Source organism: Nannobrachium achirus, assembly GCF_963921795.1.
Source record: "Nannobrachium achirus genome assembly, chromosome: 19".
In the NCBI taxonomy this organism is placed as follows: domain Eukaryota; kingdom Metazoa; phylum Chordata; class Actinopteri; order Myctophiformes; family Myctophidae; genus Nannobrachium; species Nannobrachium achirus.
In genome coordinates, this window is record NC_137826.1 from 48,311,613 (window position 1) to 48,383,701 (window position 72,089).

Below are 72,089 nucleotides of genomic sequence, written 5' to 3' on the forward strand. Positions count from 1 at the left end.
TACTACTACTACTAATAATAATAATAATAATAATAAACAAAAACATAATTTTCTTTTCTTTCTTTCAGGTATGTTCACTACAGTAATACTGTACTGTGTACAGTACTTTTCCTTCAGGTAGGGTGACCACTGACCAGACGCCGTTTAGCAGGGATTGTCCCGTTTTCAGGCTGCCCCGGATCCTGACAAATATCTCTAAAAACACTAAAACACTATTAATGTCACGGTTTTCAACAATCACTAAAACTTGTCCCAATTTTGGCAGAAATACAATAATAGGCCTATTGTTGTTTTCAGTGGTTGCCACCAACCGAGGGGCTGAATATTGATTGATTGATTTTAGAGTTTATTAGAAGTTTGCAATAGAATAAAAGGACAGTTTCATGACAGTACAAATCACTGGTACACGGTCAACTAAAAGTAGATCCTAGTAAGCTTTATGGCTTATTTACACAGAAACCACTCAATATGTTCAACCTACGTTCAGCTCAACACTCAGGTTACATTCTTATCTTATCGTATATAAGCAAAACAAAAACATACCTTCCATGAATGTATTCTGGTAGAAAACACACTTTAACAGCTCTAAAGTGGATCAGGACCGTTCGCGGACCGTTCTCGTCTTGAAGCTATTTTAGCATTAGCATTAGCAACCAAAACGAACCGTCTTTGAACTCCCGTGTGTAAATTCCTCCCGTTTCCACAACGTGCCAGTCTGTAGCTGTTTACACAGGCTGTGGCTGTTCACTGTGTAAACTTATATTTTAACAGACTTTCTCTGAACGACGTTCTCTATCTGCTCTGTTTGTTTTTGGATGACGTGTTTCAACTCGGATGAGAGAGAGGGACGGACACTATGCTGGTCCGTCCCTCTCTCTCGTCCGGGTTGACACACACACACACACACACACACACACACACACACACACACACACACACACACACACACACACACACACACACACACACACACACACTATCCTGCAGAGTTCCACTTCCAGCTGAAGACCCATAAATGATCGTTTAGATCAGTGGTTCTCAACCTGTGGGTCGGGAACCCCAGGGGGGTCCCGAAATATATATTTTTTGTAATATTAACTTAATGTGCAACATTGTTTTCTCACTCAACAGTAAACAAACCAAAAAAGTTTAAGTGTATAAAGGTATCTGCACATTTCTAAATTGACAATTTAATGACAAATTAAACATTGTCCAAATTGTCAAATATTATTGAGGCAGAAATTGTGAAAATAGCAGATCTACATTCTCACAACGCCTCGCATGTGAGGATGTATCTGCTATTTTCACAATAGGGCCGTGTTCTAAAGAATGTAATGCCTAGAGCTCTAGTGCTCGTCAGGGTGGGTGGGGGGGGGCTATTATTCCTACCGTAGGAGACGCCGTTTGAAGGAGCGCTCGTTTTATTGTCCACGACATTGCAAGCGGCGCGAAGGCCAGCGGACCTTGGTCCTGCTCTTCGCCCCCGAGCGCCGCAGGCGCGAGTGGCCGCGAAGAGTTACGAAGCCGTGGTGAATGCAATCTTTATATTTATAAATGCCCACGATAAACGCCCTGTCCACGATAAACGCATTCACACCCGCCCGCGCAGTCCAAGTGACCACAGCCGAGCGCTCCAGAACTCCGCTCCAGCCAATCACAGGCCGCGCTTTCTAATTTATGCACACGCGTCTCCTATGGTAGGAACACTCGGGGGGGGGGGGTCCCAGTTAAAAATCGGATTATTTTGGGTCGTGGCCTGAAAAGGTTGAGAACCATTGATTGATTGATTGATTGATTTCATTGATTGAAGACTTTATTGGAAGTTTGCAAAGGAAAAGGTACAAAAAAAGGACACGATTTTACTCACATGGATATTAAGCATCGACTAAAATGTAGGCCTACACATTTACCCAAAGACAATTAAAGGGATATTCCACTTTCAACAGGGAGCAGTGGAAGGGCCTCTCTCTACACACCCATTGTAACTTCAAACTCCATTTTAACCATGATGGATTCATTAAAAACACACATTATCTTTTCTGGTGACTCATACTACCCTCCTAAAACGTGAGCAGGCCGTGTTTTTTCGATAACCTTTTTCATTTATTTTTAATAATTATGTTTTTGTATTTTTTTCCATTTTCCCAAATAATTATTAAAAATAAATGAAAAAAGGTTATGGATAAAACACGGCCTGCTCACGTATTAGGAGGGTAGTATGAGTCACCAGAAAGAATAATTGGTGTTTTTAATGAATCTATCATGGTTAAAATGAAGTTAGAAGTTACAATGGGTGTGTATGTGGAGAGAGGCCCTTCCACTGCTCCCTGTTGAAAGTGGAATATCCCTTTAAGTACTGCACTTAAGTACAATTTTGAGGTATTTATACTTTACTTGAGTATTTACAATTTCAAATACTTTTACCTCTACTCCACTACATCTGATATACTTTTACTCCACTACTATACCGGTATATACATTTATTTGAAGTTACTTGTGACTTTATAAATTGATTATTATTACAAAACATACCTTAACCACTTCAACCCTATTCTCGCCCCCCTAGTGGCGAGAAAAAGAACTTATGGGAACTCAGATTGCTTCAACCCTAAATGCATTTCAGCCTTTTGAGAATAGCCAATCTACAAGCTCTCAAAGCATTGCGATGTGATGCATTGTGAGCTTGTAGATCTGCTATTTTCAATAAGAGTTTCTTTCTTTGAAATAAAGCTCCTTGCTCTGATGACAAGCAGCATTTAGAGGTGTGAGGTTTCCCCCTGGTGGCTGTTAAAGGAAGTGGATGGTGGTTCCTCTTTAAGAATGAATGCTTAATTTATGACATAATAATAAACACTTCAACATTCTTCACAAAGAAACAGAACTAAATAAACCAACTTGTTATTTTAGTGTGCTTATTTTCATCCAATACAAATTAGTGTGTGTCATTCAATGATGTGTAGCAATATTCCAAGTAAAGTCTACAGGTTATTATTCAATGGGAATTAGACAGACACATGTACACTCTCAGAGTTACAGACGTGTAAGGGTTCATTTAGTTCCATTGTGTACACTCTCATAGTTACAGACCTGCAAGGGGCCATTTGGTTCCATGTGTACACTCTCAGAGTTACAGACCTGTAAAGCCTCTATCAGAGTCCAGGGTGAAGAGCTATTCACTTCACCGCGGTGTAGTTTTCTAGCTATCACCTAAAAATACATAACAAAGCCTAGGTGATAGCTAGGAAACTACAACGAGGTGAAGTGAATAGCTCTTCACCCTGGACTCTGTTAGAGCCTTAAGGGTCCATTTGGTACCATTTGTTCACTCTCAGAGACCATTTGTTCACTCTCAGAGACCTGTAAAGGTATAGGGTTTGATATAGGCTTTATTAACCTGCTAACCCTTTAGATTGACCGAAGTTGATGTTATGTAAGATGTTCTAGATATGAGGTGCAACACTTAAAAGAATCTCTGCTGATCCCTCCTAGTCTCAAGCTGTCACCTGTTATAAATCTGAGGGCAGGATGATAAACTGAGTCCAAAGTGCGGTAGCTGATGCATTTTCTATATTAACATAATGATAAAATAACAAGGTGACATTGGTAATAGCCATTTGTTATTGTTATTGCACATAAGCGATATTATCGTTTATCGTGATAAAAAAATACTCATGATAATTGTATCGCGGAGATTTAATACATTGTGATATCGTCCTTCGTCATGCTCTGGGATCAATGCACCTTTTATTTGCCGAGCTGCATATCCGGTACCACTTAAACCCTCTAGCATTGGTAAAAGGTATAATTAAAAAAGGTATGATTCAGGTATAATATACAACGTACTTGATACAGTCTTTTTTTCACTCTCTTTCATATGGCTTTGCCAAAAAAAATAGCCGATCTACAAGCTCACAACGTGTTGCGTTCAGTGGGTCTGGCCTCTCCCCCTTACTGAGCCAGCCTTCTTATAAAACTATAAAAAAGAATTCAAGGCGGGCGCCTGCTGGCCTACTGGTCCAGGCACATACCACTTAGGCATCACATAGGCATGGATGCCTGCATGGCGGCGTCGCCAGTTAGATTCCCGATCTGGACGACCTTTGGCGCGTGTCGCTCCCCATCTCTCCCCCGATTTCCTGTCAGTCTACTGTCCTATCCAATAATTATAAAGGCATAAAAGCCCAAAAACAAATCTTAAAAAAATAAAATAAAAAAATAATTCAAGGCAGAAAAAGATTAAAAACATATCTTGAAAAAACTAAAAGAAACCTCAGTTATAATAGGCAATAGTTTAAGATTTAGGCACTGGGTTAGAACTGATAAACAGTAAAACGTTAACTCCAACCACAAACACCAAAAATAACCAAGTAAAGGTAACACAAGACACACTGTTAAGATTAGCCCCATATAGAACCTCACCCGTCGCTGCATACTGTTGTGCTCCGAGATGAGGTCCTATAAAGGTATCCCAGGGCTGGTTCGGAACTCCTCCACGTTGAGTTAGAAAACACTTTTCCCGAAATTGTATCCAAAAAGAAAAGGTAGTTCCACGCTCCCAGACTATGGTTTTCCATCCCACGGTACATAAAATCATGCACCACGGCGTTGGGAAAACGGTTTAAATAGTTTATTTAGACTCAAGCCCCCGGCGTAGTCTCGCGTGGCCAGACTGTTGCCTAACGTGATTTGCAATTGCTCCCTGGCTACGCGAGACTACAGTACTGGCAACAGTTCCGGTTGAATGGGAAAACATTACAAAACTAACGATTTAAGCGGTTGTTTCATGCCGTGGTTCATGTTTTATGTACCCTGGGATAGGGAACCGAGATGGCCCCAGAAAACGATAGACGATTTAGTAATGAAAAGTGATGAGTCATCACTTTTCACCGTTTTGTGGGCGTTTTCTTGGGCCATTTATAGCCCAAGGAATGTTTTTTTGTCCAAAACAAATGCTTGCAATGGATTCAGCATCATGACAAACCCCTAGTTAGAACCCTCACATCCTACTAAAAGCAGATTTTTTTTCTGGGTATTTTCCTCCTGTATAGAAAGTCGATGGAAGCCCAAATTGATTTGGCCGCTGTGGCGACCCCGAAGGTCGCCGACTCGGGGGCCCTAGCTAAATCATTAGAGCATGCCCTGGGCTACATCTGTGCAAAATTTGCCGCTTTTAGACTAATATAGCGCAAAATATCCCTAACGCCCCGACTAAAGGGAACGAAACAGCACTTTAGATCAGTGGTTCTCAACATATGGGTTGGGACCCCCTGGGGGTCCGCAAATTATTTTGAGGGGTCCCCAGATGATTATTAATGTGTGACATTGTTTTCTCACTCAACAGTAAACAAACCAACATGAAGTTTATAGAGGGTATCTGCACATTTCTAATCTAAAGTGTCATTCTAAGGATTAAATTACAAATTAAACATTGTCCAAATATATCAGAGGCAGAAATTGTGAAAATAGCAGATCTACATGCTCACAACACCTCACAACGCTAGGCGCTGTGAGCATGTAGATCTGCTATTATCCCGATAGAACCGTGTTATACAAAGCCCCCGGCCGTTCAAATATGATTATTTTGGGGGTTGTGGCCTGAAAAGGTTAAGAAAGAAACACTGCTAGATGAGTGTTTTATTCATGACACTTTACATCACATTTAAAAATCTTTACTGTCCTTATTTACAGTAATTGCTTTAAAGTATGTGATTGTTGATTATTATTATAATAGGCTATATATACATTAATCTATTCATTTTAATTTCTGTTTATGGGTTATAATGTTATTCATTTTACATTTTATTTCCATATTCTGCATTTATCTTGCACATGTCATATCATGTGCAATGTTTAACAAAATATATATCTTCCATCCTGTCTCCCTTTGAGAACAGTGAGAAAGCACTACTGCTTGTTGGCATTCTAACCGCGATTCATGACTCATCTCCATATTTAAAGGATTGACATTTGGAGGATTCAGCTGATTCCCCTATGAACTGTGGGTAATTCCTTTGCCAAAGGCTGCAAATGTACCGACTTTCGGAAAGTCAACAAAAAGGGGCGTTCCTCCACCCTCACTGACTTACCGATTTACATTGGAACAACCCTCAAGCCGTTAAGCCCCAACGTGAATGCGCACGTTGACTTTGAGTCAGCAAGTCAACGGATTGGAATTGGGCCAATATAGCCTCCCAAAAAGTACCACCCCCTTCTCGAGGGGCCCAATATGAAATGAGCCCAAAGGTGACCAAGACTGAGGGCAGAATTTCAAAAGAGTACCCTTCAGACACACCCATTCAGAAAATCACTGAAATGAAAGGCAAGGCTTAGAGTTCATTCATTATTTGTCGGGGAACCAAAAAACAAGAAAAAAATGGAAAATGTGAAATTCATGGAGTAGTCCCTTTAAGCATTTACATTTTCGAATGCATCATCCCATTGGGCTCTGACCAGGCAAAGACAGATTTGCTGTTATTGTATTGTTTGCTGTTATTATATAGCATTAGAAGCTCGGCCGCCCTTGTCGGCGACCTGGCCAACTCGGGAACGATGTAAATAGGGAATGAATGCCTCGCCCTTTATACCTGTCGTCTATATGCGTCCATTTTATGCCCATATATGGATATCTCTGTATCTGTCTGTCTGTGTCCCTTTTATGCCCGTATATGGAGATCTTTGTGGTTCTGCGTCCATTTTATGCCCATATATGCCCATATATGGAGATATCTTTTTACCTGCGTCCATTTTATGCCCATATATGAGATCTCTGTCGCTTTTTGTTTGTCTCTTCTTTAAGCAGAAAATGCAGCCTGCTTAAATCTGCATCATTCAAGGCATCTTCCCAGTCCCACGCTTTGTTGCTTGTCTTATGTTTGTCTTTGTCTCTTTTATTTTCTTTTCCTTTTTTGGAGCGGGAGAGTTCAGCTTGAATTTTTTTTGGAGAACTTGCTTTTTGTCGGTCTTGTGCTGTTGATTTAGCTTGTCTTATGTTTGTCTCCTCCGTCTGCACCTCAGCCAACCCAGATCTTGACTACTGATCCTTGTTCTCTGCAGAAAAAGCTGTACAGTCATTTAAATCTGCATCACCGATATCCTCCCAGTCACACTCTTTGTTGCTTGTCTTATGTTTGTCTCCTCCTCCATCTGCTGATGACATTCAATACGTAACCATGGCATTTTTTGTTGACTCATGTGGCGTACGTGATGTCAGAGCCTTTCATGAAGTGACGTCATAATGAGTCAGCGATTGCGCCGATTTCCTCCGGAACAGCCTGATGTCAACAATCAGTTCCGCATACAGAGATTCCGAACATTTCGCGCCGGTTAGGGAAAACCACACATCGGGTCGGGTCGAGGCACGGCACTGCACTCCGCACCGCGGCAGGGAACGCGCGTGCCGAATCTGAAGCCGGTGGGACAAACGGTTCTCGAGATACACGGATTACATACATACACACACACACACACACACACACACACACACACACACGCACGCAGAGACTTCTCGTATTTTTTGTAAGTTATACCACTGCGTTGTCTGAAGGAAGCCGAACAAAAATACGTTTTAGTCTTATGTACCTGTACAAAAGACGTAAAAGTACAACCTTGAACCTTGAGATGTTCTAGGAGCACTGCTCAAAAATAAATAAACTGAGTCTAATAATGGCGTGGCATCTACATGGATCTCTTCCATCATGGAGGTGATGTCATATTGATGATGTCACTCTTGCCCAAATATGGAGGGGCGGCAGGCATGCACGGCAACCGGTTGTGGTGTAAGTGAGGTTAGACCAGAGCTCTGCTCAGCATGTATAAGATTTGAGAATATTAATATTCGACTGTTTACCAAGACCTTAACTCAACCAGGAGAGGTGAAGACACATCAGCTGACTTATACAGGGAAGAAACCTCACATCGGTAAAGAGTGTGACACGAGTTTCAGTGACTTAGGTAATCTGAACATACACCAGCGTATCCACACAGAAAACAGTGAAAACTACCATCTGCCATCTGCAGTGTTAGCACCGCTCAAAGAAATAAGAGTACTAAACTCAAAGCAGTCAAAGCAGCGCATGGCTGGAGTGTGTGTGACAGAAGGCCTCTGGAAAATTCCCTCTCTGCTCTGCTTCCTTCACACCTCTGATCCCCTCACCCCTTCATCCCTCCCTTTATCCATCCGTTCTGCTGTGGCGTCCACATCAAGAGCACTCACCTTCCTGAGACCAGACGCAGATTTCTGAACATCAGGCACACATCTTGGCCGGCTAGGATATCCCACTGACCTCCCCGAGGGACACTGTGTTATCACTGGCTGTCCCTCAACAAGGTCCGTGGACCAATCACCATGCGGATCCACTGCAGGACCTCCCATTTGCTCCTCCCCTTCCTAGAATATCTGCCCCGCCATTGGCCACACGGCTGTTCATCATCATCCCTCTTTGCCAATGGCAGAACAGTGCCGTGCAAGCACGTCCTCCTCTCGTGCCGTCGCCTGAAGAGCACAGACTCTGGCCCTCACTCTCGACCTGTGATTGGCCAGGAGACTGTGACAGTGTCAGGCCACACCTACCCTCGTGATGACTTCACCAATGTGACGGACAAGATCTTGGCCAAGGTTGGACGAAACCTCCACAACCAATCACATCATCCCCTCTGGCTGATCAAAGAGCGAATCAAAGCACACTTCTACAGTTCCTACATCAGTCAACGTGGAAACCCTCTGTTCTCTGTGCATGACAACCTGAGTCCTGTGGTCACCGTGGAGCAGAACTTTGACAATTTGCTGATCCCGTCCGATCAACCCAGCCGGAACCGAGGAGACAATTATTATATCAACAGATCCACGATGCTGCGCGCTCACACGTCGGCCCACCAGAGGGAGCTGATGAAGTCGGGGCTGGATGCGTTCCTATTGGCTGGAGACGTTTATAGGCGGGACGAGATCGATGGCAGTCACTACCCCGCGTTCCACCAGATGGAAGGAGTCCGACTGTTCTCCAACCACGAGTTGTTCTCTGAGGTGGAGAATGGGGAGGACCTGTCGCTGTTTGAGTGTGGGGGACGCTGGACCCCTCACAAACAGGAAGCTCACACTCTGGAGCAGGCCCGGTTCCACAGGGGTGCTCAGTCCTGCTAAGCACCCTCAGTTTTCCAGTGGAGCACCCCCAGATGAGATTTAGAAAAAGTTCTCTTTTTTATTTTATTTATTTTTTCGTTTTGTCTTCTAAGTTAGCTAACAATGGCATGTTAGCTTTGAGAGAACCTGCAGCTTGCGCCTCCCCTCCCCACTCATTAGTGAAGCCAAAAGGTGTTAATAGTCGGCCAACAGTAAACAAAGCTTATGTTTGGCTCCTACATTTGCATGCACATGACATGCATGCATGCACGCACGTGTGGGGGGCTGACTATAGGTTAACTTAGCCCCCCCCAGGTTAGACCTATGTTTAATATTTTTCTCAACATTTTCTTGTCAATTATACCAATTCAATTTAAAGGAGCCTTTGGCATGAGAAACATAAGTTTACATTGCCTAAGCAAGTATCAAAATAGTAATACAATAAAAAAAAGTAGAAAAGGGGGAACATACCTGTATATACAGTTGGAGGGGGGCAGAGGGTACAGTATTGTGTAAACAGGACTATGTCACATGTTGTCCTAATGTACATGTTAATAGTCTATATACAGGCTATAAAGTAGCAGTATGAAATATGAAATACCATTCCTTTTTCAAATTGTCTTTGGAATGCTTTCTGCATAGTAGCCAATAGCCTATACTGTGTTTTATTTGTCATTCAATTTAAACTAGTTTAAAAAGGACCCCAATTTAAACAAGCCCAAAGACCATTTTTATATGTGTTTGTTTTGCTATTTTATTCACTGAATAATAACATGAAATAATACAATGTCTAGTCTACCTGTCTACCTGAGCAACCCCAGTTAAGATTTAGAAAATGTCCTCTTTTTTATTTTTTCATTTTGTCTCAAAGTTAGCTAACAATGGCATGTTGGCTAGAGAGAAACTGCAGCTTTGCCTCCCCTCACCGCTCATTAGTGAAGCCAAAAGGTGCTAATAGTCGGTCAACTGTAAACAAAGCCTTTGTGTTTGGATCATATTTACATGCACATGACATACATGCATGCAAGTGTGTGACATGTGAGGGCTGACTGTAGTTTGGGGCAAGACATGCATCTTTTAAAACTTCCTTACATTCCTAAAAACCCACCTAGACCAATGTTTAATATTTTTCTCAACATTTTCTTGTCAATTACACCAATTCAATGTAAAGGAGCCTTTGGCATGAGAAACATAAGTTTACATTGCCTAAGCAAGTATCAAAATAGTAATACAATAAAAAAAAGTAGAAAGGGGGAACATACCTGTATATTGGAGGGGGGCAGAGGGTACAGCATTGTGTAAACAGGACTATGTCACATGTTGTCCTAATGTACATGTTAATAGTCTATATACAGGCTATAAAGTAGCAGTATGAAATATGAAATACCATTCCTTTTGCAAATTGTCTTTGGAATGCTTTCTGCATAGTAGCCAATAGCCTACTGTGTTTTATTTGTCATTCAATTTAAACTAGTTTAAAAAGGACCCCAATTTAAACAAGCCCAAAGACCATTTTTATATGTGTTTGTTTTATTCACTGAATCATAACATGAAATAATACAATGTTTGGTCTACCTGTTTTTCTTATATACAGTATTTTCTGGACTATAAGGCGCACCTGACTATAAGGCGCACTGTCAATGAATGGTCTATTTTCAAACTGTTTTCATATATAAGGCGCACCTGACTATAAGGCGCACATAATAGACGCTACCGTTGCGTTATGCATCCAACAGATGGAGCTGTGCTAAAGGGAATGTCAATGTCAATGAATGATCCATATATAAGGTGCACTGGACTATAAGGCGCACTGTAGTTTTTTGAGAAAATTAAAGGCTTTTAAGTGCGCCTTATAGTCCGGAAAATACGGTATTTTAATTTTACTATTGAGAAGCAGACTGTTTTATAGATATAAATCCGATAATGCTGCTATACATTCCCCGTTTTCTTTAACTGCTTTTATTATATTTTGACTCTTGCTTGGCAATGTAAAAAGATGTTTTCTCATGTCAATAAGCCAATAAATCACCTTTGAATTGTATTTGAATTGTGTGCCATTACTTTTTGCATAGCTTTTCGGCGTCAAGCCTTTCTCAGCATGGGAGGAACTTATCAAGATAATATCAAATATAATAATAAAACAAAGCTTCCGATTGTTTTGCTAATAGTGATGGTTGGTTTAATTGTCTGGCTGTCATTGCCTGCAGCAGTGGGCACAGTCAGATATAGACAGGCTACAGGGGGCGCCGCTGCAGCTGCCGCGCTTTATTGGACATAAAACATTTTTAAATATATGGGCAACCTCACTTAAAAGGGGGGCACCCTCAGCCATTATGGGCACCAGCCGGCCCTGCTCTGGAGGCTGTCAAACTGGTGGAATATGACCTGAAGAAGACTCTCACGCGCCTCGTCACACACCTGTTTGGAGGAGAGGTGGAGGTCAGGTGGGTGGAGACAGTCTCCACCCACACAGTAGGCTAGTGAAAGGAAAGTAGCACTCCACCGTGGAGTGCTACTTTCCTTTCACTCATCCCTCCTTTGAGATGGAGGTGCGTTTCCAAGGCGACTGGTTGGAGGTGTTGGGATGTGGCGTGATGGAGCAGGAGGTGGTCCGCTCAGCGGGTGCAGCCAATAAGCTGGGCTGGGCGTTCGGGCTGGGTCTGGAGCGCTTGGCCATGGTTCTGTTCAGCATCCCGGACATCAGGCTGTTCTGGAGTCAGGACGAACGCTTCCTCACGCAGTTTGTTCTGCCCGACATCCACCAGCCTGTCCGCTTCCAGCCTCTCAGCAAGTACCCTCCGCTACAAAACGACATTTCCTTCTGGCTGCCGGCGGAGGAGGAGGAGAGCGAGGTCGGGCAAGCCAGCTTCAGTCAGAATGACTTCTATGAGCTGGTCAGGACAGTGGCGGGGGACCTGGTGGAGAGAGTCACGCTGCTGGACGACTTCACACACCCCCGGTCAGGTAGGAGGAGCCTATGTTTTCGTGTGGTGTACCGCCACGTGGAGCGAACTTTGACCCAGGAAGAGGTTCGTCTGGTTCACCAGGAAATAGAGACACAGGCCGAGACACAACTGGGAGTGCAGGGGAGATACTGACCCTACCCCTAAACCTAGCCCTAAACCTAACCAATGTAGGACTAATGAGCTTTTGGACTTATGGGCAGTCCCCGTGAGCTTGTAGACCAGCTATTAGAACTATTTATTTTATTTTATTTGTATTTATTATTATTATTATTTTTTTTACGACATAAGGGGTAAGACATGGATGAAAATAGAGCCCATCATGTTTTGGGTTGCACAGCTCTCGGTTTTGCTGTAGACAGACCACCATGCGAACAAACCCTATGTGAACAAAACGTTTTCAAAGAAGTAGCAGCTTAACTCCATAAGGTGTGGGCTGCAGACGTATAAAGAAAAAATCCCAAGCCACTCCGTACTTTTGATGATAAAATATAAGGATTTATTTGAGCAAGGCAACACATATGACCAAAAAGTCTTCATCAGGGTCTGTAACATTTTGGCTAATCAGTCACAATTAAACACAGCCATGGGTGATATTCTAACCATGTCTGTAAATTAGTAATTTGAATAAACGTTCAAGTGAGCACAAATGCCCTTCCCCCCAAAATAAATCAACAAAGAAAACAAGCAACACCCAGAGTGACCAACACCAAATAAACAAATAAAAATAACATAGAGGGAGAACATGAGAACATATTTTCACAGTGTAATATCAGTGGACCCAAAACATGATCAGAGCTGACCAAAAAACTAACTTCAGAAAAACTGCAAGTAATCAACCTCATCATTTAGACCTGGAAACTTTCAAAGTAACGATACAAAAGGTTTCCCCTTGAAGCTCTATCGCCTCCTATCGCCTGGTGTACAAGATACACTACACCACTATGATACCCAAGTACCTGTCAAAATACTTTATAAACATTAAGGATGTCCATAATTACAACACCAGAGGCAGCACCACAGATCACTTTCAACCCAGAGTCAAAACCAACAAAGGGTCAAACTCTTTTTTCTGCTATACCACCAAAATGTGGAAAGCCTTACCGAAGGTCATAAAGGAGTGTGGATCACTAGCATCCTTTAAAATTGCCCTGAAAAACCACTTACAGGCAGCAGCCGTTCGCAACTGGTAATAAAACTAACCTAGCCCAACCCTACCCTCCCCTGCCCCTTCTTTGTATATACTTACTTACTTACTGTTTAGACTCTTTTTTTGTTCTCTCATTTTTCTTTTCTTTACATATCTACTGCATAGTAGGCTACTGTGTTCTATTCGTCTGTCATTCAATGTTATATGAGATACTTAAATGGTTTCCTGTGGAAATAAGCTTAGTCTTTTCATGGATCTCCTTTTAGTAGACCTTGTACCAGTGAACTGTACCGTCATGAAACTGTACCTTTTCCTATGCAAACTTCTAATAAAGTCTTCAATCAATCAATCCTCTTGCTGTCAATTCAATTCCATTTAAAAGAGCTTTATTGGCATAAGAATACATGCGTTTACATTGCCAAAGCAGCTGTCAAAATGTAATAAAAACAGTTCAAAACGGCTTTTAGTCAACACCTGCAACACCTTTAGTCAACACCTGCGTTGCTATGTTGTTACCACAGCAACCATGGACGGTATACCCATCCTGGCTCAAACAAGAGAGAGAGAGAGAGAGAGAGAGAGAGAGAGAGAGAGAGAGCTCCTCCCCCCTGCAGGAGACTATTGGCATCCATATCCACAAGCAGTGCACTGAGGATACAGCAGCTGCGTGTCTTTTGTTCTCATCCATGTGGATATATTTCAATATCTTCCTGCTGCTGACATGGAACTTCTACTATACACAAGTGACAGGTAATTGTAAAGTAACTAAGTACGTTTAATTAAGTACTGTAGGCTACTTAAGTACAATGTTGAGGTATTTGTAGCTTGAGTATTTCCAATGTCTCAATACTTTTACTTCTACTCCACTACATTTCAAATCAAAATATTGTACCTTTACTGCACTGGCACGCACGCACGCACACACGCACGCACGCACGCACGCACGCACACACACACACACACACACACACACACACACACACACACACACACACACACACACACACACACACACACACACACACACACACTCAGGCACATCAAACCTTATAGCACAACATAGCATCTGTCTAAACATGTTAAGTAAAGAGAGAAAGAGAGAGAGAGAGAGAGAGAGAGAGAGAGAGAGAGAGAGAGAGAGAGAGCTCCTCCCCCCCTGCAGGAGACTTTTTGCATCCATATCCACAAGCAGTGCCCCTAGGATATGTGTCTTTTGTTCTCATCCATGTGGATTTATTGCAATATCTTCCTGCTGCTGACATGGAACTTCTACTATACACAAGTGACAGGTAAGTGACAAGTAACTAGGGCAGGGCCAGTGGTGTAAAGTAACTAAGTACTTTTAATTAAGTACTGTAGGCTACTTAAGTACAATGTTGAGGTATTTGTAGCTTGAGTATTTCCAATGTCTCAATACTTTTACTTCTACTCCACTACATTTCAAATCAAAATAGCCTATTGTACTTTTACTGCTCTGCATTTAATTGGAGACTTTAGTTACTAGTTACTTTGCAGATATAAATTACAATAGGCTATTACAAAACATACATTAACCACTTCAGCCCTATGTTATACCTAGGCTAATTGAAAAATAGCCGATCTGCAAGCTCACAAGGTGTCGCATCACGACGCGTTGTGAGCTTGTAGATCTGCTATTTTCAAAGATTTTGTACTTTTACTTTTGATGCCAACACTTTCATACTTTTACTCAGGTAGCCTACATTTTGAATTCCAGACTTTTACTTGTAACTGAGTAATTCTACATTGCAGTATTGATACTTTTACTTAAGTAAAATATGTGAATACTTTTTACAACACTGGGCAGGGCTGCTGATGGTTCATTTCAGTTTGACATTTGAGTATACAGTTTGGTTTATCATTATTGTTCATTCGCATGAGTAGGCCTACATTTGGCTCCATCCAAAGTAGCCAGGTAGGCGTTATAGTTTATGGGAAATGCATTCTGTCTGGAAAGCCTATACTGTAGGTTCGGTCTGGTCTTTTGTATGGTTGTATAATTTTTAATTACATTGAATTTGTAATGTGACGCTGAAAAGGTGGTGTTCTATTAATAGCATAATCAACACCTGCCGACCTGCGTGGCTAGGTTACCACAGCAACCAATGACGTTAGTAGAAGAATAGTTTGGTTTCCGGTAGGCGACCGACCCTATTAAATACGTGCGACCCAGATGTTTTTATTGGCATTTGGAGTAAAAAAAAAAAAAAAAAAAAAAACTAAGTCAAAATCCGACCGAGTCGATCAAAAACGTCTTACAAAAAATATATTTGCTGCGACCACACTCGCGAAGTCAGGACCTTTCCCCGGTTCCCGTCTACCGAGGCTAAACTAATGTGAGTTTACGTGACAACGTGTATTCCTCCAAACAGACACACACGCGCACACACAATCGGGGGACAGACTGAGTGGCGCTCAGTCAACAAGTTGCCTATCTGGCCAATGTGATCAAAATGTTTCTTCCTCAATCAGCATAACAGAGAACCGCATTGCTGCTGTTGTGGACAACGTGTGGATTTGTTTGGGAATATACCACAAGTAGACACATTGAATGTGTTATAACAACTATAATAACGGCGAGATTAAATAAACGACACATCAGCTTTATTTGAGGAGATTTGGCTAACCTCCGCCTCAGCCTGGTTTATATTCACTGCTCAGTTGAGATCCGCTCTAGAGCCCGCCTACTGCATCCGGTAATTTCCGCTCACAAATACATAAAAGCACTCAAACAGTTTCCGTATCCGCTCTAGAACGGATCTGTAACCGGCGAAGCCAATAGTCCCCAGTCTAGGCATGCTGCAGGCGGAGCCTGCTGCCTGAAAACCAGTTAAGTAACTAAGTACATTTACTTAATTACTGTACTTAAGTACAATTTTGAGGTATTTGTACTTTACTTGAGTATTTCCAATGTCCAATACTTTTACTTCTACTCCACTAGGCTACATCTCAGGTCAAAATATTTTACTTTTAGGCCTACTCCACTACAATTATATGAAAACTTTAGTAGGTAGGCTACTTACGTTGCAAATATAAATTATATTATAAAACATAGATCCTACATAAAACACTTTTAGCCCTATTCTATATTTGGCTATTTGAAATTAGCCGATTACAACCTCACGCGACGCGTTGTGAGCTTTTAGATCGTCTATTTTCAAACATGTTTTGTAGCCTACTTTTACTTTTAGGCTACTTTAAGTGAATTTTGAATTCTGTACATCTAACAAGAGTAGGCTCATTTCTATATTGCAGAATTGCAAATTTTATTTAAGTAATACAATATGTGAGTACTTTTTCCACCACTGCTGAAAAACTAATTTTTTAGTGCGGGTCCTGTCATTGGCTTGGTTGGGTGTGGTTTTTCAGCCAACAGAGTACCGTTAGCAGGAAATCAAGCGGGCAGCCCCCCTCTGCTTTCCACTGAATCCACACAACACCAACACAAAGAATACAGCTACAGCTTGTGCTACTAGCGGACAAAACGTTTCACAGGCTGACCCGGAGAATAACAGCTTTACAGAGCACAGTTTTAGCAGCGCAAAGTTTTGTTTGCGACGCGGAGGAGGACGTTACATTCCATGCCATTGTTCTGATGGGCAAAAGTTTCTTCGTGTCCCGTTAGTTTGCTTTCTCGATCTGCGATTTAACTTTTTTTGATTTGTTTTTCAATAATAAAATCAGAGCCGGGACGAAGCAGACATGCCTAAGACGGTAAGATCTGGTTCTAATATCTTAATTTTTCATTCTATGTCTGGATTGTCTGCGCACTCTGTTAGATTCAAATTATCCTCTCTCCCCCTCTCCCTCTCTCAGCGTGTGCGCGCGCGCGTGCGTTCATCATCATCATTACTTATTTTCATCAGATTTATAGGCTATATAGACTAATCACACATTTAGGCTATATATATAGATTATGATACTTTAATGTGACTAACAGGGCGGGTCTTTTTTCTCCAACAACTGAGAAAGTTTCAAATCACATTTACTCATCATGCTAAATATAGCTGAAGAATAAATGGACGGAAGTGAGTTTGTGGCCTGACAGACAAACTAGGCCTCTGGTTTACAATGAGCTGGACTCTGGCAAGGAGGGATTTGATTTATCATTTGGTGGTTCCGCCCCGAGTCTGTCAAAGCCCAGTGGTTCTCAAACTTTTCATGTCAAGGACTCCCAAATGGACATATATTATCCCACGGACCCCCATTTCAAAAGATAAGCCAGGGACCCCATAAGAGAAGATATCTATGGCTCTAGCAGTGATTTTCAACCATGGACCCCCAGTTTAGGCAGCAGACCCCCATTTAATGGCATTTCAATCGCTGAGACCCCATCACCCCAATCTAAAACCAATGTTAATTTAACTCAATAGAGTGTACAAATGGAACCAAATGGACCTGTTAGGACTTAGGGTCCATTTGGTTCCATTTGTACACTACTCTCTGCATTTGGTTCTATCATTTACTATAATTTATCTGGGGACACCCTGTAACTTCCTCAAGGACCCCTGGGGGTCCCTGGACCCCATTTTGAGAACCAATGTTATAGCCCACAAAGTAGCCTACAGACTACAACTAAATTGTTGAGAACTATATTGAGAAAACTTTGTAGGTTCGCCTCTGATGTAGACCTAGGCCTATATACTGCTTTATGGAAATATAACACACACAGATGGAAAAAGTGACTATGATAGTGCCTAGGAGAGTGCTGTTGCCTGTTCTGGTTTGAAACTAAAAGCAAGGACAACCACATTATTCCTTACATAGTAAAGTTTAGGTAGCGATCATATTAATCCACAAAACAGCATAGGTAGCATTCTTCTATTTGTGGTGCAGTTTTAAAATGTGCAATGCGTGACATTTCACCAATAGGTCAATTATAGAACTGAGTGGCAGTTCATGCATTGTCATTATTATGGGAACTGACTAACTGAACTATTACCAAATATCTGTTAACTTGGTTGATCTGTTTCTGGGCCAGCAGTTTATTGGCCTATGAAGGCCTTATAGCCATGTAATTGTTGTCCTCATTGATTTTCAAGTCAAATGTCTCAGTAAGTTAATGTGTTCATGCATAATAAATCCTAATTTCATCTATTCTACTCCAATGAATAATAACAGCCATACTTTACTATAAACAACACAGTGACTTGTTACAGCCAATAGGAACAAAAATAAATAAATCTAATCATTGCTTTTTTTTTAGCATATTATTGACCTTACATGCTGCTCATACACATCCAAATAAAAAACAAAACTATTCAAGTTACTAAAGATCATAATTATGTCAACTCATTTCCTTGTGTACTTTTGTTTGCTAAAACTGCCCTGGATAGCACTTTTTTTTATCACACACATATCTGGAAATTGTATAACATCCTGTAATTTAAATGATGCTGATGTTGAGCAATAAGAGAAAACACCTATAAGCAAGAGTGGTGCTGCTCATCAAAACTACACTACAAACCTTTTAGCCCGAGACCCAAAAGAGAGATTAGACGTTTGCACAGGGACCCAAACTAGTGAAAACAGCAGATCTACAAGCTCACAGCACGTTGCGACTACTCCATATCTAAAAATAATAGCTTTTTTTTTTTTTTTTTTCTTTCAGGAAAATCGTAGCTTTTTGGGGATTTTTTTGTCCCCAAAAATGTAGGAAACAAAAAAATGAAGGGACCCATAAAAATGTGTCTGTGACCCTCAAATGGGTCCTGATCCAGTGTTTGAAAACCAAAACCCTCTCTCACCCAGGCCATGTTGTGAGCATTCAAGATTTAAGTCTTAACGTTTTCCCTTTTTAATGAAAAACTAATAGTCGACTGTTTAAAATTATTATATGACTTGCTAAAAATAGCACATTGGCAGATGCGATGTCATAAAAAAATACAAATAATTGTTTATCGGTCAGGCTCTAGTCCATACATGGGCAACTGGCGGCCCGGGGGCCACATGTGGCCCTCACCTTCACTTAATGCGGCCCGCTGGTTAATACCGGAATACTGATATATTATTCATTTCAGCTGTTACAATTCTAAACATGACCTGCTTTAATTCCGTCAGTGTATAGTAGTACCAGTAAGACTCTTACTAATCGGGAGATAAGCGACCGTTGGTCGCTTATCTCCACAAATAGGCCAAAAGTTTGTTTTACCAATTATCAAGACATACGGGCAGTTGACAGTTTGCCATGGTTACTCATTGAAGTTGAATCTCCATATATGGAGATAACCTACGCATCACACTAAGTCTGACCTCACCAGCCCATATTTGGGCATGAGCAACTTATGTCTCCATATATGGAGATATGATGACATCACACAGTCCTCAGCCGATGATGTGGCGTGATGTCATACAATACACAAACGAGCCCTACAGTATAAAGGGGCAATTCTTGCCAGGAAAGAAGCATTTCTTCGACTCAGACCTTATCGCCAGGGTTGGCTTATAGCAGCTGTCGGTAGGAACATATATGGATTCTGTTAGTGTGGATCTCCTAACAGGGCATCATCTGGGATACAATCCCTTTTATGCCCATATATGGAGATCCCTAACAGAATCCCTTTCATGCCCATATATGGAGATCCCTAACAAAATCCCTTTTATGCCCATATATGGAGATCCCTAACAGCATCCCTTTTATGCCCATATATGGAGATCACTAACAGCTAACAGAATCCCTTTTATGCCCATATATGGAGATCCCTAACAGAATCCCTTTTATGCCCATATATGGAGATCCCTAACAGAATCCCTTTTATGCCCATATATGGAGATCCCTAACATAATCCCTTTTATGCCCATATATGGAGATCCCTAACAGAATCCCTTTTATGCCCATATATGGAGATCCCTAACAGAATCCCTTGTATGCCCATATATGGAGATCCCTAACAGAATCCATTTTATGCCCATATATGGAGATCCCTAACAGAATCCCTTTTATGCCCATATATTATGGAGAAATCCCTGCTCTGAGTATCTGACATCAGTGTGATGTCACCTGTTTATGCCCATATATGGAGATCCCTGCTCTGCGTATCTGGTTGCTATGGTAAACAGTTGGTTGCTAGGGTAAAAAAACATGGTTGCTATGGTAAACAGTTGGTTGCTAGGGTAAACAGTTGGTTGCTAGGGTAAAACCATGGTTGCTAACGTACACTAACAGACCAGCAACAACAGACTGTTGCCACAGCAACGTACACAAAGGTTTGTGTACACATGTGGTGTGATGTCATACTGATGCGGAGATATGAGCAGGGCAAAGGTGTGACGTGTGACGTGTGACCGACGGACGGACGGACGGACGGACGGACGGACGGCCGGTGGAGGTTTTCATAGTAAACTGCTCCCTGACGGTCGCAATTATTTTTTTTTTCATGTCCAATGTAGGTATTTGTATTTAGGTTCATAGAGTCAACATGAATTTGTGACTAAATGTGTTTGAAATTAAATCAAAATGTTACATTTCAGGATTCCAATTAAAAAATAACAAAAAAATAATTCAGGATTCCAATTCAAAAGAAGCAAAAATAGCCGATCTACAAGCTCAAAACGCATCGCAGCGCGATGCGTTTTGAGCTTGAGAAACGGCTATTTTTGCTTCTTTTGTATGAGGTACTAGAATGACAAAGTAGGAAGTAGCAATATGCAATGTGGCCCTCTGGAGTGAAGGTGGAAATATAGTTGCCCTCGCCATCATCAAAGTTGCCCACCCCTGCTCTAGTCTGTAGTCAGTGCTTTGTGTATTGTGTACACACTACACTCACTCTCATCTTTCTGTTACATTTTCTGTAAATAAATATAGAACTTTCAGCTGGTACACACATATACTGTTGGAGAAGGACATGAGAATGAGGCAGGTTATCAGTATGAGTACATCAGGACAACCTGGCCTCATGCTGTGAGTTATCAGTTAAATCTACCCAAAATGTTGTTTGGATGAAAGGAGGCTCCATGGAAGTCATGTTTCTACAAAATTCAGGTGACATCACAATGGCATAACATGCTTTAGCACCTTCACCAATAAACTGCACTTGAAGCACATCTCAAATTCAATAGTATCTTAATGTAGATGCATAATTGTTCTATAATGTTCTGCTGTTTACTGTATTATTACACATATTTAATATTGCTTTTCATTCTTTTAACAATCATAAGAGTTGAGTTGACAATACGAATACAACAGTAAAGGTTTTAGTTATACTTTTTCGTACCAGTCCAGTACAATTAATTATAAATAAGGCTGAAGAAGTGTTGCAGCTACACTCTATAACTGGACAGACATGGACCCAGAAAATGCCTACATGCCTCTAGACATAGGGCATCTTTTATGGAAAATGCATTGTCACAGAGGCCTTGACTCTTGGCACAAACAAGTCTGCTCGGAACAAAAGCAATGCCCTTAGATAAGAGGAAATGCTTTAGGTAGTGTAGCAAGTAGAACATTGCCTGGCGGAAACTACACGATGTGTTAAAGCATGTTCTCAAACTATTTGAGTTTGAAAGGAAGATGTTATGTATATAAAGGAGTTATAAAAGTTATAACAAGATTTGCAAGATGACAATTTCACAGCATTACAACACATTACAATATGCATTCATTCTTCAATGAAGATACAAACGAATCCTCATTCAGGTCTAGAGGAGGAACAAACTATAACTCAGGAAGTTAGAGCACTGGCTCCCAAACACTGGGTCGGGGACACATTTTTAGGGTATTTTTTGTTTCCTACATTTTGTTTTGAATTATTCATTTCAAAATAGTTTCCAAAAATATTCCCAATAAAGCAACATTTTTCATAAGTATGTTCATGAATAAATAAAATAAAAATCTAATAAATTCCATAAATAGAGGGTATGCTCGTGACATCATCACCATACCAGGAAGTTATGCAGGAACGCCTATTGAGTGGCAAAAAAATACTTTTTGGCCTTGAAAGCCCATACATCCAAAAAGTAAAGTCCTATCTGATTGCTTTAAACAATGTTAAACAACGTTAAACTCACTTTGCCACTCACTTTGCCACTCGATTTGCCACTCGATTTGCCATTCACTTTATGCATGCGCATACCCTCTATTAGAAAACATGTTTTAGAAGTAGTGAAAATAACCGCAAGCTTGTAGAGCTATTTCCACTAGTTTGGGCAAATGTTTAATTTCTCTTTTGGGTCTCGAGCTAAAACGTTTGGGAACCACTGAGTAGAGAATGCAAGAAGACTATAAAGATGAAAAAAAAATCCCCAATCACACCAGAGATTATCAGCACCAGTTGAAGACTGGGCGTGATATTATGACCCAACGCAACCAGGGATTTACTTAAAGAGCTCACGGTGCCAAGCTGCAGTAAATGAGGCATAAGATGTGAAAGGAGGAAGCTTTGAAATGTAACCGTCATTGAGGTGGTAAAGCCGATGTACGCCCTTAGGAAGGACTCGAAGGAGGAGGGATCAGTGTTCAGTAGCCAAGATTTGTGGTTAAAGCTGTATAAATAATCTGAAGTTTTGTGCTTTTCTCTTTGCAGCTGGTAGTTTAACAGGTCCAGGCACAATGATTCTGAAATGTGCATTTTGTTGGCAGAATGTTTTTTGCATAGTCTCTTGAATTACAGTATGTAGCTATTACTAATAACTAAAGTAATTCATTATTAGTTTGGTTTTCACACACCCCATTTTAGTTGTATTCTCAATTGCCGTTTAAAGTTTGACAAGTAGCCTAGTTGCCTGCTGCAAGCGTTATTTTGTTCCGGCATTTCACAAAAACAGTGCTTATTCAGAAACTATTCCTTTGCTGGACTACTTTTGGCAACACGTCAATTTCCCAAGGAAGTCATGTTGTGACTCAAGGTCTCTGCAATTGCATCAGTTCCTTTCTAGTAGTTTCCTAGCTTGCTGCCTTATATGGGGTTTCACAGCTACCTCCTCTCCTCCCTGAAACACCCAGCACGGTGCTTCTCCTTCTGCCTCCAACACAAATTACAACACATGAGCAATATACAGGCCAATGTTTATTTTGTTTTCATATATCTTTGCTCAAATGAGCAAGTTCACTTAACAATTGATGAATGTAACATTTTCCAGACGTTTATCTGGCTTATCATTGGATAGGAGGACCCCAAAACAGAACATTGACTCACTCGCGTGCGCACACACACACACACACACACACACACACACACACACACACACACACACACACACACACACACACACACACACACACACACACACACACACACACACACATTCCATTCTTAATAACACATGCCTTAATAACACTGAACTCACTGTAAATTACGGTATGTTCCCTCTGAACGTCATTCAAAAGCTTACATTGAAAACTTCAAGACAAGACACAGCACAGTATTTTCAACATGCCTTTATGATGATAGCAATTAAAACTATTAATATCATCGTGTTTATTTTACTGATTATTTCAGCATCATTCAATCTTGTGTCTCGAATACGCTAAATCAGGGGTCTTCTAGGGGGTCCGGGACCCCTATGGGGTCCTCAAAGTTACTACAGGGGGTCCTCCAAATCTTTGTGTGATAGCTTTTTTTTTTCTCCTTTTTTATATTAACCACTTGACCCTAGCGTCCATATTCTGAGAACTTTAGCCAAAAATAGCAGATATACAAGCAGATACACAGATACACAACGCCTGGCGCTGCGAGGCGTTGTGAGCTTGTAGATCAGCTATTTTCGGCAAAGAGCTTTGGTGTAGAGGGGGGAAAAGAGCAGACTAAGTACAGAGTGAAAGGTCAAGTTTATTAAGTATTCACGGTTCAAGTGATTAAATATCTGAAAACACAAATTGACATGAATCCAAAACACACTGATGATTAGTGCTGTCAAACAATGAAACTATATGAAATCGAAAAGGATGTGGGGGTCCCTGCTTCATCTCTCTCAACTAAGGGGTCCTTGGCCTGAAAATGTTGAAGACCCCTGCTCTAAATGATAGTTAATCGCTTATTTGATCAATTTCAAACAACAAAATGAACTCTTCTTACAAAATGTAAGCATAACTTACCACGGTACCCCTTCATGTAGAAAGCATTGTAGATAAAATGTTCTTGTTAGGAACACCAGCAATTTAGCAAAGTATGGCAAACTAGAAATGGTGAACTGGAAAACACAGAGGTATGCGGGCAAGGGATTAAAAGAATCTGCAGTGCACATAGCACAGCAGATTAACAGTTTGTACGCTTGCCGTGGTAGAGACAAACAGCTAACTTGATATGGACTGTTTTGTACTTGGAACATCTGAAAAATAGCTTCCGAAAATCAAACCACTAAGAGTAAGTGCCCATCTATGAGATTATGTATTTGTCTATGGAAGATTTTGGTGGGGAAGATTAAGTAGACTTGTGGAATAAAGCTTTTACTAGAGTAGTTTATGGAGGTCCTCCAAATCTGCTGCTGGAAATGAGTAAATCTACTGTATTTTATATTGATTATTAATTCATTGGATGTGTTATCATTGCAACCTTCCAACCTTGATCAAGTATCCTCCTATCATATCCTGGCATAGATTGATTAATCTGGCTGCATTGACTAATGAACTAATTGAACCAGATGAGAAATCCTAAACCGAAAATGATTTCAGCGTAATCTTCGCATCCCTGCTATATCTAAATGTTATTCTCAAATGTTTTGTGTCATTCGCATTCATTCAAGCTGTAATTCTTCACAAACATACTGTGTTACAAAAATAGAGGCCACACTCCCAAATGCTTGATTTTCAGGTTTTAATATTTGTTTATTTTATAGCAGGGGATAAAGAAGTAGCACACAGACATTTCAGTGAGAGTCCGTCCTCAGTTTGTTCTTTCATACACTGTAGATCAGGGGTGTCCAAACTTTTTTTAAAGGGGGCCACATTATAAAATATTAAAACACCCAAGGGCCGACTTTCCCGGCAAAATGTACTTTCGGTTGGACCATAACAAAGTCACATACATGTGCATCGCAATTAAAATATTGTATTTAACTATCACCATCAATATTTTATATCAGTGGTCTTTTGTCGGGTGTGTGCTCTGAACAACACACAAATAACTCACATTACCAAATGTATAACCAGTCGTGCAAGGTAAAAAATACAATACATGGCCTTTCTTTGACCCCTTCAGAATGAGACAACTGGAAACAATCCTGACAGATTATACTCTGGGAAAATATTCTTGTTAGACAGTGCTGGCGGGCCGTTTATAGCACAATTTAGGAATGAAGCCGGGGGCCGCATAAAATTTGTCCTCGGGCCGCATTTGGCCCCCGGGCCGCACTTTGGACACCCCTGCTGTAGATGGATATAAAGTACAGTGGATAAATACACGTTCAAATGCAATGCAATAGTTTAAAGTGACTTTAGAAAATTATATATATATATATATATATATATATATATATATATACATCCTTATCCGTGGTCCTCTTGATTCTGAGTGGGGTGTTGTGCATGTGCTAATAATAGTGTCTTAAGTGTTTCTGGCAATGTGAGGCACACCCTTATCAGGCTGAATAGTTTTTAGTTCAGTTCCCCTTTCTTAATTTAAGATTATCTCTTTTAATTCAGGAAAACGGCTGTCGGCATGATGGCCACGAGTTCAGTCAGTGCAGGGTAATATCCATGTTATACACACAGTAAAAGCCTCTGTGTCAATGTATCCATTTGTAGCTCAGAGAGTGTACAAATGTACATTTGTACACCAAAGAGTTCACTTAGCACTGAGGACTTCACTGTGTATGTCATCCTAATAAGAGATGCCACGATGCCCTTTTGGCATCTAAGTGGTGCTTGAGGGCAAGCACAGAATGTAGGCGTCACTCCAACCATAACTGCTCTCCCTCCATGCAGTCCTCTGTGTGCTGCTAGTGACGACAGGATGTGGCAGCGTAACAAGTGTCCTGAGCAGTAAAATGGGGTCCTGCTGACACAAATGGGAAAGAACGCAGCTCTAATCAGCCGCACAACTGGAAAATAATGCATACCATTGTGGGTCAGACCAGGCGTGGGCCTCAGTCGCCGTAGTTCCTTTTTTTTTTTTTTTTTGCCATACAGGCATACTGATGTTTTTGTCATCTCCGAGAGGATAGAAATGCCTACATAGTTACATCAGTTTACACAGTATGGTATGAAATACTTTGAGAGAATACAAAGATCGCACCATGATAGTGATCATACAATGCGAAGTGAGCGGTGCTCACTTAGTATGGTATCACACACGAGAGAAGTGCATATCTCCTTGTATGGGCCGCTCTGTCCGTGACATTAGTTATCTCCATACATGGAGTTCCGTGCTCATACGGACAAACAGTAGGGACCTACACACAAAGCCAGACATAGGAGTGGTTAGCACCACTCAAAAAATAAATACAAGTCTTGCATGTACTCTTCTAGCTAAGGGTGGAAATTGATTGCATTCTCATCCTTTGAACGCTTGTTTCATATGGCTACATATACTGTATATGTAAAGACGTGTCTGTAATATCAGACCTCGCAATCATCTGTTCCTATACTAACCATGAAATTCTGCTGCCGCACATGAGAAGAAATTCACACTGACAAGTAGTGTGCTACATAACAGGATGTAAAGCTGCTCTCAAGGGAGCACAGCATGCAGTGGCACTGCCTCATAGGCTCAGCCACCAGAGGATGTGGTTACTTCCTGTAGATAAGTTCACTTCTATAGAGAGACAGTCAGTCAGATTGCCATGTTTGTAGGACAGACTATGGTATCTCTCAAGAGACATTATCTTTCTCTTTATCTCCTATATGTCAAAGTGACATGTTGTGATACCATAATGATATGATTATATATCTGAAGGTTGCTAAGAATGTCAGTTTAAAGGTAGAGTAAGTCTTATTCCTTTGTTAAAAGTACGCGTTAAATAGATATTCTGATATCATTGCTATAGACCAGGGGTTCCCAAACCTTTTTGGCTCAGGGCACCCCTATAGATATTATTTCCCTACATTATATTCATAATTATCACTCCCAACACCTTAAATTTATGCCATATTTTAGCGATTATGTTACGAGGAAAACGTTGAGATAATAGTCATTTTGTTAGAACTGACTAAATAAATTCCAAATATTATCAAATTATCTTGCGGCACCCCTGGACTGCCGTCACTCATGGCACCCCAGGGTGCCCCGTCACCCACTTTGAAAACCCCTGCTATAGACATGGAGTGTTTGTTCAGTAACAGGGATCTCCCTGTCTATCCAGCTCTTAAGTAAACAGAAAATGCATCTTCGGGTCGGGATACCAATTGTATCCAATCTGAAGACACAACTCATACAGGAAATGATGACACAAAGAAATGAGAAGACACAATTGGAGCTGGAACAATATAAAATATAAGCTGATAAATGGGCACTCTCTCCTGATCCTTTATTACAGGGGTCTTCAACATTTTCAGGCCAAAGACCCCTTAGTTGAGAGAGAGATGAAGCAGGGACCCCCCACGACCTTATCATACATAGATTCCATATAGTTTCATCGTTTGACAGCACAATCATCAGTGTTTTTTGGATTCATGTCAATTTGTGTTCTCAAGATATTTAACCATGTGAACCGTCAAAACTTAATACACTTGACTATTCACTCTGTACTTAGTCTGCTCTTTTCCCCCTCTACACAAAACCTCTTTGCCGGAAATAGCCGATCTACAAGCTCACAACGCCTCGCAGCGCGAGGCGTTGTGAGCTTGTAGATCTGCTATTTTTGGCTAAAGTTCTCTGAATATGAACGCTAAGGTTCAAGTGGTTAATATGAAAAATAAAATCTATGACACAAAGATTTGGAGGACCCCCTGAGGTAACTCTGAGGACCCCCTAGGGGTCCCGGACCCCCTGTTGAAGACCCCTGCTTTATTAGAATTGACTAATGTGAGGGCGGGCGGACCACGGCCACGTCACGCTGACATAACCGTGAACAAAACATGGCCTCCGTTGAAAATGCTCCGTGTTTACATCTGCAGTAGTACCACTGCAGCAGTAAAGCTTGTAGGACTGCAACTATTGATTGTAATTGCGACAGTCAGGTCGCAGTTACTATGAAAACCTCCACCGGCTCCTATATAAACTCATTGTAACTTCAAAGTTCATTTTAACATGCACCATTGAAAACACACAACCTTGGTTCTGGTGATTGGACAATATCAGTAACCAGAACTAGGGAAGTTTAGTGAACATTGGATCAAGGATCACAATAATGTCATGGTCAATGTAACAGCAAGAACGTTATTTTAAATATTTTTTGAATGGGCAATTATTTTTAACTATAACACTATCAATGGTTGGTTCAGACATGTGAACATAACTTGGTCTCTTCAAAATGATACGTTTATAACCTCAAGATAAAATATAATGTAATGTAATGAATATATTTTAATTTTGTCCAATCGGTATGATAGAGTATGTTAATACAATATAACTGGGGTGGTTGTATTTTGTCTCCATGCTCTTCTATTGAGACATCTGGATTGTGTCAAAGGTCATGTGTCACCTAGACACAGGATCTGATAGGTGAGACAGGATCTGATGGTCAAGATTCAATTAATCCCCCAAGCAAGCAGGGGGATTAATGGTAAAATAGCACAATGGTAAAAATGTCAGCACTTAAACAGGAAACTGAAATAGTGCTGCTTTAAATATAATTGCTTAAACGGAAGAGAATGAGAGAACTAACTTTCCAATGGAGTTCAAATTACAGAGGGCATTAAATGGAGCTGTCTACACTTTATATAAAATGTCTGTATATGTCAGAACTTGATTTTAACCAATAAACTGCTTAATATTTTCCTTTTAATGTCAACGAAACCACTTAATTGTTGTTGAAAGTATTGTGTACATTTATTGATTGATTTTGTGACTGTTTGATTGATTTTGTGACTGTCTACAGATTAGTGTGAGAGTGACCACAATGGATGCAGAACTGGAGTTTGCCATTCAGCCCAATACAACGGGAAAGCAGCTCTTTGACCAGGTAGGAGGAATTATCTTTACGCTAAGGCACTTGTACACGTTTTCTTTTTCAAGCACCCCCATAACTCTTACTCAGTACACATTCCGAGTTACAGACCAGTAATGGTAATTTAGGGCTAGCTCTTTGTGTGTAACATTATTGTCCGCTCATTGTCCATGGCACTAATGTAACAATATCGATATATGATATGAATATGATATAGACCCCTGTCTGAGGAACATATTTGGCTTGAACCTAAGGTATTAGTAGTTCAAGCTACTACTACATATATTGTCCAAAACTCACACAAATCGGTACACTGGAGTTACTGTATGTGGGGCAGCCATGGGTGAATAGGTAGAGAACCTACTATACCTGGGAAACATAAGGTCCCATGTTTGATTCCTGCAGGCCCTGGCAATGTGTGGAGGAATCCCTGGGAAAGACACTGAACCACATAACTGTGGTTCACTGCTGATGGAACTCATGTGAAGTTGAACTTCTTATGACAATGTGAAATGTAAAGATGTATTTACAAATATATCTTTTGTATATTTTTAAGGTTGTAAAGACAATTGGGTTGCGTGAGGTATGGTACTTTGGCCTCCAATACCAGGATACAAAAGGTTTCTCTACATGGCTGAAGCTCAATAAGAAGGTGAGTGTTTGTTTCCCTTTTTGAAAACATTGAATTTTTGTCAAGCAACAAAATAAATATTTCACTTTAAAACATGTTTGGGGTAATTTACTCTGGCTTTTGTGAGCACCCCAGCTTGATTCAGTATTTTATTATCTATAATAGATACATGTCTGCTGTGTGACCCATTAAAAAATACTAATCCGACAAAAGTCCAAAATAAAGGGTTATTATTACATGAGCAATAGTAGTGACGATAAATAAAACAGGCAATAGGCCTACATGAAACATCTATTTCTTAAATGTATCACTGATTATAATTTGTATTGTTGGTTAATTAAAATCCCTAGCCATACAACGTTCCTGCTCCTTTTGAATGAAAAGGCACACTACATAAAGCCTTGTCGTTTGTGTGGACCATTAGTAACGTTAGCATTGCTACAGTCACGACCAATGATCTGTGTCACACCTCACACTAGGTAACAGCCCAGGACATAAGGAAAGAGAGCCCACTGCTGTTTAAGTTTCGGGGCAAGTTTTACCCTGAAGACGTTTCTGAGGAGCTGATCCAGGACGCCACGCAGCGGCTATTCTTCCTGCAGGTGAAAGAGGGAATCCTGAACGATGACATCTACTGCCCTCCAGAAACAGCTGTCCTGTTGGCTTCGTACGCAGTGCAGGCCAAGTATGCCGACTACAACAAGGATGTCCACACAACGGGATACCTGTCTGGTGACAAGCTTCTCCCTCAAAGGTTAGTCCGCCGTTTCATTATTTGGCCAAACGTTTTTCTCAACCTTGCACCCAGTCTTGAACCTAGTTTTACCAGAATGCAATCCACCAACCCCACTGTTGACACCAAAGACTGTAAAAGAAAATATGGAGAAAGGGAGCCCCGTTGGTTTCTACAGAACCGTTTTGATGTCACTTTTTTGTCAAATTCTAATCGGCTTTCTAAAATGGAGGTACATGTCCCCCTAGTGGTACCCAGGGGTAATACAAGGGGTACAAAGGAGTCAAAGTGGAAGTGGAAAGGGTAACATTTTAATTTACTGTCATGTTTAATAGTAGAACACAACTGCTATTGCATAGGAAGGACTTAAAGGAGCACTTCACCCATTTTCACCATTATCTTCATATAGGCCTATTGGTCCGACTCCTCACTAATGCTCCCAAATTTCAATCTGCGCACTCATGAGTCTCATTGGTGGGCTATGGACAGTTCAAAAACCTGCCTACTAATGACATAGATGAGTAAGATATACCTGCATAATAAACTAGTATCAAGTAAACTAGCACCAAGAAGGGATACAAGGGGTGTATCATCCTAAGGGGTGAGGTGGAGTCTTAAATATTGTCTGTTTCAGACAGTCATTTGTGATATGCAGTCTTTCCCTGCTTAACTTGATGCACTCATCATACTGTTCCATGTTTTCAGAGTGCTGGACCAGCATAAGCTCAACAAGGAGCAATGGGAGGAGAGGATTCAGGTGTGGCACGAAGAACACAAGGGCATGCTGAGGTAACCATACACAGTCACACACACATATGGATCCTCGTGTTCTTGAGCTCAGCCTGCATCTCAACTCATTTCAGTGCACCAGCTACCCCAAAATAATTATTTCTGCTCAGGGAAGCTTCACCATTTGTCAACCCTGGATCCCTTTTAGATTGTTAGACTACACAGCACCAGCAGTATAGCCACAGAGCATCACTTCAGTGTTGGCTTAAATTCTCAATGTACAGCTAACCCTAAAACATGTATTCCTTGGGACAAATGTACTGTATGTTGTCTCCATGCCTGGATATGATGATTTGTTTACGGTACACATTCCACAATTCTACCACATAATGCTACCTTCTAAACTGGTGGAGAGACAACGTGGAGACATGGCTAACATTGCTGTTGTTGACAGAGTCTGAATCTAGCACAAATAACAAGTTAATCTTGGGTCTTTGCCTTGATGCTTATGGCCAAGCCCCCTTCAGTTCAACAGTAGCAAAACCAAGGAATGTGGACCTGAGAGACATACTATATGTCCTTGGTGTTGAAATGTGCTCGTCTCACCTTTTAGTGCCCAATTTGCAGATCCTTAATTGACTGTTGCCGACAGACAGTTATGCAGTCTGCAGAAAAGCCGATGATAGTCAAGCATCTGCCTTGTGCCAGTTTAATTACTTCTGTGTACACTGTGGCCAGTTTTGTCTCCTTTCCTAGACTTATTTTCAGTCATTTAAGAGTCAGGTCATGTACTTGTTGCACATGCCTTTCCACTGTATGCCATGTTGAACGCAGACTTGTCCAGCTTGTTCTGACATCTACACTTCAGGACATCCTTGTAGATGATATACAGTGGCCTATATAGGGGCGACAATGGTGGTCATACTAGCTGGCCAGTGCCTAGCTGCTAGCTATGGATTTAGACATTCACACTTAACTGACACAATTCTTTGAGTCATTAGAAGGTATGAGCTTGACTTGCTTCAGTGCCAAGCAGTCACTCAGCTCAGTTATCAGCGACCCAGGTCTGGACACGTATTGTGCAATGTGGTCCTAACTATAGCTAACCTAACCCTAACCCAAAAGTTATGTTAAATAAAAACAATTTAAATTAATAAACCAATTCCTTTGACATTTCTGACCTGTTTGCTGACCTTATGACAACCCAACATTATTTTTACTCAGAGAGGAATCTATGATGGAGTATCTGAAGATTGCTCAAGATCTAGAGATGTATGGAGTCAACTACTTCAGCATCAAGAACAAGAAAGGATCAGAACTTTGGCTGGGAGTGGATGCCCTGGGACTAAACATTTACGAGCAGACTGACAAGTGAGTGACTGCAAAATAATTCATTTTTATATGGCTGTTAATGCAGTAGATGAAACAGATAACAATGTCACCAAAGTAAGCAAAACTGTAGGAACTGACACTCTGGTGTAATATGAACCATGCCCAAAGCTTTTGTTTTGCACTTTCATCAACAGAATGACACCGAAAATTGGTTTTCCTTGGAGTGAAATCAGGAACATTTCCTTCAATGACAAGAAGTTTGTCATTAAACCGATTGACAAGAAAGCACCTGTGAGTACCTGATCTCTCATAATATCCATGCTTGTCAAATACATTTACTTATGAACTAATACTTAAAGTAAGTGGCCAGAATTACCAAGAGCGCTATTCTAGGCCCCTCCTGTTTTTGTGCTACAAATAAATACAGTATTGCGACATAGCGTCATGTCCATGGGATGTACTTGTACATCAAGCTGCCTCACGCTACAGAAACAGGAAATAGGCTCCTGCACTATGGGCCTCATGGCTCGGCAATGCCTACCTTTTTTTACTTAAATACGGTCACATGTGAGCTTGTAGATCAGCTATTTTCTCTGGATGTTAGCCCCAGAATATGAATTAGCCTAAACATCCTTTCTGAAAGACACTTATATATTGTTGCCATTTTAGGACTTTATCTTCTATGCTCCAAGACTTCGCATCAACAAGCGCATTCTGGCACTGTGCATGGGCAACCATGAGCTGTATATGCGTCGCCGCAAACCAGACACCATTGAGGTACAGCAGATGAAGGCTCAGGCCCGGGAGGAGAAGAATCACAAGAAGATGGAGAGGTAGGTGTCATAATCCCTTGTTAGAAACCATGGCGGAAAACGTGCTCCTTCCAAAATGATTCCCTTCGTAATTAGTAATTAGTAATTCGATGAATCTGACAAGTTTCTTCAAGAACTTCTTGGAATACTTTTGGTATATCCATGTTTTATTCTAACTTGAGACTAGTCTACCTACTCGACATTCAGGTGGGGGAACAAAAAAACTGACAGCGAACAAAAAACACAACCGGAAACCACTTTCTAGTAGGCGTGGCCTAGACCAGATCACATTGATCACTTTCTAGTAGGCGTGGCATAGACCAGATCACATTGATCAGTGTGGAATGAAAACAGGCTTTCCTCTGTGTGTGTTTAGAAGTTGTGATCGATTTTAACTTAAGAAAGATGCAAGCAGTGCCTCCCACATAGGATGTGCACTGTATCCACTGAACTCTTGTGTGTCTCCACCAGGGCTTTGCTGGAGAATGAGAAGAGGAAAAGGGAGGTGGCAGAAAAAGAAAAGGAGAAGATTGAAAAGGAGAAGGAAGAATTAATAGAGCGATTAAAACAGATTGAGGAGCAGACAAAGAAAGCGCAACAAGGTGGGTGACATCCCTACGAGCCCTTTCAAAAAGCCTTGGTATGTTGCAGTATAATGCACTCTATATCATAACTCACAACATGATATGGCTGGTCTTTTGTTTTACACACAGACCTGGAGGAACAGACCAAAAAGGCCTTGGAGTTGGAACAGGAGAGAAAGCATGCCAATGAGGAAGCTGAACGTCTGGAGAATGACCTCAGGATGGCAGAAGAAGCCAAGTTCACTCTGCTTCAGCAGTCTGAGAACCAGATGAAGAACCAGGAACACCAATGACGTTAGTAGAAGAATAGTTTGGTTTCCGGTAGGCGACCGACCCTATTAAATACGTGCGACCCAGATGTTTTTATTGGCATTTGGAGTAAAAAAAAAAAAAAAAAAAAAACTAAGTCAAAATCCGACCGAGTCGATCAAAAACGTCTTACAAAAAATATATTTGCTGCGACCACACTCGCGAAGTCAGGACCTTTCCCCGGTTCCCGTCTACCGAGGCTAAACTAATGTGAGTTTACGTGACAACGTGTATTCCTCCAAACAGACACACACGCGCACACACAATCGGGGGACAGACTGAGTGGCGCTCAGTCAACAAGTGGCAGGGTAACAGGTAATCTCGCCGAAATGAAGGTCGCCGGAAAACGTGGAAGAGTCGCCGAGGAAGGCTCACCAATTTCGGTGGAATTCTCGCCTGCCTGATTTGGAATTGTCGCCGACAGCTTTTACATGTCGCCGACAGTGTCGCCGACGTTTTTGGAATAGTCGCCTATTTTTATACCATTATAGACAACAAGGTATAAAGGGAGTGAGTGAGTGAGTGAGTGAGTGAGTGAGTGAGTGAGGGGTATTCAAGTGAGTGTAGCCTACTTAGTCGCCTATATTTATACCATTATAGACAACAAGGTATAAAGGAAGGGAGTGAGTGAGTGAGTGAGTGAGTGAGTGAGTGAGTGAGTGAGGGGTATTCAAGTGAGTGTAGCCTACTTAGCATTTAAAACTCTGATGCCCAGTATTCAAGTGAGTGTTCATATGTCACCCATTCACACGTTACATAAGCTTATAACTGTAGCTGTACCTGTCTTCTGTTAAACATCCTGGCCCCTCAACTGTTGCTTTAAACACATGAGCTAAATTGCGGTTATGTTGGGATAGAGGAAATCAGAGACGCAGCAGCAGCCAGCCAGTGGTGTTGCCAGATTGTCATTTGCGAGAGAAACAAACGTATTGGATCTGCAGATTTAATAGCAGCACGTCTGACTGCACAGATCGCTTCGTTGGGATTAAAACCGCTCGTAGTCCTACCACAGTGGTGCGGTGGTAGGACGTGGCTTTGGAAATAAACGTCATGACACTTTACCTTTTTCTATGCAAACTATAACGTCTTCAATCAATCCATTTCATCCTCCATGACACAAACGATGCCACTATGTGCTGAGTCGCGGCTCGCAACGACGTGGCTTTGGAAATAAACGTCATGACACTTTACCTTTTTCTATGCAAACTATAAAGTCTTCAATCAATCCATTTCATCCTCCATGACACAAACGATGCCACTATGTGCTGAGTCGCGGCTCGCAACGACGTGGCTTTGGAAATAAACGTCATGACACTTTACCTTTTTCTATGCAAACTATAAAGTCTTCAATCAATCCATTTCATCCTCCATGACACAAACGATGCCACTATGTGCTGAGTCGCGGCTCGCAACGACGTGGCTTTGGAAATAAACGTCATGACACTTTACCTTTTTCTATGCAAACTATAAAGTCTTCAATCAATCCATTTCATCCTCCATGACACAAACGATGCCACTATGTGCTGAGTCGCGGCTCGCAACATGATGCCTGTCAGACAGTAAAATAAAACTGTGTAGATATAGGTCTAGTTTGATATAATTAGGCCTACATTTCTGTTGATGTTTCAACCAAGGGACGAGTTTGTGATTCCCCCATATCCATATAAAACACTCATGATAGCTGATACAACAGAAGTAAATTACATTTCACAGAAGATCTTTTTAATTTGCAAAAGATTTTAAGACAAGGGGTGTTATATTATAGCAATTGATGCAACAATGATGTGTGGAACACTAATGGAGAGACATGGCACGCATTACGCGTCGTGCGTAATGCCATCCAGCCCATTTAATTGCGTTTTGCCATTGCCATATGGACAGAGAGATTTCTCTATACGGGGCCATGTAGAAGTAATCAAAGCCATCAGCTGTAGCCTGTAAATGATCAGTCAATCAATTAAAAGGGTACCCACGTCCGTTTAGTTTGGCAGGTCCTGTGCAGGGCTGCAGGCTGAGTTTCAATTGTTTTTTACCGTCATATCAGACAGCGATTTATCTCCGACACAAATTGCCTATTATAGGCCTATTGTAATAGCCTACAATAATTGGCTGGGATGTAGGCCTAATATTACAATTAGTGTGATGATGTGAACTCTAAACGTTCCCCTAATCCCTAACTCTTGACGCAAAGCTATAAGATTCATGTGATATCCTACTCTATAATGTCAGGTCTAAGTTGTGGCATTTAGTACATTATTTCTATTTGATACCAGTGACATGCAGTGACATGCATTCTGAGACTCTCTCAGAATGCATTGATTTAATCGAATCTTAGAAAAAAGAAAGAAAAAAATTCTGCGCCTATTCTCATTTAATACTATTTCATACTGGCCTGGGATTGTTTTCTTAATAGGCCTATGATTGTTGAATATCCATACAAAATGCACTTTGTATTTAGGCCTACTTTGAATTTCAAAGTGGGCTATTAATCTTTCTGTTTGGTGAAACAGATACTTGACTGTGCACATTTCAATATGATGTCAAATGCCACTTTGCTGCTTTGTCCATATGCGCTTAGGAAGCAAAGTAAGAGTAAGACACCAGTTTCATTCGAACATGGCTCGTCAATTATGAAGCGATTTAAAAAAATAAAACGTCACCTCATTCATTGGAAAGCCCCACTTCCATGACCAATGACTGTAGCCTATATATAGTGTTCCTATTAAATCTAAATATTTAAACGTTGGCTGATCTACCAGCTCTACAGACTCCTGTCCCAAAACTGACATTTCCTGATTCTCAAAGCTCTGAGCTTTGGTTGGCAGCTTGTAGATCGGCTATTTTCAAATAAACTAGGACTTATTAAGTGGATTGATTATGTATGTTTGTTAATGTCATCTATTAGTGATCTAAAAGCACAGTATTTTTTATGTGTGCCCATTGTCTCTCTCTCTCTCTCTCTCTCTCTCTCTCTCTCTCTCTCTCTCTCTCTCTCTCTCTCTCTCTCTCTCTCTCTCTAGTGACCCCACTGCACAGACCTGGGTGAAAGGTCCACACTTTTTGGAGCTGTGTGAAGCACAGGCTCCCTATACGTGGCCGTGTGGGTCTGTCTGTGTGTCTGTCTGTGTGTGTGTGTGTGTGTGTCTGTATGTAGCCTGAACTTCCTAAACTTCGGCACGCTACTAGTCCCACAGTTTTGCCACCACACACTCGCGCCATATGTCAAATCGACCGGCTTACTCGGGAATCGTGGGCTAGTAACTTGCTAAGAGAAAGGTTCAATAGTTTAATTGATATTAATTTATTAGTGAATTAATTTTCCCCATTGACTTATAATGGGAATCGCAAAAACTCACATTCAATTATTTGTCTCTCGCAAACCATAGGGGCTAGAGTTTCAAGACTTGGAGAGGAGGTTCATAATGATTTCAAGGATTAAATAAAAAATAATTGTGTCATTTGGCCGCATGGTGGCGCCATAACACCCCACTTTACGTTTTGGCCTGTAACTCTTGAACCGTAGGTCGGAAAATTAAAAATATTTTTTCCCTGGATTCCTTGGGTCATGACGCATCTCCCCATATAGGCCACGCCCATTTGCGCCATGATAGATTTTCCGCCATCTTGAATTTTCTCCAAAACACACTTTTTGCTCCTTTTCCTACATATTTTCTTCAAATGTCACAAAAATCGTACACATGATCCACACACACACACACACACACACACACACACACACACACACACACACACACACACACACACAGCTCCACTTCACACGGGTGTGATTTTTATTTTCTTTCTTTCTTCTTTGTCAAATACAACACAAGAGCTCAAATGTAGAAGTATAACAGTTTATTTGACAAAAGAGGCAGTAAAAGAGCAGGTCACAACACAGGTGTAATAATAGGAGAACAGAAATTGGTAAATTACAAAATGTAATGCAAATCCTTTGGGTTTCTAAGTAAAAAATGACATTTTTGCCACGAATAGAAAAAAAATTGTCAAAAATTGGTAAAAGGTTGCAAAAAGATAATAAAAATGGAAAAAACAATGCAAATGCTTTGGGTACAAAAATGACTTAGTTAACACTGCTTGTCACTGGTATCAAATAGAAATAATGTACTATTACATGTGTGTACCACACATGTTCCGGTAGACGCATGCACGCGTTGCGAACGGCTGCTGCCTGTAAGTGGTTTTTCAGGGCAATTTTAAAGAATGCTAGTGATCCACACTCCTTTATGGCCTTCGGTAAGGCATTCCACATTTTTGTGGTATAGCAGAAGAACGAGTTTGACCCTTTCTTTGAGTTGACTCTGGGTTGAACGTGATCTGTGGCACTGCCTCTGGTGTTGTAATTATGGACATCCTTAACGTTTATAAAGTATTTTGACAGGTATTTGGGTATCATAGTGGTGTAGTGTATCTTGTACACCAGGCCCATTGCAAGTTGCTGTACTCTGTCATCTACTCTGAGCCACCCCACTTTTTACTGGTGAGTAGCGGTGAGGTGAGTCTGATAGGGAAGGTTAAGCAGGACCCTAATTAGTTTATTTTGGGCTGTTTGGAGTTTAGTTTTTAGGGCTTGTGGGGCGTCACGATACCATACGTGGACTCCGTAGTCAAAGAGGGGCTGGATTATTGCACCAGCTATGGTCTTCAGTGTGTTGAAGTTGACCATTGGGGCGATCCTCTGTAGGAAACGAGTTCGTTGGTTGATTTTTTTTATTACTTTAGAAGTCATCTTTTCGCTGGAAAGATTAGCTTCAAGGATACATCCTATAAGAGATTTTGTTTTTACGTGTTATGACCTTGTCACCCACTTTGATTGTGAAGTCATCTACCTTTTTGAGGTTATGATTTGATCCAAAGAGGATGGACTCGGTTTTTCCCAGGTGAATTGACAATTTGTTGTCGTTAAGCCATGTGCAGATCTTACTCAGTTCAGAATTAAGTGTCTTTTCAACCTGCAAGTGGTCCTTGCCCAAGACTAGGAGAGCCGAGTCATCCGCGAACAGGAACAGGTTGCAGTCGCAAGCAGATGCCATGTCGTTCACGTATATTAGGAACAACAGAGGTCCCAGTATGCTACCTTGAGGAACACCACAGCTTACTGGGAGGGGGGGGGGGACAGGGTACCGTTAATCTCCACCACCTGTTCCCTCCCCACCAGGTAAGATTGCATCCAGCTCACTGCTGCTCTGTCAAGACCGATGGCTATTTGTTTCTCAATCAGAATAGCATGATCCACGGTGTCAAATGCCTTCTGGAGGTCCATCATGACCATGCCGCTATATTTGCCCTGGTCCGCTTCGCGTTTGATTTGGTCAGTCAAATAGAGAAGGCATGTGTCAGTGGAATGGGATTTTCTGAATCCAGATTGGAACTCGTAAATCAGATTATTCTCATCGAGATATCTTGCAATCTGTTCGTAGACTATTTTCTCCATGACTTTGGATATGGAGCTAAGAATGGAAACGGGACGGTAGTTTCCAGGGTCTAGTTTGCTACCTTTTTTGTGCAGGGGGGTTACTTTTGCTAGTTTGAAGTCCTGGGGGACAGGACCCTGTTCGATGGAAAGGTTAATTATGTGGGTAATGATTGGAGCAATGGTGGCGGCTGAATCTCTGAGAAATCTAGCTGGGATTTTATCAAGGCCAGTGGCCTTGTGTTGAGGTAGGGCTCTCAATTTTTTAAACACCTCATCAGTTGTCACTGTGGAAAGTTTAAAGCTGTCTTTTCTGACGCCCAGTTTTTTGTAGAATTTTTTAACCAGCAGGCATATACCTAAAAGAAGTAGTCCATTACAAACTCAAGCTTGGTAATCAAAATGTAGACTACTTAAAGTAGCCTATACCAAAAAGTAAAAGTAGGATATACACTATACACTAGCCTACTTGATTAGATATTACTCAGTACTTACTTTGCCCCCGAGAACAATAGAACGATAGTGTGAAGTCTGGGTAGGCTACTGGAGAGAATTCATCTTGGATTGTTTTTTTTTTCTTCTTTTTTTTCTCTCATTATTATTATTGCGACCGTAGGTCGCACTTACTATCAAAACCTGCACAAACTGTGAGTGAGTGAGTCAGTCTGTCCGTCTGTCTGTCACACCTCACACGTCACACTATTGCCCTGCTCATATCTCCGCAACCGTTGCCCCGATCCATGCCAAATTTTGCACACACGCTCCTTGGCTGCCAAACTACAGCTCCAGGGACCCCCAGATGTAAAAAATGACCAAATGTGCAAAAATTACCAAATGACCACCCCAACGGGGCTGCTCACGGGGAATTCCCGGGGACCACCGACTCCTGGTGCTCCAGAACGGATGCAAAAGTGGTGGTGCCCCCAGTGGAGGACCCCCTCCACTGCAGCTCACATAAAATGCCATAACTCGGGCTAGGAGGGTCCGGGAGAGCCGGGGCCGGTACCTATTCGTCCGCCAAGGCAACGCGGACACCCCACCCCTCATTTCTCACATGGCCCTCTTCTAGCGCCACCATGAGGCCGATTTTTAAAACACATTTTTGGACACTGCTCCTACAGTTTTTGCCCTAAAATCACGCAAATCGCTACACAGTATGTCTACACTCATCCCATCACCATGAATCTGTCCCATATAGCGCCACCTTCAGGCCGATTTTTAAAAAACACATTTTTGGACACTGCTCCTACAGATTTTGCCCTAAAATCACGAAAATCACTACACAGCATGTCTACACTCATGTCATCAACATGGATCAGGAAGATTTTGGAAAAACAAATTTTTGCCCTATTTGTGGATCCCCGATTAGGGAGTCTTACTGGTTATTATTATTGTTACCCTTATTATTATTAGAAGATTTGGGGGGAACATACAAGTTGTACAACTTAAGGAATACTGTGGGAAACACTTCATTCGCGTCTCTGACTCGACACACCCAGACCAGACGTAGCCTATAATATAAGAGTTGTAAATCTAGGTTTTAAACGGGATTTCAATTAATCACCGATGTGGTGTACATTTTAATTGCGACCGTAGGTCGCATTTACTATCAAAACCTCCACCGGCTGTCCGTCTGTCCGTCCGTCCGTCCGTCCGTCCGTCCGTCCGTCCGTCCGTCCGTCCGTCTGTCTGTCACACGTCACACTTTTGCCCTGCTCATATCTCCACAACCGTTGCCCCCATCCATGCCAAATTTTGCACACACACTCCTTACCTGCCAAACTACAACCTCCAAGGACCCCCGGAGCTCCAGGGACCCCCAGGTCCCTGGGGGACCCCCAGGTGTAAAAAATGACCAAATGTGCAAAAATGACCACCCCAACGGGGCTGCTCACGGGGAATTCCTGGGGACCACCCACTCCTGGTGCTCCAGAACGGATGCAAAAATGGTGGCGCCCCCAGTGGAGGACCCCCTCCACTGCAGCTCACATAAAATGCCGTAACTCGGGCTAGGAGCGTCCGGGAGAGCTGGGGCCGGTACCTATTCGTCCACCAAGGCAACGCGGAGACCCCACCCCTCATTTCTCACATGGCCCTCTTCTAGCGCCACCTTCAGGCCAATTTTTAAAACACATTTTTGGACACTGCTCCTACAGTTTTTGCCCTAAAATCACGCACATCGCTACACAGTATGTCTACACTCATCCCATCAACATGAATCTGTCCCATATAGCGCCACCTTCAGGCCGATTTTTAAAAACACATTTTTGGACACTGCTCCTACAGATTTTGCCCTAAAATCAAGAAAATCACCTCACAGTATGTCTACACTCATGTCATCAACATGGATCAGGAAGATTTTGGAAAAACACATTTTTGCCCTATTTGTGGCGATAAGCGGGAGTCTTACTGGTTTAGGGTCTGAAGAAACGTTACCACCAATAAAGATTTATTTGTGGATTTTATTGTTGTTTCATCTACATTTAAATGTTAACCCCAGAGTAGTGTAACCATTTAATCGTTCAAACGGGCTTCTGTTTGCCATGTAAACAAAGCTTTAAAGGAATTACGACATGTGTCCTTAACTCTCCTACTGCCAGATTATTTATTTATTTATTGGGTCTGGTGCCATCAAAAAGTGGCTTACCTTTGCAACGTTATAGTAGATAGATAGACATTTATTTATTTATTATTATTTTATTTTTTTTGATTGTGCAATAGTGCACTTTGGTCTGCCAGGCAGCAGAGGGCGGCGTCATGCGAGAATGAATGTGAATTTGCCTGTTATGTGTTGCCGTGCATTCAGACCAGTCACTGGCCACAGAGCCTCACAGCCAGAGAAATCAACAAGGAAGTGAATTGGTCTCCGTTGATGTTAACGCATAATGGATTTTTTACACCATCACCGCGGAAAATGTGTTTACAGTACACGGCGGCACGACCCCTCATCAGCTTAAGGACATCAACAAGGTAAACGAACGAACGCGAACGAGCGCCGTATTGGCGCGGAGGTCTCTTGAGAATTGGGGCGAACAGGAACGTCCAAAGCAGTATAAGAGTTAAATCGTGTATTAAAATGTTAAAACTGAAAAACCCCACTCCAGGGAGCAATGGCAGTTTTTTTTCTCTCTGTGTTCTGAGCCAAGATAATACCTATAATATAGCGCAGAGACTTTCATGATCTGTCTCATGTCAATCGTCGCCTCTGCTCCTCCCCCCAAAGCCCCGGCCATGCATCCCACCTTCTCCAAACACCCCGCAACTCATCCCCTCATTCTGTATGGCAGGGCTCTTCAACAGGGGGTACGGGACCCCTAGGGGGTCCTCAGAGTTATTACAGGGGGTCACAACGCATATCTCGCTGCAAGGCGTTGTCGTGAGCTTGTAGATCTGCTATTTTTGGCAAGGTTTGGTGCAGAGGGGAAAAAGAGCAGAATAAGTACAGAGTGAAAGGTGAAGTTTATTAACTATTTACGGTTCAAGTGGTTAAAGATCTGAAAACACACATTGACATGAATCCAACATACACTGATAATTGTGCTGTCAAACAATGAAACTATATGGAATCTATGAACAGGTAGTGGGGGTTTGCTTCATATCTCTCTCAACTAAGTGGTCCTTGGCCTGAACACGTTGAAGACCCCTGCTGTATGGTGCAGTGATTTTATTTTTTTTATTTTTTTTACTGATTAGTTTCGTGGTTTAGCTATGTTATTGTTTTTCTAGATTGATATTCATATGAATTTGTTGTACTGTTGTTGATGTACTGAAATATTATCTTGCTTATTATATTGATGTTTTACCTGCTTATTGTCAATTTGGATTAAAAGTGTTAGCTAAATGCCTAAATTGTAAATTGATGTTAAGTAACTAAGTACATGTACTTGAGTACAAATTTTAGGTATTTGTACTTTACTTGAGTATTTCCAATTTCCAATACTTTTACTTCTACTCCACTACATTTCAGAGGCAAATGTTGTTCTTTTTTTCCTCCACTACAATCATTTGGAAACTTTAGTTACTAGTTACTTTGTAGATTTTGATTATTAACACAAATCGGACACCAGCACTTTTGCCTAAAACATATTCGCCTAAACACTTTTGGTCCTTTTTGCCTGGAATTTTCGCCGTGGAGGAGAGTCTTTTCATCTACCTACTTGCATATTATTATCCCTTTGTCATTTAAATATTGTGGTGCAGGGGTCTTCAAAGTTTTCAGGCCAAGGACCCCTTAGCTGAGATAGAGATGAAGCAGGGACCCCCGCAACCTGTTCATAGATTCCATATAGTTTCATTGTTTGACAGCACTATCATCAGTGTGTTTTGGATTCATGTCAATTTGAGTTTTCAGATATTCAACCACTTGAGCCGTCATTACCTAATAAACTTGAACTTTTACTCTGTACTTAGTCTCATAGTCTGCTCTTTTCCCCCTCTACAGCAAACCTCTTTGCCAAAAAAAGCCGATCTACACAAGCTCACAACGCCTTGCAGCGCGAGGCGTTGTGAGCTTGGCTACAGTTCTCAGAATATGGACACTAGGGTTCAAGTTGTTAATATAAAATTGAAAAGATTGAAAGATTTGGAAGACCCCCTGTAGTAACTCTGAGGACCCCCTGGGGTCCCGGACCCCCCTGTTGAAGACCTCTGTTATAGTGCCTGTGACAGTGGAGTTACCTGTCAAACGGACCGGTGTCACATGGCTATCCTATGCACGCCATAGTAATCACAAATATAGATGCATGTAGTTGCGACCGTAGGTCGCATTTACTACCAAAACCTCCACCGGCTGTCTGTGGGTCAGTCAGTCCGTCACACTTTTGCCCTGCTCATATCTCCACAACCGTTGCCCCCATCCATGCCAAATTTTGCACACACACTCCTTGACTGCCAAACTACAACCTCCAAGGACCCCCGGAGCCCCAGCGACCCCCAGGTCCCTGGGGGACCCCCAGATGTAAAAAATGACCAAATGTGCTCACACGTCACACTTTTTCCCTGCTTATATCTCCGCACCCGTTGACCCGATCCATGCCAGATTTTACACACACACACTCCTTGCCTGCCAAACTACAACCTCCAAGGACCCCCGGAGCCCCAGGGACCCCTAGGTCCCTGGGGGACCCCCAGATGTAAAAAATGACCAAATGTGCAAAAATGACCACCCCAACGGGGCTGCTCACGGGGAATTCCCGGGGACCACCGACTCCTGGTGCTCCAGAACGGATGCAAAAGTGGTGGCGCCCCCAGTGGAGGACCCCCTGCCACTGCAGCGCACATAAAATGCCGTAACTCGGGCTAGGAGCGTCCGGGACAGCCGGGGCCGGTACCTATTCGTCCGCCAAGGCAACGCGGAGACCCCACCCCTCATTTCTCACATGGCCCTATTCTAGCACCACCTTCAGGCCGATTTTTAAAACACATTTTTGGACACTGCTCCTACAGTTTTTGCCCTAAAATCACGAATATCACTACACAGCATGTCTACACTCATGTCATCAACATGGATCAGGAAGATTTTGGAAAAACACATTTTTGCCCTATTTGTGGAGATAAGCCACCTACGGTCGCTTATCTCCCGATTAGGGAGTCTTACTGGTGGTAGTAGTAGACTTTGTGTGATGCGTAGGTTATCTCCATATATGGAGATTCAACATTCCAGGTGTAACTATGGCTGCCCGTATGACGTGAGAGGTGGAGGTTGTGATATTTGTGGAGATAAGCGACCAGGTTGTGATATTTGTGGAGATAAGCGACCAACGGTCGCTTATCTCCCGATTAGGGAGTCTTACTGGTAGTAGTAGTAGGGGTAGAAGTAGTAGTAGTGACGGTGGCATAGCTCAGGGGTAGAGAAACCGTTATTAGAGCACGAAGGGTTCCCAGTTCGAATCTGGGCTCCCCCTGAGTTAATGTCGAAGGGTCCTTGGGCAAGACTCTGAACTCCACATTGCTCCCTGTGAGCAGGTTGGTGCCTTGCATGGTTTCCTCCGCCACTGGTGTATGAATGTGTGCGTGAATGGGTGAATGTATTGCACAATCTCTTTAAAGCGCCTTGGATAAAAAGCGCTTTATAAATGCACCATTTACCATTTTAGTAGTAGTAGTAGAAGTTTATTTTGGTCATTGAAATAAAGTAATACAATGCATTTATCTTTTCTTTGATTGAAAAGAAAAATAAATAATAGTAAACAGACCAAAAAGGTGTAGGGCTGAAGCCTGAGCGTATTATGCCTACCCTTAAACATTCAAGTAACTTCATTCTAGAAGAAAATAGTTACTTGAATGTTTAAAGGGCAGGCATAATGTCTGTCTGTCTGTCTGCCCACAGATGGACCCTAGAACATTTAAAAGCGCCAGTTGACAGGCAAGGTTGATTCTATAGGCTATTTAGTCTATTTTGGTGTAGGCTAATACATATAGGCTACTGTATGTTTTGTATAGCCTAATGTTGTAGCCTACAATACTGTTCAATACTGCACCAATGAATTGCCATGTCCATTGTCCATGGTGTTTATAGTATCGGGACATGAATTAAAGTTATACCATGTAACTTTTTTTATGAAACAAATCTTAAAATTGTCCTAACTGTTAAATCGCTAAAGTTTAAGAACCCCCACTCCGTTAAGTTCAGCTTCTAAAGCCTTCTCTTTATATGTTTTCTATGAGCCGTGATGGGGGGAGAATTTAGCGGCAAAATTACGTCATCTGCATCATCTGTATACGTTGTGTATACGTTGGCCAATCATATCGTGGATCATAAACACATGGTACACTACCGGCCAATCACAGCTTATCTGCTCTGGTCTTCAGGAAGTAGCCTCGCTCAGCTACAGTGTTTACCATGGTGAAGGATTTTAACCTCTTAATCCCCAAATCCTGGCCAGAAAAGTACGTTCTACCATGCGTTATACCCCTCCACGGATTACTATCGGTCGCGGTGGTTTGCGGCGCCTCTCCGATGGTCCGCGGCGGTGGTCCGCGACGACTCCGGGCGAAAAACTGCAGAAAAAAGCAATACCGCTACTGACCACTAGTTTAGCAACTTACACAGTATAGCTTTAAGTAATTATTTGGACGCACCTGATTCCAATAGTCCGAGTGTTTCAGGCAAAAATCGTGCACTTTATGAAAGAAGCATGACATTTTTAGAACATGCCATATGGAACATTTTTGGCTATAGCGACATCGCAGATTTGTCTTGGGAAACTTGTGGGAGCCAATCAAAGTTGGGCTCTCATAGACTTTACTATAGAGTAAAATAATACAAAAAATAAATATGCCTTAAGTAGCATGTGAGGGGTCAAACTAGGTGTTTTTCGGGATTCTGAATCCAATGCAAGCATTTTTTTTGCACGAAAAACATTCCTTTCCGAGAAAAGGCCACCACACAACTGTGAAAAGTGATGATTCCTCACTAAACCATAGTTTTATGGAATCCGTTTTTAGCACAAGGAATGTTTTTCCTGTAAAACAAATGTTTGCATTTGATTCAGAATCCCGAAAAACACCTAGTTTGACCCCTTTACATGCTACTTAAAGCATATATTTTTTTTTATATTATTTCTACTCTATAGTAAAGTCTATGAGAGCCCAACTTTGATTGGCTCCCACAAGTTTCCCAAGACAAATCTGCGATGTCCCTATAGCCAAAAATGTTCCATATGGCATGTTCTAACTGTGTGCCAAATTTCATGCTTCTTTCATAAAGTGCACGATTCCATCAAAAATAATGCCTGAAGCGCCTGGACTACAATAGCTCTAATCTCTATTGATGTGATAACTAGTGCATAGGATAGCCGTAACAGGTAACACCACTGTCACAGTCACTAGGCTATAATATTTAAATGACAAAGGTGAAAATGCCAGGCGAAAGGACCAAATGAGTTTAGGCGAATATGTTTTAGGCGAATTTGCCTGACACCCACAAATCACACGCTAATCACTTAAGCCCTTAATCACTTAGGCCAGTGGTTCTCAAACTATGGGTCCCGACCCAAAGTGGGGTTGCGGGAAGGTGCTGTTGGGGTCGCGAATTGGCAACCAAAAACGCACGCACGCACGCACGCACGCACACACACACACACACACACACACACACACACACACACACACACACACACACACACACACACACACACACACACACACACACACAATGTACTGTTTACTGTGTGTCTTGTGATAGGGAGACAGTGAATAGTGAATAACCCATGTTATTCCACTGTTATATCAGTGGTATTCAAATGTTTTCATGTCAATGGCCCCTGAAATTATTTGTCTGGGGAATCCACCACACCCACACACACACACACACACACACACACACACACACACACACACACACACACACACACACACACACACACACACACAGACAAAGCCAGCACTCAAGGGTTCTCTTCACCATGGCTACTACACTGACTGCTTATTCTTTTGGGGTAATCTGAGTTGAGCCCTTTGCAACCGCGTTTATCCGCACGGATAAAACTGTCAATGTCATTTTTGGAGAGGTGAAATATCAAGATCTATGTTTCACACACACACACCGATTCTGTTTTAGTGTTCGTTCATTCCCAATAGACAGGTATGTCCGTGGGTATGTGGCTGGCTGGCTGGCCGTCCGTGTCCGTAGCCTGGCAATACCTTGAGTGGCCACACGCAACACTCAAGTTAAAGGAGGGTTGCTGTTTTGCAGGCCACGCACGCACACACGCACGCACGCATGCACGCACGCACGCACACACACACACACACACACACACACACACACACACACACACACACACACACACACACACAACACACAGAATGTGAAAACATAGATCTAGAACACAAAATCAAAAACATAGATCTAGAACATATACAATCAAAAACATAGATCTAGAACACAAAATCAAAAACATAGATCTAGAACATATAGAATCAAAAACATAGATCTTGAACACAAAATCAAAAACTTAGATCTAGAACATATATAATCAAAAACATAGATCTAGAACACAGAATCAAAAACATAGATCTAGAACACATAGCGCTTCTTAAACAACTGACTTGTACAGTACAGTACAGTACAGTACAGTACAGTACAGTACAGTACAGTACAGTACAGTAGGGTACAGTAGGGTACAGTATAGGTTTCTGTTCTGACAGACAGGACACTATTTGGGCAGACTACACACACACAATCACACACACACACACACACACACACACGCACACGCACACGCACACACACACACAGGGTATAGCTGCTCAGATTCACCGCTCCACTTCGAACCAAGGTTTGATTTATTTTTAAAGAAAACAATGATTCTCTACGACCTCATGCACACCGGATCCGAATTAGCCGTGCATTTTTTTCGATCGAACCCAGTTCGATTTGTGCGTCTTGTCGCATGCAGTAAAAAAAACCTCATCACTCCTTTTATGATTCCTTTTGGGATCCGCAGTGTCGATTCCGCACAGCATTGCACACCAAATCAAATGCGTTGTATTCATGCAGCAAACAAAAAAAACACAACTGTCCTGTGTGTGCAAAGGGCTTTAGACGTGCGTTTCAGTCACACTAAAGTAAATAGTGTGCAGCCCATCCCTGACTGTACTAAGAACATAATGAAGTGTTAGCAACTAAACATAACTCTTTAGCTATTTAGACAGATTAGCATCTGTCTAAATAACATGCTATCTGAGTAAAATGCATAGTGTCTGTCGATAAGCAATACATTACCGCATACATCTATAATTTGAAAAACGGTAAGACCACTACTAACACTGAATCCATCGTGTTTTGTTTCAAGGAGAACCTCGGGTGATCGGGACGTCTCAAACCATTCTGGCCAAAGTGGGGGATGACGTCATCCTTCCATGTCACATTGAACCTTCTGTCAACGCAGCTAAGATGACCGTGGAGTGGACCAGACCTGACCTGAAGCCAGCTATAGTGAACATCCTTCAAGACGGGCATGTTGTTACCCACTCTTTGAACTCCCTGTTCCAACAGAAAATCTCTGTTCCATGATGAGCTGTCTCATGGTAACGTCTCACTGAAGATCACCGGGGTGAAGCTCTGGGCCGAGGGAACGTTCAGGTGTTCCGTTCCAACTCTGCGCAGCAACGCTTCTATACAACTCCTTGTTGGTAATATTCACTGGTCAAAACACTTTGACGGCAAGCTTCAGAAATACATTTCCTCAAAGCCTATTTTGTCTGGAAATAAGACAACCAAGAACAGGGAAAAGCTTGTGCACATGCATGGTCAACTTGTAAAGTTAAAAAAATATATATGCTTAGTTCAGTGTATGTTATCAAGCACCGAAAATAGCCGGCCTCCAAGCTCACAACCCTTCGCAGCGCGACGCGTTGTCAGCCTGGAGGTCTGCTTGTTTAACCTGTTGACATTGACAGGCCCTTTTAGAAATAGAGGGTATGCGTGTGACATCATCATCATCATACCCGGGAAGTTATGTGGGAACGCCTACTGAGTGGCAAAAAACTACTTTCTGGCCTTGACAGCCCATTCATCCAAACAGAAAAGTCCTATCTGATTGCATTAAACGACATTAAACGCACTTTGCCACTCACTCTGCCACTCGATTTGCCACTCACTTTATGCATGCGCGTACCCTCTATTTCAGCCACTGCCTGTCTAACATTCTCTGCACGTCCCTGGTTGCAGGGTCTCCGTCTCAGCCAGTGATCTCTTTAAATGGACCAACAGACGATGGCTTAATGTTGACGTGTGATTCGGGCTGCTGGTTTCCACAACCTGAGGTGACCTGGCTGGACGGTGAGGGAAACCCGATCACCAACCAATCCTCAGTGACGGTCAGAGAGTCTCAACACTGCTACGCTGTCCGGACCAACGTGACGGTGACACGCCCTGGAAACCTGACCTGCAGCGTTTATTTACAACACATCAACCACACTGTTCACATACACCATGTCATCCCAGGTAATGAATGTTTCCATCGCTATGTAATGTCTGCAAAGCCTCTGTAAACACCAGTCTTTTACAAAAAAAAAGAAAAATCACACCCGTGTGAAGTGGAGCTGTGTGTGTGTGTGTGTGTGTGTGTGTGTGTGTGTGTGTGTGTGTGTGTGTGTGTGTGTGTGTGTGTAGATCATGTGTACCGTTTTTTGTGACATTTGAAGAAAATATGTAGGAAAAGGAGCAAAAAGTGTGTTTTGGAGAAAATTCAAGATGGCGGAAAATCTATCAAGATGGCGCAAATGGGCGTGGCCTATATGGGGAGATGCGTCTTGACCCAAGGAATCCAGGGAAAAAAGAATTTTAATTTTCCGATCTACGGTTCAAGAGTTACGGGGCAAAACGTAAAGTGGGCCGTTATAGCGCCACCATGAGGCCGAGTGATGTAATTATTTTTCGATTCATTCTTAAAATCATTATGAATCTCCTCTCCGAGGTTTGAAACTGTAGCTCCTATGGTTTACGAGAGAAAAATACTTGAAAGTGATTTCTTGCATTGTCCCATTATAAGTCAATGGGGACAATTAAGCGTCGTTTTTTGCCGATTACGTCGGCATGGTAAGGCGGATCGGAACGAAAGGTAATAGAACACCATTCCCAGCCGAGCCGCACATTTTGATGTATATATTGCGCGAGTGGCGTAAATGGTGCGGCACTAGTTACGCGCCGAAGTCAGGCTACATACACACAGACACACACACAGACAGACAGACAGACCCACACAGCCACGTATAGGGAGCTGCACACAGCTCCAAAAAGAAAATCCAGCTACTGTCAGGTAAAGGTAATATGGAAGTCTGGCTCCATTTTTCATTCAGACACATTAGTTACAAGATAAAAGATATGTCCCTTCACTCACTCACTGGGTATATATTCCATCATTTTTGTCCATCATGAATACATTCTTTATTTTATTGTTGCACTCTTAAGGCAGTTCTGTGTGGTATATAATCATAGGACACTCTCACGCACACACACGCACGTACACACACACACACACACACACACACACACACACACACACACACACACACACACACACACACACACACACACACACACACACAATGTACTGTTTACTGTGTGTCTTGTGATAGGGAGACAGTGAATAGTGAATAACCCATGTTATTCCACTGTTATATCAGTGGTACTCAAATGTTTTCATGTCAATGGCCCCTGAAATTATTTGGCTGGGGAATCCCCCACCCACCCACACACACACACACACACACACACACACACACACACACACACACACACACACACACACACACACACACACACACACACACACACACACACCAATTCTGTTTTAGTGTTCATTCATTAATTCATTCATTCATTCATTCATTCATTCATTCATAGTATTTGAACACCACAGTTAAATGTTCTTTATTTCTGTGAATTTAAGTGCTGATAACAGTTGTGCGTCATGACTCTCTGTCTTTCAGCTGCAGTCCATACAGGGCTTATATTATTTCTTGTATTGATGGTGGTGGTGGCCACGGCAGTTATGCTGATAATTTGGAAAAAGCACAGCAAAACTGGTAAGTCTTGAACTGATTTGTTGATTGACAGTTCATTTTTCAAATGTATGTTTGATCATCCAGCATGTATAATGATAACCACTCATTATGAAGATTATAACGATAACAATATGAAGATTATAATGATTAGCGTCTCCTCACTGACCCATCACTTTCTCACAACTTTACAGAAGCAAATGCTGACTCCGCCAGATATCAAGGAGGTAAGTGTGAGCGAGTGTGTGTGGGTGTGTGTGCGTGCACGCTAGTGCGTGTGTGTGTGTGTGTGTGCGCGTGTGTGTGTGTGTGTGCGCGTGTGTGCCTGCGTGTATGGAACGTTTGACTGTACTGTTAGTGCATGCCTTGACGCTCACACAGCAAGAACAGATAATAATATAGGCCTAATCCCAACATTTCCTACAGTTCCAGGTGGACAAGAGGACACCCTGCAGTGAGAGATCTTCAACCAGTCTCTATCCCCGGCTGTTGTTCCATCCTGCCTGAAGACCTCTACAATTATACCAATAAACCATCAGCTGCCTGAACGACTATCGTCCAGTTGCGCTCACACCCATCCTTATGAAAGTGCTGGAGAAGCTGGTCCGGACCCACATCACCTCAGCCCTCCACCCCTCGTTTGACCCCCACCAGTTCGCATATAGAGCCAACAGGTCCACGGAGGACGCCATCGCCACAGCCCTCAACTCTGCTCTGAACCATCTGGAGGAGCGGGGAAGCTACGCGCGGATACTCTTTGTGGACTACAGTTCAGCGTTCAATGCAATCATGCCTGATAGGTTGGTGACCACACTAGCTGTCCTGGGAATTCCCTAGTCCATCTGTCGGTGGATTAAGGACTTCCTGTCGGAACGACCCCAGATGGCATGATTTCGGCTATCTGGCAAACCCCACCCTGGCAGCGTGTGATTAGCCTGCTGCAGTCCCTTGAAGTTGAAGTCCCTTGGAGTCCCGGCCAAAATTACCACTCTCTTCAGGCAGCTGTACCAGGGTGCCGAAAGCTGTGTGCGTGTGAATGGCCGTGACTCAGAGTGGTTCCCTATAAACAGTGGGGTAAGGCAGGGCTGTGTCGCCGCTCCAGAACTTTTTAATTGCATCATTGACCGCCTGATGTCAAGAGTCTGTGAGCGGATTCCTGGGGTGCTATTAGGTGACTACACCCTCAGGGATCTCGAATACGCGGATGACACCACCCTGTTCAGCGAGACTGCTGAGCAGCTTTGTGAAGCCCTCCACGTGTTCGATGAGGAGGCCAGGAAGTTAGGCCTGAAGATAAGCTGGCCAAAAACCGAGCTTATGCACGTAGGCAACGGACCTGACCCACCACCACTCCTCTTTGACGGCACCCCTGTCCACTTTGTCCCCACTTTTAAATATCTTGGATCATCATTGTCTAACACCGGCGACCTCAAACCTGAGATCGACCGGCGCCGTGCCCTAGCGTCCTCTGTAATGCAGTCCCTATGGAGACCGTTGTGGAGACACCGGCACATCTCGCGTGAGACAAAGCTTAGGGTCTATAATGCCTCGGTCATCTCTGTCCTGCTGTACGGCTCTGAAACCTGGCCACTGAACAACACCCTGGCGGCCAGGCTGGACGGATTCGACACCAGGGCCCTTAGGAGAATCGAAGGCATCAGCTGGAGCCGGCATGTCACAAACCAGACTTTAAGGGACCAAACCCAACAGCCCCCAGCATCTCGTCTCGCAGCAATGCGGCGAGTGCGCTGGTACGGCCACATCATCCGCTCGCCCCTGGAACACCCAACGAGCACCATCCTGGCTTTTAATCCCCAGCTAGCCGGATGGAAAAGACCCAGAGGTGCCCCCCGCACCCGCTGGCTGGATGTAGTTGCCCAGGACCTTAGGGCCTGTAATGTGACCCTGGCACAAGCCCAACACCTTGCCCACGATAGACCCAAATGGAGAAACCTGGTTGCCAAAGTTGGCTCTACGCGCCTTGAAGTGCAAGAGGACTAAGTAAGTAAGTAAGTAAGTCCAAGGCACTACAGTCCCTTTGAGCCGCATTGTCGCTATGTCTACATGTTATCTTTTCAACGGCCCAACTCTACCCCTAACCCTAAACCTAACCCCCGTGGGGTGTAGCCAGAAAAAGTGGCATGAGCGGGATACGAACCCGGAGCGCACCTAGAGACCAATCCACTAAGCCACGGAGGCAGGTGCTGGGAATGGCATTCTGTCTGTATTAGTAGGGGAGGAAAAGCCTTGCGTAGGGGAGGGGCCTCGCGAGGCTGCCACTCAAATGACGCCTGGCCAATCACAACGCGTCTTTTCTGGGACTTGCCAGATTTCCGTTACGTTTAGATATCACGCCCCCAGATGGTGAAGATGGGCCGCCCTTTCTCCTCCAGCATGCAACTCAGCATCGGCTCTCCCCAGGGCTGTGTGCTGAGCCCCCTTCTCTATTGCTTTTCACCTGACAGTGGGGCAACGGTGGTGGATGAGTAGGGGAAAAGTGTGACGTGTGACGTGTGACGTGTGACGTGACTGACGGACTGGCGGACTGGCGGACTGACAGCCGGTGGAGGTTTGGATAGTATAAGAGTAGAAGTAACTGCGACCTAACGGTCGCAATAATAACTTTATATATATAGCACCTTTCTAGACATGAGCCACAAAGTGCTGCACAAACATGAGACTGGGTAATAAAAACAAATTCACAAAGAGAAGGAAAAAGACATAAGATGATCTATCATAATTAAAACAAGAAGTAACCATGCATACAAGAAAATAAAATAAAAAATACATAAGCGAAAAGCAAAAAAAATATTATTTATCATGGGATAAAAATGATAGATAACTCGACTGTACTTTCTGAGAATACTCAACCACCCTGCACAGGAACTGCTGGTGTCCTTCTATCGGAGCGCTATTGAAAGCATCCTCACGTACTGTATCTGTGTGTTGTTTGGCAGCTGCACAGCGGCAGAAAGAAAGGCGCTCCAGCGAGTGATAAAGTCCGCCAAGAGGATCATCGGCTGCCCCTTCCCCTCCCTGGCCGACCTGTACAGCTCCCGTTGTCTCGGGAAGGCCAATAGCATTCTCAGAGACCCATCCCACCCTGGGCACAGCCACTTTAACCTGCTGCCCTCGGTCAGACGATTTTGGTTAATGAAGGCAAAAACAAATAGGATGAAAGACAGTTTTTATCCCAGCGCTGTAGCGGCACTCAATAGGCAGCTAGGTACTACTAATACAGTACGTTAGGGTACAAGAGACATTGGACTTGTGATATGGGACTTTTATGCTTTTTGAAGCGGTGAAAACTGCTTCCAATGAATGGCTTTGTGTGTATCACGCCCATATATGGTCATTTCAGTCCAGAATGAACAGGCTTTTTCAAAAACAGAATGTCCGTTTAATTACCATATATGGTGATCTCAGTCCAGAATGAACAGGGTTTTTCAAAAACACAAAGTATGTTACCTTATGTCCATATATGGTCACTCCAGGCCAGAATGAACAGGTTTTTCCTGTCCCACAGAATGTCCGTTTAATTACCATATATGGTGATCTCAGTCCAGAATGAACAGGGTTTTTCAAAAACACAAAGTATGTTACCTTATGTCCATATATGGTCACTCCAGGCCAGAATGAACAGGTTTTTCCTGTCCCGTACGTGTAAAATATCAGTTCAGAATGAATAGGCTTTTTTGAAAAAGTAATGATTAAACAAGATAATTGCATATGAATGCTGTCCTGAATGCTGAAAGTTTCTCCATTAGAAAATGGTAATTATTTTTGTATTTATTTATTATTGTATTTATTTATTATTATATTTATTTATGTATTTATTTAATTACAAATTCTTATTTTAATGTATGTGTTTTAATCTATATATTTTTTAAACCTATTATACCAACTGTCATACCAGCTCTCCAAATACATTCAGAATAGAGGTTTTATCTGTCCACCGCTTCACTTCGAACCGAGGTTTTTTTTTTTTTTTATTGTATTACTAATCTTTGCTATTTATTTATTTCATATCATTTTAAGTTATTGTCTTGTAACATACTTTAGGGCAGGGGTTCCCAAACTTTTTTGTCTCAGGGCACCCCATAAATATTTTTGGAGCGGTGAAAGCGCTCCCAATAGACAGGTATGTCCGTGGGTATGTCCCTGGGTGGGTGGGTGGCTGGGTGGCTGGCTGGCTGGCCGTGTCCGTAGCCTGGCAATACCTTGAGTGGCCACACACAACACACTAGTTAAAGGAGGGGCGCTGTTTTGTGCAGGCCAGGCACACTCACCACTCACTCACAGGCACAGTTTACAGTTTACAGTTTAGGCATTTAGCAACACACAAAGGGTATAGCTGCTCAGATTCACCGCTCCACTTCGAACCGAGGTTTGATTTTTTTTTAATCCGAGGCACCCCAACATAATTTTCACTCCCAGCACCTTATATTTATAGCATATCGTCGTTGTCGGATGGAAACCTTGTATGTCCAAAACCGTTTTGTATTTATCATCTATAAAATGTACTAAACTAGTGAAAACAGCAGATCTACAAGCACAGTGCTTGTAGATCGGCTGTTTTCACTAGTTTTGTGCGACAGTCTTGTATGATGAAGCAGGGCTTTGCTTTACCAAAAGACGTACACATTTGAAACATCAAGGTTTCTGCCCGACAGTGATGATATTTTAGTGATTATGTTGCGAGGAAAACGTTGAGATAATAGCCATTTTGGTTAGAACTGACTGAAAATAACTTTGTACTTCAAGTTTAAAATCATACTAAATATTTTTTCAAGTGTCCAAATAAATTCCAAATATTATCAAATGATCTTGCGGCACCCCTGGACTGCCGACGCATAACTTGTTTTATGCAACAATGACAATAAAGTTCATTCATTCATTCATTCACTTCAACAATAAAAAAATAAAAAAAATAAAAGTGAGCACTTTTTTATGGTAAAAAGAAAAGGAAATCCTCCAAATCCTGGATGGTCCATTGCTGGCAACCCACCTCCACTTGAATTGGACATTCTGACTCCCTATATAAAACCCAGCACAACCGTGGTGTCATAGTGGACAGAGATTTCAAATTGTAAAAGCAGATAAATACTGGAGAACAATCAGCCTTCTTTGAATTACAGCTTTTATCCAAATTGTATTTTGTTTTATTTTGTAACTTTGATTTCTAGACTACTGTCTTCATGCCGGCAGCAACCAAGCCGCCCTCTCTCACCGGTCAAGCAGTACATTAAATATATACCTAAAAAATAAGAACGCTGCAAGAACTGTCCATTTGCTTTCACTCAAATCCTCCTGTCTCTGATGTTGTTGTTGTTGTATTAATAAGTTATTATTTTGTGTCTGTGTGTGTGTGTGTGAGTGTGTGTGTGTGTGTGTGTGTGTGTGTGTGTGTGTGTGTGTGTGTGTGTGTGCGTGCGTGCGTGCGTGCGTGCGTGCGTGCGTGCGTGCGTGCGTGCGTGCGCGCGCGCGTGTGTGTTTCTTTGATTTGTATTGCATTGTAATAGCATGTCATAATTTTTATGAGTAAAGATTTTATGAGTAAAAGACAGTTCTCTGTTCTCGCCGTTCTAACTTTACATCTTAAAACTCAGTTTTATTCCTTGGCTCTTAACCCAGAGTTAATTGAGAGTTTTACCTTATTGTGCTTTTTACCCGATTGTACAGCTCTTTGGTAATCTATGTTGCTTTAAAATGCGCTTTATAAATGAAGTTAGATTGGATTGGATTCTGATTCTGAGGTTATTTTTACTTCACTGGAGTATTTCCAGTTTTCAATGGGCTACTTTTTACTTTTACATTTCAGAGGCAAATATTACTACAATTATTTGACAGCTGTGGTTTCTAGTTACTTTGTAGATTTTCTATTATATTATGTTTATTACACAAATGTTTTTTTTTTTTTTTTTTTTTTTTAAGTACATTAATGTGACACGTTGTGAGCTTGTAGATCTGCTATTTTCATCTGCTATTTTATAAATTTTGAAAAGGGGAAATTCCTGAGTTTGTTTACCTGGCTAAATGCCAGGGCAGGAAGGCTATCAAATAAAACAAGAATATATGTTAGAGTTAAGAAATCATAATGTCAACAAAAGACACTGGTGTCTGCATGACAAGACAGAGACACTGGCGTCTACATATTGACAAGAAAGAGACAGAGGAGAAAGTGGTACAGTCACATGAAGTCAATTTGAAAACATTTCCAAGTTTACTTTTCCCATTGAGACAGCATTTGTGTTGATGAAAGGACCCCCCCCCCCCTCATTGTTACTGTAAGTTCATTGTTACTAGTGTTCAGTTGATATTATGTCTTGTTTATTAATGCATATTATTCTATATGTTTATATGCCCTGCATTGAATACACATGATCACAATGGGAACAAGCCCCTAGGCCTAGGGATTTTTTTCTTTAACGATAGCTCTATACTGTTAAGTATTCAATCTAGTATTGATTGATTCATTGATTGATTGATTGAGTATTGTATTAGACAAAAGTGGAGAACATAACAAGTATAGTCAATACATTAAAGAATGTAGTACAGTACAAGTACAGTTAAGCACCCTGCCTAAATGGAACATTGCAAATAAGTCTTTTATGGTCTTTTTTTTACATCGCAAATCCTAGGTATTCAACTCATGGTTATACAAATAACAAAAAACATACAAACATCATCACAGTTATACAAAACAGTATATGTACAGGGTAGGGGAGACAAGGGGGGGTGGGGCTAAGGTAAGGGGGGCTCACTTCTTGCCTGTCTATGGGAGAAGTGCTAACTGAGCACTGAGGGGATTGAGGGCAGATTTGCATCAATCTAAAATGTATTTCCATGCAGATTTCACAACACAGTGGCAGTGTATAGCTATAGAAAAACAAAACTGTCAGACAAAAAAAAAGAGAGTTTGAAAACACATCAGGTTCACAGCTGTGTAGCTTAGACAGAACCACTGGGATTAGCCTGGCTTGCAGCGCACTCTGGTGGAGAAACAGCAGCATTGTTTACTCACCATAATCACTGATGGGTATTAGAAACCTCATAAATAGGCCTATTGAAGCAATGAAAGGTATAAACAAGAGATTTTGATTAAAATATAACACATTAGTGTGTGTCATTCAATGATATGTAGCAATATTCCAAGTAAAGTCTACAGGTTATTATTCAATGGGAATGAGACTATTTTTATTCTATGAGTTACAGACACATGTACACTGTCAGAGTTACAGACGTGTAAGGGTCCATTTTGTACCATTTGTTCACTCTCAGAGACCTGTAAAGGTATAGGGTTTGATATAGGCTTTATTAACACCCTAACCCTTCAGATTGACCGAAGTTGATGTTATGTAAGATGTTCTAGATATGAGGCGCAACACTTAAAAAGAATCTCTGCTGATCCCTCCTAGTCTCAAGCTGTCACCTGTTATAAATCTGAGGGCAGGATGATAAACAGAGTCCAAAGTGCGGTAGCTGATGCATTTTCTATATATTAACATAATGATAAAATAACAAGGTGACATGGGTAATAATAGTCCTTTGTTATTGCACAGACCCATACATAAACTAAAACCATTAGTGCAGCTGCTCATGGAGTTATAGAGCTTAATAGCCTTTGGGACAAAAGTGTTCTTAAACTAGGGATGGAACGATAAGGGATATTATCGTTTATCGTGATAAAAGAATACTCACAATAATCGTATCGCGGAGATTTAATATATTGTGATATCGTCCTTCGTCATGCTCTGGAATCAATTCACCTTTTATTTGCCGAGCTGCAGATCCGGCACGGTACCACTTAAACCCTCTATTATTGGTAAAAGGTATAATTAAAAAAGGTATGAATAAAGGTATAATATACGTACTTGATACAGTCTTTTTGTCACTCTCTTTCATATGTCTTTGCCAAAAAATAGCCGATCTACAAGCTCACAACGTGTTGCGTTCAGTGGGTCTGGCCTCTCCCCCTTACTGAGCCAGCCTTCTTATAAGCCATTTAGGCCTGAACGCAAAAACTACGTATAATCCATGAATCATAGAAATGATGATCAATACATATACACATCTAAATAAGTCAATTAATTTAAAGTGAGTTATTTTCATAAGTAAGGTAAATATCATATATTTGATTTATCGTTAAGGAGAGATTGTTTGCTCCCCATCTCTCGCACCTGTTACCTGCCTGTCTCCACTATTAAAACTATAAAAAAGAATTCAAGGCGACCTTTGATGCGTGTTGCTCCCCATCTCTCCCCCGATTTCATGTCAGTCTACTGTCCTATCCAATAATTATAAAGGCATAAAAGCCACAAAACAAATCTTAAAATAAAATAATAATTCAAGGCAGAAAAATATAAAGAAATATCTTGAAAAAACTAAAAGAAACCTCAGTTATAATAGGCAATAGTTTAAGATTTAGGCACTGGATTAGAACTGATAAACAGTAAAACAGACAACCGTTAACTCCAACCACAAACACCAAAAATAACCAAGTAAAGGTAACACAAGACACACTGTTAAGATTAGCATATAGAACCTCACCCGTCGCATACTGTTGTGCTCCGAGATGAGGTCGTAAAAAGGTATCCCAGGGCTGGTTCAGAACACCTCCACGTTGAGTTAGAAAACACTTTTCCCGAAATTGTATCAAAAAATTAAAGGTAGTTCCACGCTCCCAGACTATGGTTTTCCATCCCACATAAAATCATGCACCACGGCGTTGGGAAAACGGTTTAAATAGTTTATTTAGACTCAAGCCCCCGGCGTAGTCTCGCGTGGCCAGACTGTTGCCTAACGTGATTTGCAATTGCTCCCTGGCTACGCGAGACTACAGTATTGGCAACAGTTCCGGTTGAATGGGAAAATTACAAAACTAACGATTTAAGCGGTTGTTTCATGCCGTGGTTCATGTTTTATGTACCCTGGGATAGGGAACCGAGATGGCCCCAGAAAACGATAGACGATTTAGTGATTGAAAAGTGATGAGTCATCACTTTTCACCGTTTTGTGGGCGTTTTCTTGGGCCATTTATAGCCCAAGGAATGTTTTTTTTTGTGCAAAACAAATGCTTGCAATGGATTCAGCATCATGACAAACCCCTAGTTAGACCCCTCACATCCTACTAAAAGCAGATTTTTTTCTGGGTATTTTCCTCCTGTATAGAAAGTCGTTGGAAGCCCAAATTGATTTGGCCGCTGTGGCGACCCCGAAGGTCACCGACTCGGGCGCCCTAGCTAAATCGTTAGAGCATGCCCTGGGCTACATCTGTGCAAAAAAAAAGGCGCTTTTAGACTAATATAGCGCCCCTGACTAAAGGAAACGGAACAGCACTTTAGATCAGTGGTTCTCAACCTATGGGTTGGGACCCCCTGGGGGTCCGCAAATTATTTTGAGGGGTCCCCAGATGATTATTAATGTGTGACATTGTTTTCTCACTCAACAGTAAACAAACCAACATGAAGTTTATAGAGGGTATCTATCTGCACATTTCTAATCTAAAGTGTCATTCTAAGGATTAAATTACAAATTAAACATTGTCCAAATATCAGAGGCAGAAATTGTGAAAATAGCAGATCTACATGCTCACAACACCTCACAACGCTAGTCACTGTGAGCATGTAGATCTGCTATTATCCCGATAGAACCGTGTTATACAAAGCCCCCGGCCAGTTATTATTTTGGGGGTTGTGGCCTGAAAAGGTTAAGAAAGAAACACTGCTAGATGAGTGTTTTATTCATGACCCTTTACATCACATTTAAAAATCTTTACTGTCCTTATTTACAGTAATTGCTTTAAAGTATGTGATTGTTGATTATTATTATAATAGGCTATATTGTATACATTAATCTATTCATTTTAATTTCTGTTTATGGATTATAATGTTATTATTCGTTTTAAATTGTATTTCCATATTCTGCATTTACCTTGCACATGTCATATCATGTGCAATGTTTAACAAAATATATAAAATATATATCTTCCATCCTGTCTCCCTTTGAGAACAGTGAGAAAGCACTACTGCTTGTTGATGTTCTAACCGCGATTCATGACTCATCTCCATATTTAAAGGATTGACATTTGGAGGATTCAGCTGATTCCCCTAGTAACGCTATGAACTGTGGGTAATTCCTTTGCCAAAGGCTGCAAATGTACGGATTTTCGGAAAGTCAACAAAAAGGGCCGTTCCTGCACCCTCACTGACTTACCAATTTACATTGGAACAACCCTCAAGCCCTTAAGCCCCAACGTGAACGCGCACGTTGACTTTGGCTAAGTCAGTGAGTCAGCAAGTCAACGGATTGGAATTGGGCCAAAAAGTACCACTCCCTTCTCGAGGGGCCCAATATGAAATGAGCCCAAAGGTGACCAAGACTGAGGGCAGAATTTCAAAAGAGTACCCTTCAGACACACCCATTCAGAAAATCACTGAAATGAAAGGCAAGGCTTAGAGTTCATTAATTATTTGTCAGGGGGACCAAAAAACAAGAAAAAAATGGAAAATGTGAAATTCATGGAGTAGTCCCTTTAAGCATTTACATTTTCGAATGCATCATCCCATTGGGCTCTGACCAGGCAAAGACAGATTTGCTGTTATTGTATTGTTTGCTGTTATTCTATAGCATTAGAAGCTCGGCCGCCCTTGTCGGCAACCTGGCCAACTCAGGAACAATGTAAATAGGGAATGAATGCCCCGCTCTTTATACCTGTCGTCATAGGACCCGTTTTGACCATCTGTTTGTCTGTGTCCATTTATGCCCATATATTGAGCGCAGGAAGTCATGACGTAGCTAGTTCAAGAGGGGCGAGCTAAGGGTTGACAGCGCGCCGGGGGGGGGCGGGGGCCAGCGGCCTCAGCCCCCCCCTCTTACCCAGAGTACATTAGACCTAGCTGCACAGCTATAGTCAGTTGCTAAGCTCAACGCTGCCACGGAGGTCGCTGCTACGAGAGCTAACCGCTACAAACTTTGCCACGTCGTCGGGAGCTGCTACCAGGCTAGCAAGCCTGCGCGGTCGCTGATCAGTAGATCAATGAGGTTCGCTTTCTATTTTGTTTATTACTTATTACTTCTTAGTCTACTCACCATGTCGGGAAGTTCTCAGTCGGATCCGGAAGAGCCCCAGGGTGAGGGAGAGGAAGTCGAGATGATCCCGGACTCCGGGGTCCCACCAGCTCAGCAGGAGGAACCAGCTACTCCTCGCAGAAGCCCTAGGCTGCACCAGTCGCTGAACCCATCGGATTGGCCAGTACATAGGATTCTGGATGAGCTGTATGTGAACGGGTTGTCACCCCCGATGGGGCTCGGCCACGAGGGGTTGTTCCAGTTTATGTGCGCGGCGCGCAAATCAGCCGGCGAAGAGCCCCCGGCGGGCAAGGGGAAAGGGCAAGGCAAGGGGAAGAGGCCTGCAAAAGCCGACACCCAGGCTCCACCGAAAAAGAAGAAAGGCGGTGTACCCAGCGGCGTACCCAGAGGCAGCGGCGCACCCAGCGGCAGCACTCCTGTCCCCGCCGGCGGCGAGGACGGCTTCGGGGGCAAAGGCGCGAGCGTGGAGGTGCTCCTAGCGCTGGCGGACCTGAAGTCCACCCTGTCGGGGATGAACCAGCGCATCCAGCTGCTGGAATACAGCGGCGCAGGCCCGTCCAACGGAGGTTCAGGGCCAAGCGGGGCTCCACCGAGGGACAGCGAGGCTCCCTTCATCCCTCGCAGGAATCTGGGAACCGCAGTCGCGGCGCCAGCAGCGGGGTCTCCGTTCATCTCCCCGGCGGCTGCCATCCCCGATGCGCTGAGAAGCCAGATTCTCGCAGGTAAATAGCACCGCTTGTTTGGCTCTATTGCTGGCTGGGGTTAAACCACCGCTAAATATGCTCTAAATGTGTTGGCAGGTCAGGATGTGAATCTGGTCAAGATTCTCTTATGCGCCGCTGAATCCTCGGCAGAGAGGTTCCTCGACTGCGGGGACTTTTCAGTTATTCTGAAGGACAACGATCCTAGATTGTCTAAATCACTGACATTGGCGGAGTTTAATGTGGCCTTTGGGGTTTATCGTGATACTATGTGCGAGTTCTATCAGGAGCGCAGGGCCGAGTTGGACACCTACATGTCCATAATTTCCGACTTAGCTTACACTTATGGGGGAGGACTCTTCTATGAGTATCACAAGAGTTTCTCCTCGAAGGCAGCGATGCACATTCAGCGCTTCAACCAGCGCATCGATTGGTCTGTTCAAGACCTTAGTTTGATTAGCCGACATTTCACGGCGCACCCGCCGCTGTCATGCTCGGTCTGTGACTCACACAGCCACAGGACCGATTTATGCCCCAAGACCGGTCCCCAGAATCCGGCAAGTAAGCCCAAATCCTTCCCGCCCGCTAATCAGCACCCGCAGATGGGGTACGGGCAGTCAGCGAACCCAAGACAGCAGGTGCCGTATGGTCCTACTCGCAATATTCCTTTGTGTATACAGTTCAATGAGAATGTCTGTACATTTCCTAAATGCAAATATATGCATACTTGCAGCTGGTGCGGGGACAGCCACCCCAAATCTGTGTGTCCCAGGAGGACGAGGCCGGAGTCCAAGAGTGGGAAAAAATAAAAAAGATGCATCCCTCAACTCCAGTGGACGTGCCGGCTCTCTCTGCTGCCTTATCAGATCATCCGAACAAATGCTGGGTTAAATATCTGATTACGGGTCTGACTCAGGGGTTTCTAGCGGGGCTTTGCTGGTTGCCAAATGTGTCTCATGTGTGCAGAAATCTCAAGTCAGCCCTCGCGGAGCCATCCATTGTGGATTCTCTCCTGGCGAAAGAGATGGGAAAGGGGCATTTAATAGGTCCGTTCGACAAAGCGCCGTTCGGCGTGTTCAGAGTTAGCCCCATAGGGCTAGCCACTCGGAAATACTCGGGGAAAAAACGCCTTATTTTCGACCTCTCCGCCCCGCATAGTGGCACCATACCCAGCATTAACAGTTTAATACCGCTGCCACCGTTTTCTCTCTTTTACGCTTCCGTAGATCAGGCCGCTCAGATGATAAAATCCGCGGGGCCAGGAGCCTGGCTGGCTAAAGCGGACATTGTGGACGCGTTTAAAGTTATGCCTTTACACCCTTCGCAATGGCACCTGTTTGGCATTCAATGGCGTTCCAAACTGTATTTTGCGGTAAAGCTAACGTTCGGGTGCCGCAGCAGCCCCCGCATTTTCGACACGCTGTCGGAAGCGTTATGCTGGATCTTGTATAACACGTTTAAACTCCCCTTCGTTCTCCATTTGTTAGATGATTTTCTAACTATTGATTTTGCTAATGCACCGCCCGCTAGAGGTATTGCTACAGTGCGCAAAGTGTTCAATGATCTCGGAGTGCCGCTCTCCGAAGAAAAAACAGTCGGTCCCTTAACTAGGATCGAATTCTTGGGAATCATGCTGGATAGTGTTCTAATGCAGGCCGCCTTGCCGTTCGAGAAACTCCTAAGAATTAGAGAGATTATTAAGGTAACAGCGGAGGCGCCAGCCGTTTCAAAAAGGGCGCTGCTATCCTTGCTAGGTCACCTTAACTTTGCGATGCGCATTATTCCCCACGGGCGCTCGTTTGTGTCCAGATTAATCGACCTATCAAAGGGAAAAAAGGATCTCTCAGATAATATTGAATTAGACGAGGGGAGCCGGTCAGATCTCAAGTTCTGGTCATTGTTTCTGGCGCAATGGAACGGAATCTCCTTCTTCTACAATGAGGAAGAGGAGGCCTCCGAAGCCATGCAGTTCTTTACGGACGCGGCCCCCTCCGTTGGGTTCGGGGGATTCTTTAAAGGGGAATGGTTTGCCAGTGCATGGCCAAATGAAATGCAAATGCTACCTCAAGAATGTAAATCTATTGCATTATTTGAACTGTACCCCATTGTTGTAGCTGCCTCTCTATGGGGAGACAAGTGGGCCCGGAGAAGAATCTCAGTTAGATGCGACAACGAAGCAACAGTTCAAGTAATTAATAAAGGGCGCTCTTCAATTAGCATTATTAATAAATTCGTAAGACGCCTTACCTGGCTAGGCTTGCAGAGCAATTTCATCATGCGGGCAGAGTTCATTCCAGGCAAACAAAATCGTATTGCTGACGCTCTGTCCCGTTTAAAGTTCCAGGAATTCCGCACGCTATGTCCGGAGGCCGCAGCCAGAGGCCTGGCAGTTCCACCGTTCGCGGAGATGTCGCTGGATTAATTCCGGAAAGGCCCCTGGTCTCCTTATGGGAGGCCGCAGAGAAATACATGCGTAAGGGCCTCGCCCCAAGCACCATTAAATCCTATGACTCAGCATGGTGGTTTTTCTGCAATTTTTGTGAGCGTTTTGCATGTCCCTTGCTTCCCCTCAATATCCCATGGTGTGCGCGTTTATAGTTCATGCTTTCGAATGCAGAAAGTTAAAGGCCGGGTCCATTAAAGCAATTATTTCGGGCATTCAATTCCATCTCCGTTGCCGTGACCCGACGGTACCAAGCATTCTAAGCAACCCAGCCATTCACCTGTTGCTCAACGGCATCAAGAAGGAGCGAACTCAAGGCAATGATAGCCGCTTACCTATCACTATAGCGGTGCTTCACAGGCTGGCGGGGAAATTAAGGGGAGGCCTATTTGCATGGCACATTAATGTCATGTTGGAAGCGGTTCTATTATTCGCCTTCTATGCTTTCCTACGTTGCGGGGAATACACGGCGAGCACCCTGGCTTTCGACCCATCTGAGGGCCTTTGCTTTTCTGATTTAGTAATGGAAGATACGCATTATACTGTTTTGCTAAAAAAGTCTAAAACTGATAAATTTAGCGCAGGCACGCCGGTAGTGGTGGCAAAAACTAACTCACTTTTTTGTCCTTTCACTTCCATGGCGAGATACTTGGCGGTCCGGCCGATGTCAGCTCCTAATGATCCACTGTTTCGCACCATCGAGGGGAGGCCCATGACAAGAGCCTGGTTCGCCGATAAGCTGAAGGCGTTGTGCCAGAGCGAAGGCCTGGCGCCGGCCCTCTACACGCCGCACTCCTTGCGTATCGGAGCAGCTACTTCAGCAGCCCTTCTGGTGCCTTCGGCTACAATCCAGTCCCTGGGTCGATGGTCATCGGCAGCCTATGTCCGTTACATCAGGTTCAGCAGGCCAGAGATTCTCCAAGCTCAGAGGCTCATGAGCAGCCAGGCGACGCTGGAGTGATCGAAGCAGCGGCCGATTAAAGACTGATTGTGTCAAGCTGCGAGTAATCAAGGCGCGTCAGGCGGAACCATGTATGCTGTGTGATGTTTTCTTCTCTCGCAAAGCAAGGTGGTCGGGGGTGGTAAAATATTAAATTGGACTGCATAAATCATGTAAAATATATTTATATAAAAATAAATAAAAATAAAAAATAAAAAATTAAATAAAGTATTCTGGGTGCTGGGCGCAAATGTAATGAATGCTTAGATAGGTTAGTTTAGTTATATGCGCTTCTGGTCACAGCAGTGTCCAAGCTGTTAGGTATGCGGAAACAAATCATCCTCACCGTTGATTGGGAGTATTATGGATTCTAAAGCATTGCGTGTTTTGGGGGGGGACCCGCGTGGGTCCTTCTTTTGGGGGTATCGGATCATGTTACCGCGGTGAGCTTAATTCACGATATAGCGTAATATATATCGTGGCCCGCGGTACATTGATTCGATGGTAGAATCCATATGCCACTCTCAGGTTCCGCTTGTAGTTTAGATATTGCTGCATTTATCCATGCTTGCTGCTTATTCTATTATATGCTATCTGCTGCTCATGTCATCAGTTGCTGCTGTAATTGCTGCTTATCTTGCTGCTGTAATTGCTGCTTATCTCTATGTGTTATCTTGCTGCTTGTATGCTTTCATTCTTGTCAATAAAGCCCATTCAACCTAATGGTCGTCCCTCCTGAAATTGAGCGCAGGAAGTCATGACGTAGCTAGTTCAAGAGGGGCGAGCTAAGGGTTGACAGCGCGCCGGGGGGGGCGGGGGCCAGCGGCCTCAGCCCCCCCCTCTTACCCAGAGTACATTAGACCTAGCTGCACAGCTATAGTCAGTTGCTAAGCTCAACGCTGCCCCACCGCCATCCCCAGCGTCCACCTCCATGGATTATGCTTATCCCCGCTGGGGGTATCGGATCATGTTACCGCGGTGAGCTTAATTCACGATATAGCGTAATATATATCGTGGCCCGCGGTACATTGATTCGATGGTAGAATCCATATGCCACTCTCAGGTTCCGCTTGTAGTTTAGATATTGCTGCATTTATCCATGCTTGCTGCTTATTCTATTATAGCCTATGCTATCTGCTGCTCATGTCATCAGTTGCTGCTGTAATTGCTGCTTATCTTGCTGCTGTAATTGCTGCTTATCTCTATGTGTTATCTTGCTGCTTGTATGCTTTCATTCTTGTCAATAAAGCCCATTCAACCTAATGGTCGTCCCTCCTGAAATGGAGATATCTGTCTGTCTGCGTCCATTTTATGCCCATATAAGGAGATCTCTGTATCTGTCTGTCGGGCGGCCGAGCGTCTAGTCGGGGACCGGCCAACTCAGGAACGATGTAAAGAGGGAATGAATGCCCCACCCTTTAATACAAACCCCATTATACCTGTTGTCATAGGACCCCTTTTGACAAGCTGTTTGCTTGTGTCCATTTATGCCCATAGATGGAGATATATCTGTCTGTCTGTCTGTCTGTCTGTCTGTCTGTCTGTCTGTCTGTCTGTCTGTCTGTCTGTCTGTGTTCATTTTATGTCCATATATGGAGATCTCTGCAGATACAGTTCTGGGTCCATTGTATGCCCATATATGCCCATATATGGAGATATCTGTCTATATGCGTCCATTTTATGCCCATATATGGATATCCCTGTATCTGTCTGTCTGTGTCCCTTTTATGCCCGTATATGGAGATCTTTGTGATTCTGCGTCCATTTTATGCCCATATATGGAGATATCTTTTTACCTGCGTCCATTTTATGCCCATATATGAGATCTCTGTCGCTTTTTGTTTGTCTCTTCTTTAAGCAGAAAATGCAGCCTGCTTTAATCTGCATGATTCAAGGCATCCTCCCAGTCCCACACTTTGTTGTTTGTCTTTGTCTCTTTTCCATTTTTGGATCGGGAGAGTTCAGCTTGAATTCTTTTTCTTGTGCTATTGATTTAGCTTGTCTTATGTTTGTCTCCTCCGTCTGCACCTCAGCCAACCCAGATCTTGACTACTGATCCTTGTTCTCTTCAGCAAAAGCTGTACAGTCATTTAAATCTGCATCACCGATATCCTCCCAGTCACACTCTTTGTTGCTTATCTTATGTTTGTCTCCTCCTGCATCTGCTGATGGAGCCGAACAAAAATATGTTTTAGTCTTATGTGCCTGTACAAAAGACGTAACATTAAAGTACAACCTTGAACCTTGAGATGTTCTAGGAGCACTGCTCAAAAAATAAATAAACTGAGTCTAATAATGGTGTGGCATCTACATGGATCTCTTCCATCATGGAGGTGATGTCATATTGATGATGTCACTCTTGCCCAAATATGGAGGGGCGGCAGGCATGCACGGCAACCAGTTGTGGTGTAAGTGAGGTTAGACAAGAGCTCTGCTCAGCATGTATAAGATTTGAGAATATTAATATCCGACTGTTTACCAAGACCTTAACTCAACCAGGAGAGGTGAAGACACATCAGCTGACTTATACAGGGAAGAAACCTCCCATCTGTAAAGAGTGTGACAAGAGTTTCAGTGACTTAGGTAATCTGAGCATATACGGTACCAGCGTATCCACAAAGAAAACAGTGAAAACCACCATCTGCCATCTGCAGTGTTAGCACCGCTCAAAGAAATAAGAGTACTAAACTCAAAGCAGTCAAAGCAGCGCATGGCTGGAGTGTGTGTGACAGAAGGCCTCTGGAAAATTCCCTCTCTGCTCTGCTTCCTTCACACCTCTGATCCCCTCACCCCTTCATCCCTCCCTTTATCCATCCGTTCTGCTGTGGCGTCCACATCAAGAGCACTCACCTTCCTGAGACCAGACGCAGATTTCTGAACATCAGGCAAACATCTTGGCCGGCTCGGATATCCCACTGACCTCCCCGAGGGACACTGTGTCATCCCTGGCTGTCCCTCAACAAGGTCTGTGGACCAATCACCATGCGGATCCACTGCAGGACCTCCCATTTGCTCCTCCCCTTCCTAGAATCTCTGCCCCGCCATTGGCCACACGGCGGTTCATCATCATCCCTCTTAGCCAGTGGCAGAACAGTGCCGTGCAAGCACGTCCTCCTCTCGTGCCGTCGCCTGAAGAGCACAGACTCTGGCCCTCACTCTCGACCTGTGATTGGCCAGGAGACTGTGACAGTGTCAGGCCACACCTACCCTCGTGACGACTTCACCAATGTGACGGACAGGATCTTGGCCAAGGTTGGACGGAACCTCCACAACCAATCACATCATCCCCTCTGGCTGATCAAAGAGCGAATCAAAGCACACTTCTACAGTTCCTACATCAGTCGACGTGGAAACCCTCTGTTCTCTGTGCATGACAACCTGAGTCCTGTGGTCACCGTGGAGCAGAACTTTGACTTTTTGCTGATCCCGCCCGATCATCCCAGCCGGAACCGAGGAGACAATTATTATATCAACAGATCCACGATGCTGCGCGCTCACACGTCGGCCCACCAGAGGGAGCTGGTGAAGTCGGGGCTGGATGCGTTCCTATTGGCTGGAGACGTTTATAGGCGGGACGAGATCGATGGCAGTCACTACCCCGCGTTCCACCAGATGGAAGGAGTCCGACTGTTCTCCAACCACGAGTTGTTCTCCGAGGTGGAGAACGGAGAGGACCTGTCGCTGTTTGAGTGTGGGGGACGCAGGACCCCTCACAAACAGGAAGCTCACACTCTGGAGGCTGTCAAACTGGTGGAATATGACCTGAAGAAGACTCTCACGCGCCTCGTCACACACCTGTTTGGAGCAGAGGTGGAGGTCAGGTGGGTGGAGTGCTACTTTCCTTTCACTCATCCCTCCTTTGAGATGGAGGTGCGTTTCCAAGGCGACTGGTTGGAGGTGTTGGGATGTGGCGTGATGGAGCAGGAGGTGGTCCGCTCAGCGGGTGCAGCCAATAAGCTGGGCTGGGCGTTCGGGCTGGGTCTGGAGCGCTTGGCCATGGTTCTGTTCAGCGTCCCGGACATCAGGCTGTTCTGGAGTCAGGATGAACGCTTCCTCACGCAGTTTGTTCTGCCCGACATCCACCAGCCTGTCCGCTTCCAGCCTCTCAGCAAGTACCCTCCGCTACAAAACGACATTTCCTTCTGGCTGCCGGCGGAGGAGGAGGAGAGCGAGGTCGGGCGAGCCAGCTTCAGTCAGAATGACTTCTATGAGCTGGTCAGGACGGTGGCGGGGGACCTGGTGGAGAGAGTCACGCTGCTGGACGACTTCACACACCCCCGGTCAGGTAGGAGGAGCCTATGTTTTCGTGTGGTGTACCGGCACGTGGAGCGAACTTTGACCCAGGAAGAGGTTCGTCTGGTTCACGAGGAAATAGAGACACAGGCCGAGACACAACTGGGAGTGCAGGGGAGATACTGACCCTACCCCTAAACCTAGCCCTAAACCTAACCAATGTAGGACTAATGAGCTTTTGGACTTATGGGCAGTCCCCGTGAGCTTGTAGACCAGCTATTAGAACTATTTATTTTATTTTATTTGTATTTATTATTATTATTATTTCTTTACGGCATAGGTTTAGGCATAAGGGGTAAGACATGGATGAAAATAGAGCCCAT

The 72,089-nt window shown here is 43.0% G+C and overlaps 3 protein-coding genes and 1 long non-coding RNA gene across 4 annotated transcripts in view; 3 read left to right on the plus strand and 1 right to left on the minus strand.

Annotated features, from left to right (window-relative positions):
* The window catches only part of LOC308304484, a 9,974-nt gene extending 9,218 nt beyond the window's left edge, over window positions 1–756 (minus strand). The window contains exon 1 of the long non-coding RNA XR_013963065.1: window positions 544–756. This is a non-coding gene — a long non-coding RNA (uncharacterized lncRNA). The remainder of the gene's footprint in view (window positions 1–543) is intronic.
* A 7,588-nt stretch (window positions 757–8,344) lies between these two features.
* Window positions 8,345–12,213, plus strand: LOC308304893 (phenylalanine--tRNA ligase, mitochondrial-like; the record flags this gene model as incomplete). The annotated part of the gene is made up of 3 exons (XM_080749519.1): window positions 8,345–9,119; window positions 11,460–11,563; window positions 11,620–12,213. 3 exons carry the CDS (start codon window positions 8,345–8,347, stop codon window positions 12,211–12,213), a joined length of 1,473 nt encoding a protein of 490 aa, XP_080605645.1.
* Window positions 12,214–16,676: 4,463 nt separating this feature from the next.
* LOC308304894 (radixin-like) lies at window positions 16,677–34,341 on the plus strand (the record flags this gene model as incomplete). Its single annotated transcript, XM_080749520.1, has 10 exons — window positions 16,677–16,960; window positions 29,159–29,242; window positions 29,784–29,879; window positions 30,338–30,612; window positions 31,297–31,380; window positions 32,545–32,691; window positions 32,847–32,943; window positions 33,322–33,485; window positions 33,936–34,066; window positions 34,178–34,341. Exons 1-10 carry the CDS (start codon window positions 16,949–16,951, stop codon window positions 34,339–34,341), a joined length of 1,254 nt encoding a protein of 417 aa, XP_080605646.1. The 5' UTR covers window positions 16,677–16,948.
* A 36,114-nt stretch (window positions 34,342–70,455) lies between these two features.
* Window positions 70,456–71,892, plus strand: LOC308304442 (phenylalanine--tRNA ligase, mitochondrial-like; the record flags this gene model as incomplete). Its single annotated transcript, XM_080749041.1, has 1 exon — window positions 70,456–71,892. One exon carries the CDS (start codon window positions 70,456–70,458, stop codon window positions 71,890–71,892), a length of 1,437 nt encoding a protein of 478 aa, XP_080605167.1.
* Between the last annotated feature and the right edge of the window lie 197 nt (window positions 71,893–72,089).